The following is a 60,948-nucleotide window of genomic DNA, read 5'->3' on the forward strand; positions in this document are numbered from 1 at the left end:
TCTGGAATCCCCTGTCCCCCCGGCGTGTTGCCTCAACCTAAACCCTGGTCAGCTCTCCCCGGGACCACAAGTCTCTGCCCATCTCCCCTCCCTTGCAGACCTCCTCCCGTGCTGTCACCAGAGGGACCTGTGTAAATAGTAAAGGACCTGGCACTTTGGGGATCACACCGTCCTCTGAGGCCCACGTTCACCCACAGGGTAAGAGTCCAAATGTGTAGTTTGTTTTTATTTTTTTATTATTATTACTTTGGTGGGTGGGCCGTGCAGCACAGCATGCAGGATCTTAGTTCCCCGACCAGGGATCGAACCCATGCCCCCTAGAGTGGAAGTGCCGAGTCTTAACCACTGGACCTCCAGGGAAGTCCCTGTAGTTTGTTTTTGAATAAGAAACAAGTCTCTCGATATCTCAAGGTCAGGAATTGACTATATCAATAAAACTTTGTCTTGTCTGAGGGTCATCCTTGCTAAGATCACATCGTCCCCAGGCATGAGAAACCTAAGTGGGGAAGAAAAGAACTCTCCCGCAAGTAAAGAGCCAGTAAGAACACGCCCTCGGCACAGCACTGGCACCTCCTGGCCAGACACCTTCCACCTCCCGAGAGGACAGACAGCATGACCGTGCTCGTCCACCGCCTCCCTTGCAGAAGTAGAGAGTAACGTTCTTAAAATGTGTTTGAGGTGGATCTAAGTCATCAGAAGATATTCTGTGCACAGGAAAGAGTGCTTCTAACTTTTCGGTCTGAATCCTGGAGGCAGAAGAGCATCTGGGCTGATGCCCAAAGCCAGTGCCCCTCCGATGGGGTGCCACAGGGTCCAGCCCTTCGACTGTGACAAATAGGAAACCAAAGTTCAGGGAAGGTGGGGTGATCGCTCCAGGTGGCCTAGCCTGTTCGTGGCAGAGTAGGAACTACAACAAGGGTTCAGAGTGATTTGCTTTTTTCCCCTAGTTTATTGGATTTTTAAGTTACAGAGGGGCCAAGAAAGATGGAAGAAACTGGAATTAATACTAATCTGCTTGGTCCAACTGGGAGCAGGGACACAAGGGAAGGAGGAGGAAGTGGGGGAGCACAGCTTTCGATGCAAAACACAACCCAGTTCTTGGACTCGACTCGACCTGCATGGGGGGCTGTGGCCAGGCCCATGCTTTCCCCGGTCTTTTAGAAGCTGTGTGTGACAAGTAGGGACACGGCGAGTCCGTGCAGTGCAGGGATGGGAAGCAGGTCTCCCTGACACTCTCTCCCGACTGAGCAGGTGCCCGCCGGGCCTTCTCCACCCTTGACCTACTCTCTGCCTCCCTCTGGGCACCAGGCTATGAAAAGCCTCACCATGTGGCTGTCAAGTGGGCAATCACGTGTTTCCCCACAGAGACATCGCCAGACGGTACGACAAGAATCTTGTGAAGCTGGGTACATGGAGTCAGAGAGTCAGCACTCTGTGTGTTTGAGGGACGAATGAACCACAGGATGTCACTGTCTCCAGAACCAAAGGGCACCACCGACTGTCCTTGTGACCCTGACAACGAGGAGAGAGTCAGCAAGAGTCCTCCCCCCGCGACCCCCCACCACCGCGTGGCGTCGCGTCGGTGCAGCCTGTGTCGCAGGTGAGAACGGCAGAACCAGAGCATGAAGAGAGGGCCGGGGACTTGGGGACACTGCAGGGCCTGCTGCTGCCCTGTCCTGTCCTCAGAACACACTGCATCCCCCCTCACGTGCTGCCCAGGAAAAGAAGCACCACAAAAAGGGCTGAGATTGTTTTCAGCCTCCTTTTGAATCTGGAAACCTCATCCCTGCTCTCCCTTCTGAGGGAGGAAATGGTTTGGGTTCGAGGAGCGGGAACGGGGGCGCCTGCAGCCGGAAAGAGGAGCCTGCAGGTCGGCTGTGGGCTGCAGTTGCCCATGTGCCACCCCCCTTGATGCTTTCCCGACCTGCTGGAACACTTAAGCAGACCTTTGGGGAAGGGCTTCTGGTACGAAAAATAATCACTGGTTCAGCTAAAAGCCGGAGCAAACTAAGAATGGGGAAGCAAAAGTCCAATTTCTCAGTTATTAATTTTATGAACTACATGGGGTTGCAATCATTCCTTGCATCAGCCTTCCTTTGTCATGGATGAATGTAAACAGACAAAACTTCATTGGAGACTCTGGTCAAAATATTTAAACAGAAAAGTTTATGAGCAAAAGAGCTGCTTTTATTATTCGGTCTGTTACAACCAGCCCCTTGAGCTTTCCCTCAAGTTTATTTCAGCTGGAAGGCAGTCTTCTGTTCATTCTCTAATCTCTGCAACCCAATTAGCCTGAAACATTTGATGAAACATTACTGCGTCCTATTTCTTCTTATTATAAAAGGAATTCATGTTTCTTTTGTTTCTGGAATGGAAAGCAGACCTCCTTTTCCCTAAGTACAGCTAAAAGCCCTGAACATTATATATAAAACAAACATAAAACACACTGAAAGGTGGAGAGAAGATGGTAGACCAGGACCCAAGTGACAACACAATAGGAGATGCCCAGCTTTTCTTTGGCCTCATAGATTCCAGACTTGGGTATGAACAAGGCTGAAACCCAGAACTGTCCATGGGCAAAGATACCACCCCACACCACCCCCAGTAACAACAACAAAGTTCTGCTCTCTCTAGCCAAAGCATCAGAAAGCAGGCAGCCTGGAGGGACAGAAAAGGTTTAGAGAATGACTGCTCAGCTCTAGCCAAACACCACAGAGAGAACTGTGGCCCCCCTTCACCTACACCGACAACAGCAAAGACTTCTTTGCTGGGGAACTCAGACCTCTACTTCCACCAGGCAGTAACAAGGCAGGACCCCCTCCTCCACAAGCCAGGTCACAGGCTTCCAATAAAAATCACCCATCACACCAAGAACCAGGAAGATCTCAAACTGAGTGAAAAAAAAGACAATCAGTAGATGTCATCAGTGAGCTGGCAGACATTAGAACTGGCTGACAAAGATGTTAAAGCCACCATGATAAACATGTTTCAACAAGCAATTACAAACGTGATTGAAACAAATGGAAAAATTGAAAGTCTCAGTAAAGAAAGTCTCAACTAAGAAACAGAACACATTTTTAATGGAAATTTAAGAACTAAAACATTTAATAACTGAAATATAAAGCTCAGTTGAGAAGCTCAACAGCAGAATGGAGAAGACAGAGGAAAGACTCAGTGAACCAGGAGACAGAACAGACATCAACCAAACTGAATACTGAGAGAAAATGTTCTGAAAAAAATAATAAAGAGTCTCAGGGGGCTTCCCTGGAGGCGCAGTGGTTGAGAGTCTGCCTGCCGATGCAGGGGACACGGGTTCGTGCCCCAGTCCGGGAAGATCCCACATGCCGCGGAGCAGCTGGGCCCGTGAGCCATGGCTGCTGGGCCTGCGCGTCCGGAGCCTGTGCTCCGCAACGGGAGAGGCCACAGCAGTGAGGAGCCCACGTAATGCAAAAAAAAAAAAAAGGAGTCTCAGGGACCTGTGGGAATATAACAAGAGATCATACGTTCACATCATCAGAGTCCAGGAAGAGAGGAGAGAGAGGAAGAGCCTGAAAAAGAGTTAAGTATATAATGGTTGAAAACTTCATCAATTTGGCAAAAGACATAAACCTCTAGATTCAAGAAGCTGAGCAAACACCAAACAGGAAAAACCAAAGAAATCTGTGCCAAGACATATCATCATTAAATGTCTGAAAACTCAAAACTCAAGACACAAAAAGAGATCTTGAAAGCAGCCAGAGAAAAACATCTTACTGTGCAGAGAAAACAACTGGAATGACAGCAGATGTCTCATAAGAAACCAAGGAGTCTGGAAACAAGTAGCACGCTATTGCTCGAGTGTCAGGAGAAAAAACAAAAACCCTGTGTCCAGAACGCTATACCCAGGGGAAATATCGTCCGGAAACGAAGGTGAAAGCAAGACATTCTCAGATGGATGAAAATTAAGAGGATTTGTCACCAGCAGACCTGCCCTAAGGAATGACTAAGAAAAGTCTCTCAACAGAAAGGAAACAGTAAAAGAAGGAAATTTGGAATGTCAGAAAGGAAGGAAAACACATATAAGAAAAAGATATGGAGAATTACAATAGGCTTTCCCTCTCCACTTGAGTTTTGTAAATTATATGTGATGTTTGAAATGAAATTATAACACCGTGTGATGCAATTCTAAATATATTTAGGGGCTTCCCTGGTGGCGCAGTGGTTAAGAATCCGCCTGCCAATGCAGGGGACATGGATTTGAGCCCTGGTCCAGGAAGATCCCACATGCCACGGAGCAACCAAGCCCATGCACCACAACTACTGAGCCTGTGCTCTAGAGCCCATGAGCCACAACTACTGAGCCTTCATGCCACAACTACTGAAGCCCGTGCGCCTAGAGCCCGTGCTCCACAACAAGAGAAGCCACTGCAACGAGAAGCCCTCTCACTGCAACAAAGAGTAGCCCCCGCTTGCCGCAACTAGAGAAAGCCCGTGTAGCAACAAAGACCCAGCTCAGCCAAAAATAAATAAGTAAATAAATATTTAAAAATGGAAAAAAAGAATGGGAGAACAACCCAGACATGTAAGGCACAGGTGTCCTAAAGGGATTCAAGAGTAATAATGAGGAGAGGGGGGTCTTGGGCCATGGGTAGCTGGAGAGCATGAGGTCTCTTCTGTGGGAAAGAGAAAGGGTCCAGGGTCTTGGGTGAGCCCAGTAAGTGGTTCCTCCAACCACCCGCTGGCTTGTGTACAAAACAAGAGGACAGCCTTACCATCAGAAAGGTGATCAGTTTCCAAAACTCTAGAATTAAGACAGCAAATAGGGTCCAGGGGGGTACAAAATGAATCTGAACTTTTAGAGGTAGGCTGAGAGAGGATGCTAAATCTTGAAACACCCCAGGCTGCAAGGATGACAGGGACTGAAGAAAAGGTTTCAGAAGCAGCAGGTGAGTACAGAGCAGGATGACTCGAGCTTGCACCAGGTGACCAGATAGTTTATGCCAACACTGTGTTCCATGGCAAATGCCAGTCTTGCTCTGGGGGTTGAGTAGCTGAGGCCAGTCACATAGGCATGCAGTGCCCACTAGCCCTCTGAGGTCTGCTGTGAGGTGGCCGGAGTCCACAGGGACACTGGGGGGCCTAGAATGGAAGCTACATGAGGGGAGGACCTGGCCAATCTCATTTTCTACTGCGTCCAGGACCTGGCACAGTGCCCAGAGGTACTCAGTGTAAGTTGCTGATGTGTGGATTCCATGATGATGGAAGGAAGAAAGGGGGGAGGGAGGGAAGGAGGGTGGGGGAAGAGAAGACAGAGGCACAAGTAACCTCCGGAGAAGAGCAAGATGGCACAGGAGAACATCCCTCCCTAAGCTGCATTAAAATGTACCCAGGATTTTGGCTTTACTCGGGTAAGGTGAGGCCAACAGGTCAGGAGACAAGTGCCATTGAAAAGATAGTTTATTACTCACCGTTCCCAAGAGAATGGGGGCAGGGGACAGCATGCCACATGGGGCCACGGGAGGAAACACCAAGGCCGGTCACAGGCAGAGAGCATGAGTGAGGGAACTGTGGGAACGTCTTTATGGGGGCTCCCGAGGGAAAGGAGGAGCAGGACAGGGTGAGGGGGCTGACCAGGCCAGGATTGGCTGCTTTGGATAATTTTAGCAGGTCGTAGGGGCTGCCCCTAGTTGTCTGATGCCTGATCCTGGGCCAGTCAGGGAGGGGAAGGGGCTAGCGTCTCAGCAGTGTAGCAGCCCAGATAAGGCAGGTGGGCTGGGGGTCTGCAGGTCAAGCTGTGCTCACCAGCGAGTAGCTCGCTGTCTCTAGGAATTGGCTGACCTGGCGGTGGGGGACCTCTCCCGGGTCAACAGGCCCCAGATGTCAAAACAACAGGTACAGAAGCTAGTAAACGTGGTTAACACATAAGCCGAGAGTGGATCTCCCCCAGGTGGTCTGTCCCAGGCCCTTCTGGGAGCCAGGGGAGTGGAGTGGAAGGCCAGGCCTGTCCACCCATGATCCATGCCGGCAGCCTGGGGCTCCTCGAGAGAGGAACAATTCCAAAGAGAAAAGAGAAGTCAAGGATTCCACCCCCTGTACCTCCAAAAGTGCTGCTCCCTGGAGGAGGGCTCTGAACCCCGTCCAAGCGTCTCTGTGGAGGGTCAGCATGGGGGGCGTGGTGGGGCCCAAAAAGGCTTGTGCCCTCCCTAGTGTGGGCGTGCAGTCCCAACCGGTGAGATCCTGGCGGTTTCAGCCTGCCCTGGAGAGAGAAATCGAGAAGAAAAGCAAACACATCCCACAAGAGCCAAAGCACCTTGCTCCAGACCAGGCTTCCCAACAGCGACGCTACTGACGTTTGGGGCCGTGTCAGTCTATGTTGGGAGGCTGTCCTGTACACTGCAGGACGCTGAGCAGAGTCCTGGCCCCTGCCTGCTGGATGAGACCCCCTAGGTGTGGTCACCAAAACCGCCTCCTGCCATGGCATTGTCCCCTGCAGTTGAGAACCACAGCTCCAGGAGCACTTAAGTCATGTTCAATTTTTTCTATTCAGCTACTTGCGTTTCTTCAAAACCACTTTTGTCTTATCAAATAGAGTGACTCACACTCCCCCACAGAAAGCCAACTTCCAAGAGGTACAGATGAATAAATATGCCAGGATGAGTCCAGGATCTTCAACTGGGCAGATCAGCGATGGGGGAGGGAGGGTGGAAAGGGCCCTGGGGGTCTAAGAGCTCAGGGAGGTGGGACCTCCTCCACTCTGGTGGGCTCGTGGCTAGTGGCCCAAAGTGCCCTTGACTTGTGCCCTGGCCCCGCAGATTCCACGGGGAGGCCTGAGGCGGCTGGTGGCGGGGGTGGGTCCTGGAGGTGAGGGCGGCCTCTCTTCCCCAGACAGACGCAAGATGAGGACTCATCCAGGCGAGGTGTAAGCGCAGGACAGGCTGACAGACCCAAGGGACTCTCGTCTGCCAGCTGCCAGCCCTGAGGGAGAATGAACCACACGGACACCAGACATGGGGGCACACTTCCCATCTCAGGGTCCCTGCCAGCCTGAGGGCCCCGCCACATGCCCAGAGCCCAGAGCAGAGCCTGGGACCCACTGATGCCTGTCCAGCCACGAATAGTCGGGCCAGTGGCTGCAGAGGGAGGAGGAAGCAGAAAATTCGAGAAAGAAGAATAGACGCATGTACACGTGTAACTGACTCACTCTGCGGCGCACCTGAAGCTATCACTACACTGTTAATCAACTATACTTCAATATAAAATGAAAAGTTAAAAAAAGAAAATTCGGGGAAAATCCGCCCCAAAGAAAGAGAGCTCAAGTGTACTGTAGGTGAGGTAGGCCGGAGCTCAGACACGGGGCCTGGGAGCAGGGCGGGGGACCAGCCACCATGGAGTCAGGAGGACCTTCCACCTCCTGGCCGCTTGTTTGAGGCCACGACCCAAGACAGACGCCGGGCAGGCACCCTCCCGCGGGTCATTCTTTTTCTGGAGGGTTCAGCTGGCCCCCCTGCCGCTGTCCAGAGCACAGCTCCGCGAGCCGCCCACACATCTCTTCCGATTCGCACCCACAGGACAGTACGATTTTGTAAACCTGCAGGGGCAGCTCAAGGGTTTGAGACATTGGGGAACTTCAAAGCACAGCATGAGGTGTGAGAACGTGGTGGAGGGGCTTCAAATCGGCCACCGCCCGGCCGCTCAGCCCCAAAGCCAGGGTCAACACTTGGAAGGGAAGTTTCCTTCTTCCCCATCCACCCGTCATTCCTTCCTTGGTTCCTGCCTGATCCCCAGGCCTCCTGGTACCACGGAGGAGCAGAGGCCCTGTGCTCGGCACCTGCACGTTTCCCACCCATCCATCCATCCATCCATCCATCCATCCACCCATCCACCCATCCACCCATCCACCCATCCATCCACCCATCCACCCATCCACCCATCCACCCATCCATCCACCCACCCACCCATCCACCCATCCATCCATCCATCCATCCATGCATCCATCCATCCCGAGCAGCCAGGGAGGAGGTCCGGACGCCCAAATGGGCGGCAACCCCGGGCCAGAGGAATTTCGCTTCCAAAGTCGGTCTATGAAATGCTGCTGGCCATTGGTGCATTTTTCCTTCGAGGGGAAGCAGAATAGTTCTAAAAGCTGCCTCTGGGGTACAGGCCTTGCCAAGGGGGAGTCAGTGAGAGGGGAAATTAATGTTCTCTTGAAAATGATGAGTAACTTTGCACAGTCACCAGGGCCCAGTGAGGCTTGTGACATGAGCCACGTGGGCCCAATCTTGGCCCTCCCTCCCTCCCTCCCTCTGTTCTGGCCTTTGTGAGGGTGTGGGACTCCGGGGGCGGGGGGACCACGGGCCTGCAGGGAGGGGGCAGATGGGAAGGAGGAGGGGTCTGTGAAACTGCAGACTGCCAGAACGCGATCGCACGCTCCAAGTCTGATCAAAGGGCAAGGGCGGCCTCCCTGCTTTGGAATAAACTCTAAACACGTCAAGGGAATGTGGACGCCACCTCAGGCCTGCGGTCTCAGAGGCCAGAAAGGAGGCCGATAGAAGCAACGTTTGGAAAGACGCCAGAATGTGTGGGTCGAGGCAAAACGCAGGCGCAGGTCGGGGAGGCAAGGCTGGGGGCCCCTCAGGGGCACCTGGGAGCCCATGCCACTGGAAGCCGGGTTCAGACCTTGTCCGGGATGCTATCGTTAAACTTGAACCTTGAACCGTGCCCTTTCACCACCATCTGCCTGCCCTCCCCACCCCCATGGGTCCAGATCGTTCTGGACAAACCCTCTCCTCTTGAGGTCCATAGGCTCCAGGACACACCAGCCACTAGCCAGAGTCCCCGTGTCACCTGGTAGAGCCCCTCCTCGGGGGCCCACGGGACAACCACTTCCACATGTCACCTCGTTACCTCTTTTCGAGTCACCAGCTGAAAGTCCCAGGAGGGCAGGATCTGGTCCGTCTTATTCGCCCAGCACCTGGAACAGTGGCTGCTTCTTAGCGGGGGCTCAGGAGATGTTTATGGAACTGCATTTCCTGGAGCTGCCATGACAACGACCAAAGACTGGCGGCTTAAAACAACAGAAATGTATTCTCTCACCGGTCAGGAGGCCAGAAGTCCAAAATCACAGCATCGCAGAGCTGGCTCCTTCAGGAGGCCCTGCGCGGAATCCATTCCAGGCCTCTCCCAGGGCTCCCTGGCTTCCAGCAGCCTTGGCGTCTCCTGCAGCGGCACCGAGCCAGCCTCTGCCTGCATCCTTGCCGCTCTCCTCCCCTCTGAGTCTCCTCCGAGTGTCTTCACCCAAACCTCCCGCTCCTTCTTCCTTGAAGGGCACCCGTCGTTGGCTTCAGGGCCTCCCCACTCCAGTGTGCCCTCACCCTAACTGATTCCCATCTACAAAGACATTAATTCTGACTGAGGCCGCGTTCACAGGTCCCGGGGGTAAGACTTCAACACACCCTTTGGCAGGTGCAACTCAACCCAGCACCGTACTGCCTGAACAGAGGAAGGACAAACAGCCCCATCCCGGAAAGGAACCGTCTCCCTCAGCTCTGCCAAGGCCTGCAGCAGCGAGCGCCTCCCGCACTGAGAAAGGTGAGTGACCAAGTCCAGATGGTGCCAGCGGTGCCCGCGACGAAGCCTTCCCCACCGTCCAGTCCCCGCACCTGGGATTCCAAGCATGGAATCTGATTCCCAGTCAGGAATCGTAACTGCATCCCAAACGCACACACCAAGTCACAGCAGAGGGAATACACACGTGGGGTAGGACACGTGTGCGAGTGTGGGATGTGGCGTACGGGGGATGAGGTGTGTGTGTGTGTGGTGTGTGTGTGGTGTGCGCGTGCAGGAGTGTCTGCTTCACTCCGCCCACCCTGGGAGACGTTGTAGTCAGTGGACTTGATGTGCTTCATGAGATAAAGAACGTTTCTAAGAAACCACGAAAGCCTCCCCCATACAGGTCGGGAGGAGGAGTTCTAGTTTCAGGCTCTGTCAGTGATAAATGAGAGGCGTGCTGGTCAGCTCGGGCTGCTATAACCAAGCGCCACAGAGGGGTGGCTTCAACCACAGAAATAGATTTCTCACTGTTCTGAGGCCAGAAACCCAAGATCAAGGTGCCATCAGGGGTGGTTTCTGGTGAGGCCTCTCCTCCTGGCACAGAGAAGGCCACCTGCTGCCTGGGTTCCGACGGCCTTTCTTCTGTGTGCAGAGAGAGGTCTCTGGCATCTCCTCCCCTTCTGACGGGAACAGCTAGCGGATTCAGGCTGCATCCTGACGACCTCATTTGGCCTCGATCACCTTCCTAGAGCTGCCACCTCCCAAATACAGTCACACTGGTGGTTAGAGCCCCAACATGCGAATCTGGTGGCAGACAATTCAGTCCATGACAAGAAGTAACTTGAGGAAATGGATGTCGATGCCACGTCTCCATCTAAAAGGGCACAGCACCGGGGAGGAAGGGTACCTGGCAGTGTTGAAAGAACCCAGAGCGCGGCGCACCCTTCCCAGGAGGCCGGGGTCTGAGGACGGAGGTGTGGTCGGCTCCTGAGGGGCTCCGGGAACCTCCAGTGAAGCTGGGAAGTGTGGCCCCTGGACCAACATGGGAAACACTCGGAGCTTCCTGGCGCCCGGGCAGGGAGCGAGTGCTCCCCAGAGGGGTGTGAAGAGTGAGTGTCTGAGCGGGGCAGGCCAGGCCAGCCTCCCTCACAGGACCCCGGGTGGCCTCGGGACCACGCGCCCAGGGGGCTGAGGGAGGGGTTCCTGGGATATCGCAAACAGATTCAGGAAGCCCGGAGTTGAGGGATCTCCAGGTGAGGTGTGGCGACCAGAGGGCCTGATGCCACCTGTCCTGAGATGACTATCCCACACTCAGCAAACTCGGGAGATGTCAGAGGAGCCTGGGTTCCACCGAGCGGTCACACCAGACACGAGCCATCCGCCATTCTCCCGTGTTTTCCCCAAACACTCCCCGGGGGCCAGTCCATGTCAGCTTCCAGGTCCTCTAGACTGTTCTTCACGCCACACGGGAACAGCCACCCAAGGAGGGCCACTTCCCCTCGGAGGCACAGTGACAACGAAGGGGATCCTTCCCCTCTGCTGCCCTTCCCAAGAGGGAGCCAGGCACAGGAGAAGGGCCCAGGCTCTGTGCCTCAGGTGCCACAACCTCCCAGGGCCTCAACTCTGTCACCTGCGGGGAAGTGTTGGCACTTCTCTCAGGAACGGTGCACCACGTGGTATTCAACCCGTGAAGTCAGTCTGCCCACCACCTCTCCCCACAGTGCTGCCCATGGCATCTGAAGAGGCATCCCCAAAGCAGTCCACCCCAGAGGGCACCCCACAGTCCCCGAACCTCTGTTCAACAAGGGCTGGCGTCTGCAGCCCTGCTTCTCAGCACCTCCGCTCAGAGGAGGTGGTGAGGAACCCCCTCACTGCAGGCGGAGCAGGTTAATTTGCTGCCAGGACGTCCCAGTCACTGAGAGTGACATAACTGCAGCCACGTGGTGTCTGCTTACAGAGCGTTTCACTCACGTTTCAGTGACTGCCTTCTTTTTAACTTAGTGACTGAACCACCATCCACCAGGTCCTCTTCTTCAGTTACTGCTGTTTCCTGATCCCTGAGCACAGTTTGGATTCCGATAGATGGTGTCAGATAGAGTGCAAGTGGCTTTCAGTGTTGAGTAAGGCTTAAAGAAGATGGTCCACCACGTGTTAGCTATGGAAACTCCATCAACCACTGTACCCCTCTAAGCCTCAGTGTCCCCCATCTGTAAAGTAGGGACAATAACTCTACTACTTCACAGGACAACAATGAAAATCTAATTTTAAAACCATCTGATAAAATGCAAGCTGCTAACAAAACAAGTGGTCTGGAATTATTTCATCAATCTGCTTCTGGCATGACAGAATAGGTTGTATCAGACCAGACTCGCTGCCAAAGTAACAAGGAAAGCTGGATAAAACACAACGATCCCAAGAAGAAGGGAACTGACTGAGATGAGCCTGAAATTAAGTGCTGCTTCCACCCTCCAGGTATTTGGAAATTCCTAAGCAGCATGGATTTAAGAGGCTTAAAAGTCAAGCAGAAGCAAGCACTCCGACAGCGAGTCCGACAGCCCCGAGAAGGAGGCCGAGTTCACGCCCTACCCGCGCATGGACAGCTACGAGCAGGAGAAGGACATCAACCAGATCGTGGCCGAGGTCAAGCAGAGCACAAGCTCACAGAGCCTCGACAAGGCGGCCGACGACATGCCCGAGGCCGAGCAGGACGTGGAGCGCGCTCCCACCCGGGGCGGGGGCCGCCCAGACAGCCCCAGGCCGCAGGCGCCAAGGGAGCAGCAGGGGGCTGCTGGCGGCGAGGCAGTGCAGCGGTACGGCAAGGAGAAGAGGGATGCCATCTCGCTGGCCATCAAGTAGGCCATCGAGGAGGTGAAAACTGGGGCCATACGTTCGCCTTATACCCCCGACGAGCCCAGAGAGCCCACCTGGGTCATGCGCCAGGACATTAGTCCCAGCAGGGATTGTGACGACCAGAGGCCGGTGGATGGAGATTCCCTGTCTCCCAGCAGTTCCTCACCCGTGGGCGCAGTCTTCGAGCACATCCTTTCATCTCAGTGACCCCAAGGAAGCCTCCACAAATAAAGAGTCAAGAAAAAGCTTGGCTTCATTCCCGACCTACGTCGAAGCTCCCGGACCTTGTGACCCTGAGGACTTGATCAATGGAATCATTTTTGTCACCCATCACCTTGGCTCCAGCCAGCTGCTCTCAGACAAAACTCCCTCCAAAAACATGCGCGTGATGCCGGCCCAGGAAGCAGGACCAAGAGGTGCATCTTTTCCTGCGACTCCCAACAAGACAACTCCCTGACAATGTATCAAGATGACCTTCCTGCCCTCCGTGTCTTTCAGACTCAATAATGCTGCTGGTAGAACCTCAGGTTCCTGTTGAGCTGCCCAGCCAAGCTTGGCCTGACTCTTTTTCACTGTCTCCGTTATCATCAAGAGGTGACGTTAATACCCAGAGATGCCCCCACAGCCTTCTCCACCTTAATTTAGGATTTCCCAGCACAACGTTCCACACAAGGATGCAGAAACCTGAGAGAACAAGCTGCTTTTCAGGCACTGTCCTGCCTTATTTCATACAGAGCAGAGAACCTTAAAAACACAGTCTTTAGGGCTGTAGTTCTGACCCCTCCTGTCCCACAGTTACCAAACATGTTATGATTTTGTTACATCCACATTTGCTAAGTAAACCCCCAGGGTGCCAGATGTGAAGCAAAACACCAGAGAAATTGAGATAGAGAAGTTTATGACTCACAGGTCCTGCAGGAAGTACCTGCACACCTGGAGGGGCCACGTGGGGAGGTCGAGGCAGGACCTGGGCACAAGCCTTTCTTTATTGGGGTCTGTGGGTGGAATGCTTTGAGGTTCCCAGACTAAGGCTGGATTTTTCACTTCAAACCAAACTGCGGTTTTGGTGAGCTCCATGGGGGTCTTATCTAAGGGGCACCACAGGGAAGGCCCTGGGAGGCAGGTGGACACTTGTTCACAAGGGCCGTTGAGGGGTCCTTTCAGGAGCTTACCTCGGCACCTGACTCTGCGGGCGGCTCCACACAGCACTGCTCGCGTGAAGGAGCCAATGTCAGTTTAAGGCCCACATGGGCTGCTTGGCCAAACAAAATGGACCCTGATGCAGTCATACCGTGGAGTAAATCAGCTGAACTCTTAACCCAGCACTTAGTTTCCCAGGTTAATGGTACCGTTAGCTCCCCTAGGGTCAATGGGTGTGCAAGGGCCCGGCATGGTTCTCTGACAGATGGGGACCACCTGTCAGAGAACCACGTGTTTGGAAATGGTGGGGGGGTGCTTTTGGTTGTCACAGTGTCTGGGACATTTATATTGGCATTAGTGGCCAGAACCAGAGACACCTGACACTGTGTAATGTCCAGAACGGAGCCACATGACAAAGATTTATCTCCTGCAGAAGGCCAGAGCACTTCCCTGACAAGGAACACTACCAGGGCCCATTCAGATGAATCCTCCAGAGGAAAGCAACAGTCCACCCCCAAATAGTACTGAAGACCCCTGAGACCAAAAACTGCATGTTGCTTTTAGATGAGTTTTTCCTAGGTTCTGTTTATTGGCCTCCTGACAGGTACCCTTGACTCCTTCAGCTAGAGTCTCTCTGTCTCTCCCCTGCCCTGTGACACGTATGTGTACTCAGTGACCTTGAGGGGAGAGCAGGCACAGACACATCACCGGAACACAGAGCAGCGCTTAGGGAAGACACCGTATCCCAGTACCAGATCCTGCCCAGTGCCAAGTGTTCTGTGCACTTTCTGATTTCCACAGTGGTTTCTGAGAGTGTTTTTTTCCCTTCTTTAAAGTGCAGCTCCGTGATGAAGAACCGGAGAGCCTACTTTGAATCTTCAAAGGATTGGTATCCAGAAGTTCCACAGGTCATTTGAACAAAAAATTAGATGGCTTTGTCGATCAGAACAGGCAAGACAGAGGCTCTCTGTTTATAAATCCATTTTAGACCTGCCTAGAGCAGAGAAAGCATTTGGAAAACGTATATTTATTTTTACAGCAAATTACTCTAGTGTGAGGAATTCATTATAGAGTAGTAAGATTAAATGGTTGCATTTCATTTATAAGTATCGTTTCACAATGTGCTTCTTGCATCTGAAGGAACTGTTGCCTAACATGAAATATTTTCTGCCTCATGAAAAAAAAAAAAAGTTAAGCAGAAAGTGGGTACTACGAGTGAGAGAAGTTAAGCAGAGTCTCATCAGTCTTACAGGGATAAGGGGAAAAAAAAACCCTGAGATTCAAGGCTACCAAGTCAGCCAAAACCTGAGGACTCAGGAGACCACGGAAATGCTCAGAAGTGAGCCCAACACTGCATCACTTATCTCTCCAAAGTGATTGCTAATTTGCAAACAGTACCCCAGAGGCTGACCAGCCCTGGAGAAAACAAAAGTTGAGAGTCTGAAAAGCCAAGCAGAGCTTTGGGCACTCTCACTATGCTGTGGAGTAACTAAGAGCTCAGGAGGCACTGAGGAGCATCACCCATGAATATGGATAATCCAGCAACACACTTCACTTTACAAAAACTGAAAATTGCCTCAAATCAGCTTACTACCGGATTGTATTAAATTAGTCTGCCCCAAATTTAATTGCCTGTCATAAGCAAAAGTAAACTCTCTCTGGAGGAAGATAACATCATTCAGAGCCACAACAATTTATGATCAAAATATCCAACATTCATTCAAAAATAACTAGACACACTGGACATGGGACCAAGAGAAAAAAGTCAGAAGAGAATACTACTGTGAAAAACTTCAAGTGTCCGTCAACAGTAGAATAAATAAAATGTAGTATATTCGGGCTTCCCTGGTGGCGCAGTGGTTGGGAGTCCACCTGCCGATGCAGGGGACACGGGTTCATGCCCCGGTCCAGGAAGATCCCACATGCCTCGGAGCGGCTAGGCCCGTGAGCCATGGCCGCTGAGCCTGCGCGTCTGGAGCCTGTGCTCCTCAAAGGGAGAGGCCACAACAGTAAGAGGCCTGTGTACCACAAAAAAAGAAAAAAAAAAAAAAAAAGTAGTATATTCATATAATGAATTGCTACATAGCAATTTTTAAAAAACAAATTATTACTACACAAAAAAGCATGATGTATCTCAGACACAATGTTGAGTAAACATGTCAGATACAAAACAGTACATACTATGGGATCCATTTATAGGAAATGCATAAATAGATGAAACTATGCCATGATGACAGAGGTCAAAAAATTGGCTGTCTTTGAGGAAAATATCAAATGCAAGGGACATAAGGGAGAGTCTGGGGTGTTAAGCACTTTAAATGTCCTGATATGGGTGATAACTGTTTGGATATGGAGATAGATATAGATATAGGTGTGTGTGTGTGACAATTCATCAGGCTAAATAAACACTTAGGTAACTTTACAGTCAGCCCTCCATATCCATGGTTCCACATCCACAGAGCCAACCAACCACAGATCATGTAGTACTATTATAAATATTTAGTGAAAAAAAAATTAGTGTGTAAGTGGACCTGTGCAGTTCAAACCTGTACTCTTCAACTGTGTATGACTTTAAAAGCAGATCATACACAGCTGAAGAGAGAATTAAGAGAATTAAAAGACAAGTCAGTAGAAGTTAAATACAGAAAGAAATATGTAGATGAAAAATACAGAAAATCATTTGAGAGAAATTTGGAACAAGGAACATTTGACATGTGATCAAAGGAAAAATAACAAGGTGGTAGGTAGATTTAAGCCCAAATATATCAGTAATTACAATGTAAATTTAACTATACCAATTAAAAGAAAAATTATCAAATTGGATAAAAATACAAAGTTCAACTCTATGACACTTATAAGAGACACACCTAAAATATAAGGATACAGAGAACGTGAAAGTAAAAGCATTTTTTAAAAAGATATACCATGCAAACACTAACCAAAGGAACGTCAGTGATGTTATACTTCTATCAAATTAAATTCAAAAGCAATAAGCATTAATAAAGAGATATTTTATAATAAAAGGGTCAATCCACCAAGGAGACATGACAATTCCAACTGTCATGCACCTAATAATATAGGCTTAAAATACATAAAGCAAATATCTACACAAATAGAAGTAAAAACAGATGCAACTGCAATCAAAATGGATTACTTTAACAAACATCTATGGATAGAATGGATAGAATAAGAAGCCAGAAATATCAATAAATATATAGAAGATTTGATCAACATGTTGAAATCTCACCAACTTCAAAGAATTAAAAACATACAGATCATATTCTCTGTTTTCTGACTACAGTGGAATTAAGCTACCATTGGGGAAAATTTTTAAATTCCGAATACTCTTTTAAATAACCTATGAGTCAAAAAGAATTAATAATGGAAATTAGAAATTAATTTGAAATTAATGCAAATGAAAATATAACAACGAAATTTATGAGACTAAAGCTAAAGCCATACTCAGAGGGATATTTTATAACTTTAAGTGCACATAAAAGAAAAGAAAGGCTAAAAATCAATTATCAAAGTCTCCATTTCAAGAAATTTACAAAGAACAGCAAACTAAACCCAAAGAAGGAAGAGAAACAAAGCTTAGAGGTTTATCTGGAAGAGATTTGTGAATGTAGCTTCTAATGGGGTAAACCCCAATGAGATTCACATGTAGCCCACAATTAAATTAGAAAAATCACTGCCAGCCTAAACTGAACACAATTAAATTAGAAAAAACACTGCCAGCCTAAACTGAAAGGGACAGAGGTAGCCCTAAATTAAAGGAGCCAGTTTGACCCCAAAAATTCTACTGGCAGGTATAAAGCCATGAAAACCACTCCACTGCAAACATGCATTATCCTTCACAAAAAAGGAAGGATGACTCAGAGGGTGGAATCAAGAGGCCAAACACTATGAAGAATCATTTCCAGGCCTTGAAACCTAATCAAGGAACTGCAACTTGTGTCCAACTGGACGTTAGAATTGCTATGGACCAGGGACTCCTTTGTGCCTCCCATTTCCCCATTTTTAAAGAGAAATACCGGGGCTTCCCTGGTGGCTCAGTGGTCAAGAATCTGCCTGCTAATGCAGGGGACACGGGTTCGAGCCCTGGTCTGGGAAGATCCCACATGCTGCAGAGCAACTAAGCCCGTGTGCCACAACTACTGAGCCTGTGCTCTAGAGCCCGTGAACCACGACTACTGAGCCCACATGCCACAACTACTGAAGTCTGCATGCCTAGAGCCCACGCTCCGTGACAAGAGAAGCCACCTCTATGAGAAGCCCGCGCACCGCAATGAAGAGTAGCCCCCACTCGCTGCAACTAAAGCAAGGCCACACACAGCAACGAAGACACAACACAGCCAAAATAAAGATAAGTAAAACAAACAAATTTATTTAAAACAAAACGAGGAATATCTACAGTGGTAGATGATCTTATGCCTATCTGACCATTGCATGTTAGGTATAGGAAGCAGATAACTTTCTCTTAATTTTCATGGATCCAAAGATGGAAAGGAACTATACACCCAAGGAGCTGTTCTTCAGGAACTGTATTTGAAGAGCCTCAAAGAGGGGCAGCAAACTTGGAGGAGCTGAACCATGCATGGGAGGAGACGGGTAAGGTGGGTATAGCTGGGGGAGGGTGAGGGGTTGAGAAAGATTGGAGGGGGTGTTACATCAAAGAGACCTGAGCCTCCCATCAAGGGTTGGGAAAGTCTTCTCTGCCTCTCAAGGGAGGAACTGGAATGCTGCATGGTAACTGGTGTGGACACAAGAAAGGGTGAAAAAGCAGGGCCAGGCTTCCGCTGAGTTCCGTATCAGTACTTCCAAGTAACCTAGCCCACATTTTTCACTGGAACATCTCAAAGGTACCTTAAATTCGATATTTCCAAGACCCAGCTTCGTCTGGCTGCTTCCATCTCAGTGAATAACAAGACTCTACCTGGCTGCATACAGCAGAAATCTAGGGGGTACCTTCCTCTTCCTCATCATTATCCAACCAGCCACCAAGATCAGAAGCTCCTACCTCCTGAGCAATCCTAAGACCTGCTCACTTCTCTCCATCCTCCACCACCATCCCGCCAACCACCACGGCAGTCCAGGCCGCCAGGATCAAAGCTGGCCTCGGGAAAGAGCCAAATTGTCCTGGCCTGGACGTCGAGGCTGGCTCCCACAGCCAGTGTGCCCTTTTCAAAACACAAGGCCCCTTGTGACTTTCCCTGCTTCAGCCATTAAGTGGCTTCTCAAGGCTCTTGGGATGAGGATCAGAGTGCTCCCCTGGCCCAGCAGGTGCTCCATGGTCTCCACCTGCAGCTGGAAGGGCTGAGGGGAGGCAGGCAGCAAGGCTGGAAGGAGGGAGGAACAAGGTTGCTGGGCACCCTTCCAGCCCGGGCCTCTGCACAAGCTCCCCGCTCCCTCCTTGCTCAGACCAGCCCCCTGTTGATGAAGAATTAATCAGCCCATCTAAGAAAGAACTGGAAATTTTTATTTGAGCCAAATTTGAGAATTATAACCTGGGAAGAGTATCTCAAAAAGCTCTGAGAGGGGCTTCCCTGGTGGTGCAGCGGTTGAGAGTCCACCTGCCGATGCAGGGGACACGGGTTCGTGCCCCGGTCCGGGAAGATCCCACATGCCACGGAGCGGCTGGGCCCGTGAGCCATGGCTGCTGAGCCTGCACGTCCGGAGCCTGTGCTCCGCAACGGGAGAGGCCGCAACAGTGAGAGGCCCGCGTACCGCAAAAAAAAAAAAAAAGCTCTGAGAACTGTTCCACCCGCTGGAAGTCAAGGCACAGTTACATAAGTTTTTTGAGACAGAGGGTTGTACTTCAAATGACATATCGTTGACAGTTTACATAATCCAGATCTAAGTGTCATCCTGGTGGGTCATCTGACCCCGTAGGATGAAGAAGAAGTGTTATCTTTTAAGGAGCTGTCTTGTTGATGCTGGGAGAATGCTGCTCCCTGTGGCTGAGTGGGTATTCCTGCCAAGGGAGGAGGTTTGGTCCACGCATAATGCAGACACACAGAGCACAGTGGGGTTGAGAAGTGAGACCAAAAGGCAGAGAAGATTTTTTATGTTTAAATGTTTCTTGCCGGGCTTCCCTGGTGGTGCAGTGGTTGAGAGTCCACCTGCCGATGCAGGGCACACGTGTTTGTGCCCCGGTCCGAGAAGATCCCACATGCCGCGGAGCGGCTGGGCCCGTGAGCCGTGGCCGCTGAGCCTGCGCGTCCGGAGCCTGTGCTCCGCAACGGGAGAGGCCACAACAGTGAGAGGCCCGCGTACCGCAAAAAAAAGAAAAAAAAAAAATGTTTCTTGCCTTGCCAGGAAATATGAATTATATTTCACACTCCCCTCCTAACAAACTCCTCCCTAACATCAGATTCCTGCAAAGTGCAGCTTCGTGGGGAGCCCTTTCACACACACGTGCACCACACACGCGCACACACACACACGGCTCTAATGCATGCCTGATTAAACAGTGCTCCTTTCCTCAGCATCCCTTGTTCAGGTTCATTTAACCTCTAAAATAAGCCTACGCTGTGGACAACACACGTGCTCAAGAAGAGACACAGGCCCAGGGAACTGAAGAGGAATGGCCAAGGTCACAGAGCTGGGGACAGTTCCCTCCTGCTGAAGAAACCAGGGTCAGTTCACGTCTGATTAAGGAGGGAAAAAGCCTATCAGGAAAGTACATCTTACCTGGAAAATGATGCTACTAAGAACAAGCAGAGAAGTAAAATGCTGTGATAGGGGTTCCTCACTCTTAAATTCCTTTCTTTCTTTTTCTTTCTCCCTGTTCCGCCACTGTTCTCCTCCTTCCCTGCATTCAGTAGCTGACCTGTCTCCCTTTAAATACTTCCCAAGGAAGCAGCCTGAACAGTCTTTCCCACAGATTTGAAAATTCCCTGTAATAAAAATGTCAAGGGTGAAATAAGACAATGCATTTTCTCAGCCCTACATCAGGCCAAATTACATATTAAAGGACCAACATCTAAACAATAAAACTCAGGATAAAAGCCCCCTTCAACTTGCTGGAACCCTGGCTGAGGTCTGGGTTAAACGGAGTGGGCGATGGAGCTAAGGCTGCCATTCTTCAGGGTTTTTCTTTGTACACGGGCCCAACTCTGCTTGGCCCGTCCGCCCAGCCCCTCCCGTCCCCACACCTCGCTCCCCTGCCAGAGTGATTCAACCCTGGAGAGGCTCTGATGAACTGGGGCGGGGTGAGGGGTGATTGATTACTGAGAAATTTTTTCTTGCCAGGAGGAAAAGCCTGCATAGTGCCTACTCAAAGCTCCTCCAGCAGAGGACAGGTACCCTGGGGGCCGAATGTCCCTGGGGCTCTAGAAGCCGTAGCTCTGCACTAGGTACAATGTACCTGCTGAATTCAGTGAAGGATTGTGATCACAAACACCCCAAATAGACCAGCTCTGGCTGCGGCAGCACAGCCACCCTGGGGATCCGGGTGGCATTGGGCCCGTCCCCGCACATCTCTCCCCCAGGACAGGTGGGTGACTGGCCCTCCTCAACGCCCTGTCTCTTTCATCAGGGCAGCGCTCACTCCTCCTTCCCATGGATGGCTCTTTGTTTCTTAACTTTCTCATTTAGGAGAAAGGACACAAAGGCTTCTCTGCCCAAAGTATCTGAAAACCCTCCTTGCGTCCAAACACCAATTTGCACTTTCTTCTTCCACCGATGAGGCGCTTTCTTTCCTGGACTTTTGTCATGTTAGAAAGAGGAGAGAGTTGTCCGAGAGGCTCTGACTGCTGGGCACCGGCCCTGGGTCTGTGAAACCCCTCGGGAACGCCGCATCCTCTCTGCACCTGTGCAGGACAGAGTCAGGGCCCAGCCCGGAGGGCCAAGTACAAGCCCTACCCAGGCCACCTCCCATCCCCAAGATGCCCCATGACAGGCCAGTGTCACAGCTGGATGACATGCCGATTTAGACTTTAAGGGCCTTTGGGGGAAAATGCTAATTGTTTCTAGAGTCAAACCAGACATGTGCAGTGACCCTGTGAAGTGCTGATCCCCACGATTTCATGCTGTTCCGTTACTCATGAAAACTGGATTCAATCTCCCAAACTCCCCATGTTCTCATCGCCAGAGTAAATTCAATTTCCCCACTTCTGTGAGCCTTCCATAATTTTGATTTTTGCCATCACAGACAAGAATGGGGAACGCCAAAGATGCTTAGAGCCATTCACCAGAGACAGCCCCTCCTCCTGATTTACAAATGAGGAAAGCAGGACCCAGAGCGTAGATGACCTTCCCAAGACTGGAGTCCCAGCTGGCCCCAGACGCACAGCCCCAAAGCCCTTCCTGCAGGTTCTCTATCCATAGGAAGACTCGCTTTAGGGCAGGTGTGTTCATCTCCTTCAACATGAAGACCATACAGGGCTCAGACACTGTGACCAGTCCCCAGCAGTCTCTGCTTGACATCCTGGCTCCGTAAAGCTATTGCTTTTGTTTTTCATTTCATTTTCTATGAAGATTAAGATAATGCTTGAGGGCTTCCCTGGTGGTGCAGTGGTTGAGAGTCTGCCTGGCGATGCAGGGGATGCGGGTTCGTGCCCCGGTCAGGGAAGGTCCCATATGCTGCGGAGCGGCTGGGCCCGTGAGCCATGGCCACTGAGCCTGTGCGTCCGGAGCCTGTGCTCCGCAACGGGAGAGGCCACAACAGTGAGAGGTCCGTGTACCGCAATAAAAAAAAAAAAAAAAAAAAAAAAGATAATGCTTGAAATCTAAGGTGCTTCTAAGTATCAGTGACAAGGCGACCCTGGGTTTAGGGCTTCCCCTGAGATGGCTGAGGAGCTATGATATAGACTTAGTCTAAAGGAAATTAGCACACACACATCCTCCACACACATCCTCTGCACTAGACCTCCTCCCCCTGCTCCTCCGGCGTCAGTGGAGGTCTAGTGCAGAGCCAAGACTTTCACCACTGCCCAGTGGTAACAAGGTAACCACCCTGCCACCCCACACCCCTGTGGTTCCGGGGGGGCATTCTCTCCATCCCCCACAGTGTCAGCAGAGGCCAAGAGGGGAACCCGGATTTCCACCCCACCTGACAGTAACAAGGCCACACTCCCTTCTCCCAGGGACAAGGTGGCAGAGGTTGCCTGCTAAAACAGATTTAAATAAAATCCTGAACACCTAAAATGTCTGGGATACAACTGAAAATCACGAGTCATACCAAGGAAATCTCAACTTGAATGAGAAAAGATAGTCAACAGATGCCAACACCAAGATGACACATGTGCTGGAATTATCTGACAAGGATTTTAAAGCAGCCATCATAACCATGCTTAAACAAGGAACTATAAATACACTGGAAATAAATGAAAAAATGGACGCCTCAGCAAATAAACAGAAGATATGAAGAAGAAACAAATGGAAATTTTAGAACTGAATAGTATAATAACCAAAGTTTTGAGGGTTTTTTTTTTTTTTTAGCTCACTGGATGGCTCCACAGCGAATAGAGAAGGCAGAGGAAATAACTGGGAGAACAATAGAAATTACCAATCTTAACAAGAGGAAAAAAATACTAAAAAAAATAATAATAACAGAGCCTGAGGGGCCTGTGGGACTATAATGAAAGATGCAACATTCATGTCATCAGAGACCTGGAAAGAAGGGGGGACTGACAAATCCTCAAAGAGACAATGGCTGAAATTTCCCCAAATTTGGCAAAAAACAACAAGCCTACAGATTCAAGAAGCTAAACAAGGACCAAAAAGGATAAAACCAAAGAACTCTGCACCAAAACACATCATAATGAAATTTCTGAAAACTAAGGACAAGGAAAAATCTTGAAGACAGCAAGAGAGAAACATGTTACCTAAATGAGAAAAATGACTTCAGTGACACGATTTCTCATCAGCAACCACAGAGGCCACAAGGAAGTGGGATGACATTTGTCAGGTGCTGAACAAAAGTGTCAGTGAAAATACCTTTCAGAAATGAAGGAGGAACCAAGACATTCTCAAATGAAGGAAAAACTAAGAGAATTTGTCACCAGCAGACCTGCCCTAAAGAATGACTAAAGGAAGATCTTGAAATGGAAAGGAAATGATAAAAGAAGGATCTTGGAACATCAGGAGGGAAAACTGAACAACAACAAAAGGTAAAAATATAGGTAAATACAATACATCAGGCTTTAGGAAAATATTCTGTTAAACATTCATGTTTTTTCAGGCCTTTTCAATGGTTATCATTATCAGAGGCATGGATGGTGAGCACCTGGGAAATAGCTGATACTTTTTAAATTTTTTTGAAGCTAATTTAGAAGAGTTTTATTCAGGTTTCATAAATAAAAAGCAATGTCTCTCTGATTACTTTGTTTGCTTCTCAAAATACTCACCATCCCTATTTATAGGTCAGATTTCCCACTGACAGAATTACATACTCATAAAAACTTTAATTTTATTCCCAAGTTTATTCCAAATAGAACTGCCAGATCTAGCAAATAAAAATATGGGGCGTCCAGTTAAATTTAAATATTACATGGGACATAGTTATACTAAAAATGAGTTGCTGTTTATCTGAAATTCAGATTTAACAGGGCATCCTGTATCGTCTGGCAACCCTATAGGGCTTGAATCATCAGTGCCTATAGAACAGAAAAACAGCTCTCCTGGAACCTCATCCTCTCTCAGCAAGAACCTGCCAAGGGACCCACCATCTCGTGTCGGCACGTATTAAACAATAAATAAAGTCCTTCTTCAGAAATGTCCCATTTCCATAGATGAGGAAGTTTGGGGGTTAAGTTTTAATTCATAAGGGTAAAACTTATCTGCTCCCAGGGACCCTACAGAAGAAACGAAAAGCTTTAGAGCTACCACCCTGTAGAGGCCAGCTGCGGTGGGGGGTTGTATAACGCAGACTCCCTGAGCACATGCCCCCAGCCCTGATCTACACACATTCACGGAGCAGACTGGAAGACCAAAGCCTGTACTCAGACCCTGATGACAAATGTTCAGGGGTGAGGTCACAGGCCTTGGGGAGCACAGGGGACACCATTTAGCTGGGAGGGAAGGGAAGGCTTCCCAGCAGAAATGGCATCTAGGGGAGGGTTTCCAGCACAGCTTGTGAGAAAGAGCATGGCACGTGGTGGGTGGGTGGGGGAACGAAGCAGCTCCATGTGGCCAGGAGGTGGGGGTGGGGGCAGAGGGGCCACGTCAGAGCTGGAGACGACAAAATTTACTCAGGCAGGTGGGAGGCGGAGCCACACTCGGGAAAGCTCCTTCCAGCTGTGGGGGAGGATGGAGAAGAGCAGACAAGAGGCGAGATGCTCTCCCGGCCGGCACAGGAGCTGCCAGGGGCGGCCGTGGGGAAGAAGACGGAAGGGGAGAAGGGGGGCAGGAAGGGATGCAAGAGGTCAAGGTGCACCCACCCAAGTCCTGTTTAGCAGATTCTTCCCTTCTCTTCCCTTCCACAACGTGCTCTGAACCCCTGCCATGTGCCGGGCATGGGCCTGGGGGTCTTCCCTGCATTTCCATAGCAACGGATGGGGGAGGTGGGAGCGAGGTGAAATTGGCAACACTGGTCCACCAGGCTTTTCGAGGTCTGTCCTCAAGTAGCCCACCCTGGCCATTACTTGCACGTTAAGTGTGGTTTTATCTCGCACACCTGGAATTCCATTGGGGTTTTTTTTTAATAAATTTATGCATTTATTTATTTATTTTTGGCTGTGTTGGGTCTTCCTTGCTGCGTGTGGGCTTCCTCTAGTTGCAGGGAGCGGGGGCTACTCTTCGTTGCGGTGCGCGGGCTTCTCATTGTGGTGGCTTCTCTTGTTGCGGAGCATGGGCTCTAGGGCTCACGGGCTTCAGTAGTTGCGGCACGCGGGCTTCAGTAGTTGTGGCACACGGGCTCAGTAGTTGTGGCGCGTGGGCTGTAGAGCACAGGCTCACTAGTTCTGGCACATGGGCTTAGCTGCTCTGCAACACGTGGGATCTTCCCGGACCAGGGCTCGAACCTGCGTCCCCTGCATTGGCAGGTGGATTCTCAACCACTGCGCCACCAGGTTAGTCCCCCATTTGGGTTTAATAGGCCATGACACTCAAACTCTCCCGTGTCCTGGGCCCCTCGGTGCTCTAGAGCTGCCCTCGAACCCACAGCCCACCACAGCTGGGCTCACGCTCCTTCTGAAATAGTATGGATATCCCATTTGGATTTCAAAACCATAAATGCAGTTTCCAACCCCCCGCCCCAGGGCTGCTGGCCGTGAAGCCAGACACCCCAGATAGGAGACCCGGGGGGAGATGGCGCCTCGGGGAACCCACTGGTGCACAGTCACCTGGGGCCAGAAGGCCTACATGTCAGGGTCTCAGCAAGGGGCTCTCCAGAAGCTATTTCAATCCACAAAATGATTTCACTTTTGCTGAAATACATCATTCACCTGCAGTTATGAGGCACCTACCAGAAGCCAGGCCCTGTACGAGGGGCCAAGGATACACAGCAAATGAATGGGAGGCCCCTTCAGAACAAAGGGCACTGGTTTCCCCAGAAAACACCAGTTGCTACTGCAACTTACTTCCTCAAAGAACAGCCTCTTCTTTGGCTGGAAAGGCACTGCGACCGACATCCAGGCACAAACAGATGTGCAGAGCTGAGGCCCTGGCTCCGTCCCTGCCGCCACGTGGGGGGGGCGTGACCACAGCGGGCCACGCCCCCTCCTCCCTGAGCCTCAGTGCTTGTGGTGAAAGCCAGGCTGAGTCCAGGGCCTTCTCCCACCAGGAGGGTCAAAGCCAGTGTCCTCATGCTGGGGCCGCCATTCCCCGACACTCACAGTGGGGTCACGTCCCTGATGCATGTAAAAAGGCCCATTAAATCATTTGCCCTCTGTCCTTGGCCCAAGGATAAGCCACTTGAAACCACGGAATAGGCTTTATTCGTGTCATCAGTACATGTGTTTATACCCACAAGCACCTTGCCCTGGACCTCCGTGTACATCGATGTGCAGGACGACACAGCCTTGCAAGTCCGCCTGCAGCACACAGGAGACGTGCTCACCGCAGTTCCTGGCCAACATCAGGGCCGGCTGCCCGCTCCGAACAAAGCCGGCATGGAGGGAGTGTGGACCCCCATCCACGCAGCAGCGCCCTCCTCACCACTTGCTGTCAGCACGGGTCCCCACATACCTTTTTCAGCACATCTCCCATCCTCCTGGAGCATAAATTTTCAATAATAAACAGTACCAGAAGTTCCAATTGTCCCTTCTCAGACATGCTCTGAGTACACGTCTCTGGCTGACTCACAGTCTGCACATCAAGGCTAAATTCAAGTCGAAAGCAAACTATTCGATGGCATGGCCTTGGGACAGAGATTCTTCCACATCCCATCATGTATCAACTAAAAATATTTGATAAAGAAGCTCTGAGTTAACCCCTTTGAGTTCCCCCAGGCAAGAGGGCCAGAAACCCTGCCTCTCCTTTTCCAGCTTTCTTTGGTTCAGGGGTGCAGCACCCCAGCCTCTGCTTTGTCATCACAGCTCCACCTTGACCCTCCTGCCTCCCTCTTATAAGGAGAAAATCCAGGATAATCTCCCCATGGCAAGATCCTTAATTTAATGCCATCTGCAAAGTTCTTTCTGCCCTACTAGGTAACATATTCACAGGTTTCAGGGATTAGAGCACGGACATTTTGGGAGAGCCATTATTCTGGCTATCACAACACAATAGAAAGAATGTTTAAGGTGAAAACTTAAGCATAAACAATAATTGGTAATGAAAATACGGAGCCCAGATAAACTGTACTCTGTTGCCCGGATGGCAGCCCCTGGAAGCTAACACAAGCCTTGCTTTGCAGCCCTGTGAAAGCTTCAGGATATGATCCGTTAAGACCAGGACTCCTGTGAAGACCATAATCTATCACACACTCCAAACGTGTGAAAGGAATGCAATCAATGCCAGTTTACTGGTTTTCTTTATGAATTTGCCAGCCCTCTTTGGTGTTTCTTGGAGGGGCCCCCAAAGGCACACGCTGAGAAGCATCGGTCTGCAGGCTAAAATCTAAACTCGTCTCCACGACACGCTCTCTCGTGCTCCACCCCGCTTCAGCCCCTGTCCTCTGCCCCAGCCCCCCAGCCCCCCAGCCATTCTGAACCCGCAGGATCTCAGGACTGCACACTCTCGAAAAGCCACTTCCCTCCTCCTGGGACACCAGTCCCGTCCCAGTGCCCCGAACACACCCCCGCAGGCTTCCAGAGTCTGCCAGGCCACACCTCCGCCCCACGTGCGACAGAGCCCTCATCCTAGGAGGCCAAGGGCGTTTCAGGGACCTGCATGGACCATCTGAAGGTGTCAGGGTGTGGCCAGCATCAAGGGACTGTGGTACGCACAGGCCCGAGAGGGGCAGGGGCACAAACAGCGAGGGGGAGGCGGGGAGGCCACAGGTGGAGATACAGGGAGTGGAACGTCTGCACACCCAGGAGAACTGCGCCCAGTGGAAACGGCCTCTCTCCTCGGCCACAGTGGGGAGGGGAACGGCACAAGGAGCTAGAAGTGGAGGACTTGGAACCCCTCCTGGACCCCCTGCAAGCCAGAACACCCACCAGGGACAGCAGTCAGAACTTAATAGGTTCACTGGAAACTTGTGGGGTTTTACTTAAAAGCAATTGGCAGTTTGTACTACTCTGAGTTTTCCAATCACGCCGAAGGCCCAGGATTGTGTGGCTTATTTTTCTTCTTCCTGACTGAATACGAGGGGGTGTGGTTTTAACAGCTTTACTGAGGGATAAACCGACTTAACAGTAAACTGCACACATCTGAAGTGCACACATGGATACAGCTGACACACGGGCCCCCTGTCGCGACACTCCAGGCGGTGAACACAGCCACAAGCTCCTTGGTGACCCCTGTCCTGCACCTCTCCACCGCCCCACGCCAGGCAAGGCTGGGCGGCTTTCTGTCACTATAGTTTGCATTTTCTAAAATTTTATATAAAGGGACTCATACAACATGTGGCCTTCTGTGTCTGGCTTCTCTCACTGCGCGTGTTTTCACGGTTCATGTTGTTGCAGTATCACTAGTCCATTCCTTTCTATGCTGGGTAGTACTCCATTACATGGGTGTATCACAGTTTATCTCCTCTCCTTGACAGATACTGAGATTTTTCCAATTTGGAAATGTTATGAATAAATACGAATATTTGTATACAAGTCTTTGTATGGACAAACGTTTTCATTTCTTTGGGGTAAATCCCTAGGAGTGGAATCGCTGGGTGCTATGGTAGGCGTTATGTTTAACTTTTTAAGAAACTACCACACTGTTTTCCAAAGTGTTAGTGCCATTTTACATTTCCACCAAGAGTGACAACTCCTGACTTTTTGCCCATCTGTTAGGTATGTACTGGATTCGCACTGTGGTTTTCACTTGCATTTCCCTGATTACTACTGAAGTGGAACACTTTTCATGTGTCTGTTGGCCATTTGGATTTCCTCTTTTATGAAGTTCCTGTTCAGGTCTTTTCTATTTGGTTATCAGTCTTTTTTTCTTATTGATTTGTAGAAGATTATTTACTTATTCTAGATGCAAGACCTTTGTCTCATCCCAAATATCTTCTCCCACTTAGTGATTTGTCTTTCATTCACTTTATAGTGTCTTTTGATGAACAGAACTTCTTCATTTTAATGCAGATTAATTTATCAATCTTTTCTTTGTGGCTTACAAATTTTGTGTCTTTTTAAGACTCCGAGGTCATGAAGATTTCCCTATTTTATCTGCAATTTTTTTTTTTTTTTGCCTTTCTCGTGTCTATCAATAAACGCACCTGGAATTGACTTTAGTATGGTGAAATGTGGAGATCCATTTTCGTGTGTGTGTGTGTGTGTGTGTGTGTGTGTGTGACTATGGATCCCCATTGTCCCAACATTATTATTCAACAGACCATTTCCCCCGTTGTTTGGCAGTGTCTGTTTCATCATAAATCAAGGACAAACACATACACATTGATCTACTTCTGGTTCTTTGTTCTGGCCATTTGTCTCCCCTTGTACATAACCCCATTCTCTCTCTTTAGCTTTATACTAAGTCTTGAAATCTGGTAGAGCAAGATCTCTCAGCATCTCCTTTTTCTTCCAGAACTTGTTGACTAGCTTCATCCTTTTAGGTTAGCATATAATTATTAGAACTGTCTTTTCAAATTCAAAAAGAAACATGTAAGGATCTTTATCTGGATTGCATTAAATCTACAGGTCAACGTGCAGAAATTTGACATCTTTTATATAGCCTCCTTATTTGGTTCTTCTCTCACGTTTCCCGAAGTTTTCTTACGTGTCTTTTGTTATACATATTCCTGTGTACTTGATTTTTATGCCATTATAAATTGCACCTTTTTAAGTCTTAATTTCTAATTTTCTAGTTTTGGTGCACAGAATGCAACTGGTTTTATAGTTGATTATGTATTCAACAACTTTAAAAACTTCCTTATTAATCTAAAAATGTACCTGTAAGTAATTTTGGATTTTCTATATTTACATTGTCAAATAAGTTCTGTTTTCACCTTTCTAATTCTTATATCATTTGTTTATTTTGTTTGGTTGCTAATTGCCTTAGTGGACCCAACTCAAAAGTAAAGCTTTAAATTTTTCACCATTAGTTATAATGCTTGCTGTGGATCTTTTATAAATAACCTGTGTCAAAACAAAGACATTCCCTTCCACTCCTAGTTGCCAGGGGTTTTTTATTAAACACTTTCTCTTCATCTGTTAACATGATCATATCATTTTTATCCCTTAATAAGCTGTTAATATAGTGAACTATATAACTTATAAATATGGCTAGGTAAGGCTAAAACACACACATACACATACATACCTATGCCAAAGTGGGCACTAGCTCAAAACATGAGAAGTTTATCACCTGTTTAGCCAGGATGGTAGCTGGATTGGCAGGAAGCTCTTCATATGCCACCACCTTGTAACTCCTCCATCTCCAAGGGGCCGGTCATCATCTGCACCCGGAAAGCAGAAGGGGAAAGAGACGGGGAGGAGGGCCCAGTGCTCTCTTCCTGAAAGCCTTAGCCTGGAGGCAGCATTCCACTGATGAGGTCACCTGGTCACAGCTGGGTGCTTCGCGGTGACAGCCCCATACTATGAAAGAAGAGCACAGATTTCGGTGGAGAGCCAGCGGACACCAATACAAACCCAAGGTGGTCTTAATGCATCATAGTTTATATATTGCTAAATCCAGTTTTCTAAGTTTTTTTTAGCATTTTGCATCCATGCACATGACACGGCCCAGTATTCGTTTCCTCCTGCTGTCTTTGCTGGGTTTTGCCATCGAGGGTGTACCAGTGTCATAACATGACTTTCGTGGTACAGGTGGTAAACGCGTGGCCTCTCAGCCCTGACCCCACTTCCCACTGTCCTGCTTCTGGTCCAGACCACGTCTTCCTTGCAGCTGGCGCAACGCCAGGCTCTGTCGCTAGAGGGAGCCAGAGGGGCACTGGAGGAGCAAATTTCTCCTCCTGGCTCTGGGCGCCTTCCTTCCTCCGCGCTCCCCGGGTGCTTGGCTGGAGTGCTGTGCACCCAGGAGCTCGCCCTCCAGTGAGCTTCAGGGCATCTGAGGTGGCTTCCTGGTGGGGAGCTCAGTGGCACCCCTCTAAGCAGTTTCCAGAGGGTTCAAGGGCACTCCCTGGAGGGCTTCTCAGCTGCTCACCAGCAAGCCCAGCCACGACCCAGCAGGCTTCTAGGCAAAGTTGACAGCACCTCCCTTCCCCAGGGTAGCTTCCAGGTGAATCACGTAGGCACCCCAGTGCGGGCGGTGGGGGGCGCTGGGGATAGGGGGTCCCGCCTTCCACTAGTTCAGAGTTCAAGCCCATCAGGCTTGCCCAACGCTGGCCCAGATCAACCCTGCGAACTTTTCTGCCGTCTGTCTGTTGAGTTAAAACAACACCATCTCCAACAAGGTGTCAATCCAGCCTTAGGGAGGGCCCCCTGCCTTCCACACTTGTGCCTTCCCTGGGTACTCTCCCTTGGGGTATTCCTTCGAATGCTCTTTTTTCTCCCTGGAAATAGTTAATAATCCTTATCTCAAACCTTCCTTGCTCGTATTATTGTGTGGTTACTGTATGCTGGACTGGACCCTGACTGATACAGAACTGCTACCGGGAGTGATCACAGGAGATGGACTTGCAAAGTGGGATCTGGGAATTGATCTGTTGTGATTTCAAGCTTAAGCAGTGTTGAGCTCTTTGCCAGTGGGAAACGGGAAGCTAGTAATCCGTGGCATGGCCGCATGCACCAGCATCAGAATTAATCAAGCCATTGCCTTTGGTTGCTTGTGATGAAGTGCTGACTGAAGCAAGTGACTTGGAGCGCCTATGGCTACTGAACCTTTTTTTTCTTTTTTAAAATGGTAGTAAAGATGACTACAGGCAGTACAGTATGGGATAGAGCTTCGAATGCACTGGAGTGCATAGAGAGAGAAAATGACAAGTCATGGTGACTTAACTCTCAGGACAAGTAGTAGTGAGAACCAGAATACTTCAGTAAAGAACCTCTTTCTTTTCTTGCAGTCACAGGGCTGATATTTCTAAAAATCATACAGAAAAGTTCACTGTACTGCTTGTGAACAGCTAGATTGAGTCTCACCAGTATCTCAAGGGAAAGTCAGGCACTGTCTGAGAAAGGGTGGGAGCATGAAACTGGGAGTGGGGACGTGTGGTTAGGTCCAGGGAAACTGATCATCCTAAAGCCCCAAGTTGTTCTAAGCCTCCCTCATCAGTAGAGGTCGTCTGTCCGTGGCGTCTTCCTTTGCTTGAAAATCCGGTGACACCGCTGCCAAGGGGAGACGCCTTGAAAAGGGACACCTATTCTCAAGACCCAGCACAACTACCCCCTGTTGCCACCAGACACATGACTAAGGTCAAAGCACAGCATGCTCCAGTGGGACAGGAATACACAATGCTCCGGGAAGACTAGCTTGCCCATCTAGAAAATGAGCAAGCCTTTTCTAATATATACCAGAAATATGGGAAACATGTGACGTGGATTCTAAGGGTGTTAGACCACGGAGGGTGGAACATAACACTAGATCAGGCCAAGTTTATGGATGATGGTAAAGGGACTAGAGTCCAGATTTAATGCACTCACTTGAGCAGCTGGAGGTGTTTCTAAACAACATATCTGACTGTGTGACTGAGACTTATCCTCAAAAATGGCCTACCTTTAGCTAGGGTGAGATGCCAGAGCTTCCCTGGCATGGAGGAGGGAATCCAAAGGCCTAGGGAGATAGGAATGTTGGACTGGATTCATCCCGTGTGACCTGCACACCTCCCTCCCAACTACGAACTTCCGGAAAACCCAGAAGGCGTTCCTTTCACTAGGGCACCGAGAAACACATTCGTAAGGGAGCACTCACCTCCTTGGAAAGCTTCGGGATTGTTCTCCTCGACGGCATGCATGACGGTGGGGACGCTGCCACTGAGGTGGGCTCCCCAATGTCAACGGAGATGATGGGACTCCAGAGGAGCAGAGGCCAAACGGCAGGAATCGACCACCAAAGGCAAGGGGGGTGCCTCCACCAAGAAAGACAGCGGATGTGTACCCGCACTCAGAACACCCTGGTCCCCAGGGATCTTCAACAGTGGTTCACTGAACACAGTGCCCCTAAGAATAAGAGTACTGACTGATCTATAAAACAGGGGGGAAAAAAAAAAAAAAAAAAAAAACCTTGAGGCCTAAGAGCCAAAACCCTGACTTGAGTCACAACTGTGGCTAGGAACTGCCTCTCACCCAGTTCTCAGACCCAAGTCAATTCACAGGCCAGACCCCTTGACCACAGGGGAGGCCGGGTCTGAGACGCCTCCCCCAAGCCTTCCCAAATCCCAGCTCCACTGCTCAGCTGTGATACTGGAACTGGAACGCTGTTAAGCTGGTCAGGAGGGGGTGCTGGAGGGACGCTGGGAAGAGGGGGGCTTCTCTTCACAGTCCCATAGCGCTCCCCTTCTTCCTAACCCCCTAGGCACCTGGCTGGCATACGAGGCACCGGTGGAGCGTACCCCAGCAGGCAGCTTCCCAGCTGAGCTCCTCAGGTATCCTAACGGGCTTCCCAGAAACTTCAACTTCCCCACAGGCAGCCTCCCAGCTCTCCCCGGGAGTCCAGCCTGCTCCCGCCAGCGTCCCGCCAGGTTCAACGGAACCCCCTGCAAGCAGCCTCCCAGCGAATCTCTCTGGCACAACGCCAACAGGTGGTTTCCTGCCCACCAGCCTCAGCCCAGCAGCCCAGGGCAACCAGCGAACCTCTCGGCCCTGGAGCAGGTGCAACCACTGCAGAACCTTTAGGTTATTTGCTGACGGTAAGCTTGGAGAGACATGCGTCTGGGGGCCTGGAGCATTTCTGTACACTCTCATTTTTCAGAGCCAGAGTTACCAACACACTTATGAATGTGTGTTTAAAAGGGGCACACTGCCCCCTAACTTTGCCACAGACTCCCCTGTTCCCTACTATTACGCCTAGTGTTTCTTCACTAATTATGGCTCCTACAGGGCCCCTGTAGGTCTTACGGCCGATGACACATGCCTACCGGGTTCTTAACTTCAGGAGACGAGGCTCCTAGAGAGGTGCTGGGAAAAAGCTTCCCCTCAGCAGTGGGACACCCCCTGGATACAAGGGACCAAACTCATACGGCTCTGAGATGCACTGGGGCTGTCACACCAACCACCCCTCCTCAGGGTGATCTCTGTGTCCAGAATAATCCTGCTTCCCAGGCCACGGGATTAAGCCCACTAAGCTTCAGTCATTCCCTGAAGGTCTTGAGCAGCAATACACACTAAGCCAAAAGGAGGCAGGTTTTCCCCATCATTTTCTCTCCCCTTCCCCACCCGCCCTCTTAATGCTGGCAGACCCCAATCCTGTTCTCAACTCACCCTACACAGTAAGCCGAAATCCCCAGGTTCAAGGTGGCTTCAGTAACAAGGCCTTTATTTCCACACCCAGCAGAATAATGGGAGGCAGGCAGTTCCCTTGGAAGTCTGACTTGGAAGCTGGACAAATCCATCGAGAGTCACAGGAGGCCAACCATGTCCCTGAAAAAAGGTAAACCATCCCTGAGAGCCACAGAAAGGCCCCAGCTGAGGTCCTCCTAGCCAATGCTGGGTCACACCCACGCCCTAACTAGTCAGGAAGGAGATGAGGCCCATCAACAGGCCCAGGCTGCTCAGGGGTCCCTCCAGGGACTGGAACGAGCACAGGTGACGAGTCCCTCCCAGCTGGCAGAGTGGTAAGATGGCTTCTGCCACGGGCACTGCCAGCGAGAGAACTCTGGCAAGGGCCCCGGGCAGGTGCGAGCACCCGAAAGCTCCCCACACACCTAGCACTCATCAGGAATATCCCGTTTGACCCTGGGAAGCTCAACTTCCAGCCAAGGGCATCCTCACAGAGGCTCCCTCAGTTCGTCTCTGGCACGCGTCCTGTTCCGCTGAACGAGGAGAGGACACATTCCCTGCACACTTAAGGTATCTCCCCAGCATGAACTTCGTGACGCTCTACGAGGTGAGGCCCTTGACTGAAGGTTTTCTCACATCGTCTGCACTCACAGGCCTCTCTACCGCGAAAGTTCTGCTGCTAAATGAAGAAGCGTCTTGGGTGGAAGGCCTTCCCCCATCTCTGCACCCATGAGGTCTTCCTCGAGGGTGAACCTGCCAGGGGTGAATGGGGTTGGACCTGTAGCTTAACGCTTTCTCACGCTGGGCATACTCAACAGACTTCCATGCAGCACAAGCTTGACGTTTTGGCAGGAGGTTCCCCACGTTTGCTGCACTCCTCACACTTTTCTGGGTGGTGAACCTCCCAGTGTGAATCAGGGCACACCTTTGGCAAAACGCTTTCATTCCATGCATTCAAAGGGACTTTCTCCAGTATAAACTTTCTGATGCCGACTGAGCTTAGAGATGTCGCTAAAGGTTCTCTGATATTACTGCACTCATCAGGCTTTTATTTGGCGGGGGGGGGGGGCGGGGGCGGTGCTGCGCCCTTTGGCTTGAGGGGATCTTAGTTCCCCGACCAGGGATGGAACCCGTGCCCCCTGCAGTGGAAGCGCGGAGTCCTAACCACCGGACCGCCAGGGAAGTCCCAGGCCTTTCTGCTGTGAACCTTCTGGTGCCAAACAAGCGTGTACCCTTCGTTGAATGCATCCTTCCCACGGTGGCTGCACTCATAAGGCTCTTCTCCAGCGTGGATTCTCCGCCGTTGAAAGAGGCGGGGGTCACCTGCACTAAGACCTGCCCCGGTGTGGCGGCCGTAGGCTCCCTCCCACTTGCCGTACAGTCCGGGATGAGCGGCCTCCCAGCCTGCGGCGCTCCTGCCGGCCTTCCCCGTCCTAGTGCTGGAGGAGGCCGGCGCTGGCGGGGACCCGTCCTCCCCGCACACTGAGGGCTTCTCTGACACGTGGACTCCACAGTGCCTCGCCACGAGGCCCTACCCTGCCCACCTCTGCTGGGTTTCTCTCGGCTGGGCTGCTTTGGGGCCGGGAGCGCTGAGGCCGAGGCCTCTCCCACACGCCTCCTCACTGCAGCTTCTGCCCGCGGCGGCTCCCAGGTGCTCAGCCAGGAGCAACTCGTCTTTCCAGCCTCGGCCACACATCTCAGGGAACGCGCCCAAGCAGACGAACCTGCGAGGGGCGTCCTGACCTGAGACGCGCTTACAAAAGCGCCCCGCTCGGCCGGTGCCTCCCGCTCTACTCCACACCGACCACGCCGGGGCCGCAGGTGCCAAGTTCCCCCACGTCCAACCTCCACGCAGCAGGCGCCGGGCCACTCCTCCTGGGAGAAGCACAGGCCACATCCTCGGAGACCACGCGGCCCTGCCGCCAGGGGAGCCCCAGCCGAGAATTCTCCAGTACCGCCCCAGCCAGCTCTCGTGTCCTTCGGCTGATGGCCGACCCCCCGAGCCGACGGGATCCCAGGAGGACGGTTCCAGAAGTCCCGCCCCCACCTCGTCCACACGCACAGGAACGCCCCCTCCCGGGCCCTCATTGGCCCTCCACGTCGTGACGTACATCACAACGGGCGCTGAGAAATGGCGTTCCCACGTGGGGCGGGGCTTCACCTCCTCTTAAAGGAGACGCGCCAAGATTTCCGCGTCAAGTACTCAAATGCCACTTCCTTTCGGGCAGTAGCTGCCCCCGCGGCTGTCCGAGTACTTCCATAAATTAGATAAATTCTATTTTCTAGGAGTGTGTCCATTTCCTCTAAATTTTCACATTTACTATCGTAAAGTTGTTTATAATATACCCCTATCTTTTTATATGACCTATAAAATTGCCCTTTTAAATTCTTAAGTGATTTGTATGTCCTTTTTGTCTTGATTAGTCTCTCTGGAGGTGTGTCAATTTTTTCCTTAGAAAGCAGCAGCTTTGGGCTTTGTTGCTGCCCTCTGTTGGTTGTAATGAATTCTGCTCTTTATTATTTAGCTTTCACCGACACACACTTCCCCACCCTCCATCCCCCCAATAGCGTTTATGGTAGTAGGTGCATGTTATTTGGACTGTGTAAATACTAATCACAGCTGAGGCATCTAGTATTACCGTGGTAACTTTTTCTTTCTTGCCCAACCTTTTGTTCTCCTTGGAGTTATGTCCCTTGGTTTCCTAGGTACTTGTCAATAAATCAATCCCAACTCCTATCTAAACATGTTCAGAGACAACAGGTATTCTAATAATTAAGGCATCTTCTCCGGGGCCTCAGCCCCTCACATCTAGTCTTGATGGGGTGCCTTCTCTGTGCCTGATGCACAGCCGTCATCCTCAAGGCTTTCACTGTGTTCCTGGGAGTCACCTTGCCTCTTTGTGTTGGATCCCACATTTCCTGAATACCAGGTTTTCTCCTTTCTTGGTTTACCCCTTTGTTCTGGAAGAGTACATCCTCTAATAGTTTCTTAAGAAAGGGTGTGTGGAACATACATTTTTAAAGAAACTACAAGTCTTTTTAGCATGACTTTTATATGCATTTCCTTCAGAATTCTGAAAGGTCCCAATTCCTCTGTTATCCAATGTGACATCTGAGGATTCCAAAGCTATTTTGATTCCTGATACTTTGTATGTGTCCTGTTTATCCGTTCCAGAAGTTATAGAATCTTTTCCCCCCAGCATTCTGAAATTCCACAGCGATGTGTCCTGGCTGGTCACTAGCCGTGGTTAGTACTTGGCCAGTCCTTGTGATTTGGAAACATAGCCTTCATTCTCAGAATTTTCTTGAATTATTTACTGGAATCCACTGTTAGAAGTGTGTGATTTTCTTTGGCCACATTCAGTATTGGTATCTTTAGGTGGTTCCTTTTAGGCTGGTGAGATCTCTCAAGAAGTCTCTTTCTCCTTTACTTCCTGCCTGGAGGATACAGCCTGTTTCCTGAGCTGAGGATTTTACATACTGAAGGCCGATGTCTCGCCTCCCTCAGTCTCCGGCCCGGACTGGGGCAGGAACAACTGCCCAGCTGTGTGGGGTGGAGAGCTGTAGCTGCTTCTGAAAAGGGCCGTCAGCCAGCCCTCCTGCTGTCACTCTTTCACATCCACTTCTAGAGGCACCTGGAACCGCCAATCCCAGAGCCTCTGGGAGCTTTGCAATAAAATCAGATTCTCAGATGCTCTCATTTCTTTTTTACAACGTTGTCTCCTCGGGTATTTCTAAGTCAGTTACCATTCATCTATTTTCTCGAGAGGTTCCAAAATTTTGTTGCTGTTTATAGTCATCCTAGTGGATTTATGCCTTTTTAAAAAATTAAAATTCCCTGTAACTTTAATGGGATTTCAGGAAGGAGCTATGGTAAATGGCCACATCGAGCTACAAGAAGTCTGGGAAATGAAGACCTATTCAGAGAATTCAAGTCTCCAGCTAGAACTGTGGGTCTGTTATCATAGATGGAGACAATGAAGGAAAACCAGCAATCTCTGCCACACAGATGCAGCTGGTTTTGAGGTAGACTGAAAGTGAGGCCATCTTTCAGGAGAGCAGGAGAAGTGTACATATGGGGGTAGGGGGTTGGGCATCGGTGTGAGGAACAAAGAAAACATCTGAAACAGCAAACGGAGAGACGTGCCAGGGAGTCACTGAGAGATGAATAAATGCTTTATTTAGTTCATTCACTCCCGAAGCTTCACACCTCACCCTCCCACTTTCAAACGAAGTCACAAAGAACAGGGGCCCGCAGTCTCCACCACCTCCCCACCCGACAGAGCACTGCAGGGACAGTGTCATCCTGATTGAAAGCCATGTGTTTCAACCACTTTTAGGGGCACTCTCTTCAAACTAGAAACCCCACCAAGTAAAACAGGCTCATCCATCAATTTAAACCTGGGCAACATTTTGGGTGCCTCCCTAGAGCACCAGGGTCCCCCAGAGCAGTTTAAAGCTCCTGTGTCAGATGAGCCCTTCTCTTTGAATCATTAGGAACTCTCCAAAGAGCCAGCTTCTTCTACCTGAAGTTCATGTACAAAGATTTCACATGGTCAGTTCTTCTATCCAATGAGATAAACAGTCCACAAAATTAAGGCATTGGGGGGAAGTAAAGGGGAATAAAGCATTTACTAAAGTTATAATAACATATCAAAGATGTCCATTGTATTTCTGAAAGCTCTTAACCAGGCACAAGTGCAAAGAACAGTCATGGTCCCAGCTGCTGCGGGCAAGCACACAGTCATTACCAAAGGAGGAAGGAGAAACTGAGGGCTGATGGTCAGCGTTCCCCTTCAGCATGTGTGCAGGCACACGGGCCCCAGTGCGTGTCACACCTCACGCGCCCGACCCCAAACAGAAGCAGCAGGAGCTGTGCAAACACCGCAGGGCGGAGCAGGGGCACTGCTGGCTAAATCACAGCAGCAAACTGATGTTATACACACGGGAGAGCCGTGCTCACAAATACCACACTAAACTGCACGTATGCACATGCATACGTCACTTGGGAGAGATCTGAAATCCAAGCGACTTAAAAAAAGAAAAGCTCCCCATGCATTCCAGACACTGAGCAATTACAAGTTAAGGCAACAGAAGTCACCCTTCCCCCACCTCTCTTCTCCATCAGACTGTCTTCCTAGAATTTATAGCATATATTCCACACGTCACTGCACTTCAAACTCTGCACGTCCCCACCCCCGTGGAATTCTCCTAGGACGTGATCCCACTAACCACTCACGTGTGCACATCAGTTATTTTATTCCACATAAAGAGAGTCCGGTTGGGGGCGGGGGATGAGGAGGGAAGTGAGGCATAAGCGAGCGAGGGAGAGAGAGGTCATGTGGCAAATGAGGCACTTCCAGGAGGGAGAGCCAAGCTGGGGGGGAACCCAGACCCCTCGGGACTGGCCACTGAGTGGCAGGCGGCTGAGAGGGGCACAAGCAGAAGTCGGCAGCCCCGGCGCCAGAAGGCCCACCACCAGCGCCATCGCTCGGGGGTGCCTCAGGTGCCCAGGCCTGAGGTCAGGGGCAGCCTCGCTGAGGAGGCCACATGAACCTCCCGGGAGTGTCTCTCAGGGGATTCGGGGAGGCCAGAGGCCCATCACCCCAGGGACGTTGCTCTGCCGTGGGCAGGACACAAGCACGCACTTCCTAACAGCTCACACAGTGATCTCAGAGCTTGTTCTTGGACTACCAGGCAGAGCAGACGCTGGGCTCTCCTTCAACCACGTACAGGATGTTTCAAGACTCCAAGAGAAACTCCTCGGCACGTAAACATACACTGTAGCGAGACTGCGGGTCCCCGATGCTGGATTTCAGAGACAGGCAAACTCAATAAGAAATTCTGTGCTTTGACAAAAGGGCAGCCGACGTTTTATTCTGCAACCAGGAGCATTTTAAAGTAAAAATATTGCCCTCTAGTATCACCTTCATTACATAAGAGGACATTTTATCACCCAAATTAGGAAGGACGTAATCTCAGAATAAAAGACAACCCTTTAAATTGAGTGAACCTGACTTCCTATACTATTTAACATGTGTCCTTGTACTTCCGACCTGCACAGGAGGCCTATGCCGTGGGCGCCGTGACTCTTGCTGCCCCCTGGGGCACAAGCCCAGCCGACCACCAAGATCACAGGCTGTTCCAGCACCATCATGGCCTCGAAGACCCATCCACTGAGAAGAGGGACCACACTCACAAGGACAGCAGTGCACACGTCGCAGGGATGGCTTAAGTGCAAAGTGCTTTCACATACATTCTCTCACGTGTCCTCCCAAAAGCTCCGTGGGAAAGGCACGGCCAGGCACGGCCAGACCCGGCCCGTGTAAGAGAGCAGCCTCCCTGGGAACAGGACCTGCTCAAGGCCAGGCAGGAGGCAGCAAGCACAGGAGAGCGCTTCTCTCTAGGGCAGGTTTTCTTTTGCTCAGCCTGACCTTGTCTGCACGTTCCTCTCTTTCTATTTATGCACGAACCTTTTATTTGAAGAATCAACTCATGGAAGCAAGAGGACAAAATTAAAAATGATGGCACTCAGGCCTGATAACAGAAACATATTCAACATCAGGAAACTGCTAATTGTCCTTTCTTTTTTTAAAACTGCCTGTTTAACAACAAGCGCATGTTGACTACAACTTATCAAATGTGAAAAGAGAACACCAAAAACTAAGCATCACTGCCTTAAACCCTCTTCTGGAACAAGGTAGGGCGTAAATAAGTAAATAAATACATAAATAGCTTAAGTAATATGAAAAGGCACAGATATGTATGACACTGATGGGTTCTGGAAATACATGCAGAAACGCCACCCAGGATGCCACAGCTGAATTCTCAGAGGTTCTCAGAGGTGTCAGCGTTGCCTCCACCACTCACCTCCCCCCCACCCCCGCCTGTCCGCAGCAGCCAAGGCCCAGGCACAGGACTCCGTTCAGTGGCCGTTCAGTGGCCGGCAGGCGCCCCAGCAGGGGCAACAGCAGGACACTCCCGGGACCAGGCTGGGGGACCTCGGGCTCCTTCCCACTGGTCCATCAGGCCCCTCCCTGCGGAGGGCTCTGGGGCTGCAGCTGCATCAAGTACCATCACGTTTCCTGGCTCTGTGGGGCTGGTGCCCCAGGGCTTAGAAACATGAGTTTATAAAGTGCTCTGATGGAGAGAGTTACTTTTGCCTATTCTGTATCTTATCCCTGCCAACAAAAGAAAAAGGGAGCTTTAGCAAAGCGTCACTCAAAACAAGCAGGAATGACCTTAAGTAGCTATCTACGCTATGTTCAGATTCAGGTTTGGCAGCTGTGAAATGTCAAACCAGAGCATGAACCTCGAAGCTGCTGGGATTGTGAAAAAATCTCTAAAGGTTGGCTGCACAAAGAGAAAGCCAACCTGTCTCTGCAAAGGAAGAGCTGAGGCCCTGGCCCCTGTGGACCGGCCCTGAGCACACCATGCTCAGGGGCCCCACTCCCCGGCTCAACCACTCCCCAGTCTCACCGCCTCCCCGGCCAGCTCTGGGCCAGGCCCAACAATGAGCGTCGACTCAGTCCGCTCCTTCCAGAGAGACCCCAGAAAAATGGTTCCATCCCCCAGAAACAAGCCCTGCACTCACTTCACCTGCAAAGGAGGCTGACACCCACTCTGCTGGTGCAGCCCCAAGGTCGCACCGGCATGGCTGGGACCCCCGCAATGGCAGCATTCCCACATGCTGCCTTCCAGAAGGTCTGAGAACAGAGACACCCTCCTACCCAGGGCCGGGCTGGGGAGGCTCTGTCCCTAACAGACCCCTGCAGAAAACACCCAGCAGGGCAAACTCAGAGTGTCCTGCGAGCCTGCAGCATGGCTCACCCGCAGGGAACCCGAGCCAAAGGGCAGCTGCAAGAGCTTAAAAAGTAAGGGGAGCTGACCACTCCTGATACTCCTCTCTCAGACCGACCAAGGAGGTGACAAGCCAGCGCTGACACACCCGCAGTGACATGAAGCCCCCTCCAGCGTCCCAGCCCACCTCTGGGTGGCCCAAGCTTCCACACCACCCTTCCCTAAATGCAGGCAGAGCCCCAGCTCCCCGCAGCTCCTGGCCCAGCCGCAGTCCAACTGTGGTGTGGTCCCACCACAAGTGCCACGGGAACGCAGCTGATCCCGGGCCCGGGCTGAAGCCCTGCAGCGCTCGGCTCCGGCTGCAAAGGGCCACATTGGCCGCCCACCCGCAGCTCCTCTCTTCTCAGGAAGCCTCTCGTGACTCCAAGCTCTGAATGCGACCAGCCAAGCAGGCACCCCGTCCTGAGGAGCAGCACACAGCCCGGTCTCGGGCCTCAGAAGCCATCCAACACTTACGCCTTGGCCACCGATTGTTATGAGGTGAAGCCTCCAGCGGCTACATCGGCCCCCCCCCAAATCATCGATGGCTGTTCTCCCCTCAGACCTCATACGTGCATATACGGGCCAGCCTGGCTTTCCAACACACGTCCATCGATGACACAGGAGGTGGAGTTCAGAATTCCATCCTCGAGCCACAGAAGACAATGACCAGGCACTGCCTGTCTGGTCGGTGAAGACACATAAAGACGCTAATAATTAAATAAACCCCTATCATTAGTTCAATTGTTACAAATTAGATTTCTCTTATTGTAGAAAATCCAAATACAGATTTGGAATCTGCCTGTTTCTAAACACTTCTAAAGGTCAGAATCACCATGGATCCACACAATGGCCCTGAGGCCTCAAATTACCAGATGTGATTTCCCTGGAAACAGCAGCACCTGGATGCTCTAAAGAGGCAGCCACTGGCCCACCTGTGCCGACATAGCCACACACCTGGCCGCGCAGCCCAGGTGTGAGAGTGAGCCCTGCCCACAGCCGAGCCGTCCGTCAGGTGACAAGCCAGCTCATTCCTCTCACTTCTCACCACCCCCAGCAGGCCAGGGGAAGACCTCTGACCTCTGACCTCACTGCTATCCCCTTTCTTCGGTTCTAGGAGCAACTACCAAGACATTAGGTCCAAAAAAGTGAAGGTCAATCAACCAAACACCAGATGTTTTGTCCACTGAACACAAAGCAACTGAAAGCTTAGAACCATCCAGAAGATGACTAAAGTTTCCACTTTCTGGTACGTGCAGGGACTAGAAGACAGCGCCGCAGGCATCTTCTTCTTTTAGAACTGGCAGTGAATGCTGTTGGACGGTCCTTGGTCCGAATGTAGGCAGTCAATTACTGGCTATTTCAGCATTGGCCTCCTAAAATCAATCAACTGTCTGGAAGCTCCCCAAAGTGAAATGGCAGAGAACTCATGAGACCTGTTGGCATGATGCTAGGCACAGGTAGGTATCAGAACAGGTGCAGCGCTGCAGAACTCTGAGCGTTACCTCTAGAGGCTGTGAACAAGTGCAGGTATTGACTTTGAGGCAGTAAAGCCAATCCATGTGGCTAGGAAACCATCCTTGAATGAAGACAATTAATATGACGCCTCCGCCACAAGGAGAGAACAGTGAAGCGGCAAGGAAAGGGGGTGCGCGCGATAAATGTCACACGTCTACCCCAGGAGCAGGGAAAACAAACTAGTAAGTTCAGGAACTGCATCTCTGTACTTTTATACTAAGACTCCTTTGCATTTCGCGTTAATCAAGCTATCAAGTTGAGAGGTAAACGCAGAAGCACGGTTCTGGGAAGTGCTAGTTCTCCCTACTGGGGACGTTAGCAGGCCTCCAACCTCAGCCCAAACTTGCTCACATTTCAAGGCCCATTTCACTAATTTCCAAAACACAGATATTGAGGAAGAACAAAATTAAGTTTTATAAGAGCCTTTCGGCTGATACCGACCTAAGGACTGTCCGACGCCCCAAGCACCTGAGATGGAATACAGTCCATGAGAACAAGGCTGATTCCGCTTCACCAACAGCCAGGTGGGATTTAGTCAGCAGCACAGGACGTGGTCACAGGGGCAAGAATCGGTGTCGACTTGATCTGCAGATTGCTTCCTCCTCACTGCAGTCAACCACTGCTCGCGAATTCTGCTCATACAGTAGAAACTTTTTTATGGGGTCCGGCAGAGGCAGCGAGGGAATCAGATGGAGTCGGTATTTGCCAAGCGCTCTTCTCACGGCCACGCGGCACAGACTCAGCAAGGTCCTGGGGACACCTGGAACGCATGGGAAGAAAGGGAGAGACAGAGGGAGAGAGGTTAAATGCCTCTCCTAACCCTACAGACCACAGGCTGGCTGTGAGGACAGGCGGAACTGCGCTAATGCTCGCTGCCACTCCCACCTCCAGAGGAGAGCAGGCCCTGCTGAGAAAGGTCTTGTCATCCGCTCAACCCTGTGGAATTCCCTAGACAGAGAAACAGAGCTGACCACTGCAAGCCCCAGCACGTGTGAAAAACTGCCCTCTGCCCTCTGTCAGTCTCTGCTCTTGGTCCCTCCCAGAAGCTCCAAGGGGGTCTGAAGGGGACGGGCCGAGCAACACAGGAGGAGGGCAGGCTGACAGTTCTGCTCTGGGTCAGAAAAAGCCTCGCCGTGTCTCTGCGTGTGCAACAGGTGTGAGCACAGGGTGCCTAACTCTGTCAGTGCGGCTCCAGCTGACCAGCAAGCACCTCTTCTGGGGAAGGCTCAATAGGACCAGGTTTTAATGACTGGTTTAAGGAAAGCCAGTAACAAGAACACAACAAACATAAGTTCTGCAAGAGGTAAGGGACTGGGGAAAAGGTGGTCACTCAGATGCCCTCAAGACCCAGACGGAAAGGGGCAGGGTGTGGGCGGGTCAGAGGGCGCACAGGGTCAACTTCTGAGTCCTGGAGAGAGAAGGACAACAACTGCCAAGCCACGGATCCACTGCGAACTCCCTGGCCGTCAACTTAATTCACGGGCAAAATCCTTCTTCATGAATAAGCAAACTGTAGACCTTATTCTAACAAAAATCATACGTAGCACACAATGCAGAACAATGGTATTTGAGTGGAACTGAACACGGGGAAGTGAGGCGCCCTAGAGAAGGAAGGGCTTGCAATTTGTCGTAAAGCAAACACTTAAAAGCCATAAACACAGCAGTGAAAGAATCTGGGATCACCAAGCAGAGCAAAGGGGTAAAGAGAACATAATTCTAGGAACTCTGAGAACATGCACTTTGATAGATTTCTTGGTATTAAGTCTTAGTGTCTGGGAATTTAAAAAGAGAAGACCAATCTGGAAGACCATTCTAGAAAATTCTTAGCCCTCACTGAAGGTTTTGACCAAGTGCTTAGTTGGAGGTTGTTTTTTTTTTTAATTGCTACAACTTGGTTCATTCAATTGACTTAAAGAGACTGCCAGTCAGAGTTCAACTAAGGCCACTTACTTCTGGCCTCTTTAAAGACCTGCAGAGCCTCAGGGTCCACCTTCCTTCTGCCTCTCGACTCTGGGCCCAAGGATTCCCACTTCACCAGGTTCAGGTTGGCTCCGAACTCCACAAGCAGGCTAACGAAGGCCGCCTCACAGCCGTGACGCAGGACAGCATCCATGACGCACCCGGGGGAGCCCCTGTAGAAGCCCTGCGTATTGACGGGACCGTTGCAGTTGAAGTCCGGGTTTGCCCCAGCCTGCAGGAGCAGCTTGAAGCACTGGAGGTTGTGGTAGGCTGCGCTGATGTACAGAGGGCAGACCACCAAGGAGGTGAGCCGCCGGGAGAAAGGGGGCTGGACATCAGGAGTCAGGTGGTGGTTGACATCGACGTCGGCCCCGTACCTGCAGGGTAGACACACGGACAGTGAGACCTCACAGCAGGCCAACCGCAGCCAACGCATCCCCACGGCACCCGGTGGAGATGGGCCCGAACTCCAGGAGCGCTGGGAGCACCGGAGAGCCCCCCAGTCACAGTGGTCCCGTGACCACCAGCAGGTACCACGGTAGTTAGGAACCTTGGAATCCACTCACGCAAAAGAACTTGTAAGGGAGTTCTTTCAAACCTTTGAAGATCCAACAATCCCATGGCTATTTTAACTATTTCAAAGCAAAGAAAAAGAAGGAAAACTTCCAAATTCAGCTTATGAAATTAACAAAATAATAATCTCCAAACCTGACAAAGGCCACACCGTAAAGAGAAACTACCAACCAACTGCACTTACCAATATCAACTTAACAACCTCCAATAAGACATTAGCAAAGAGAATCTAAAAACATTAAGAAAGCAACATACAATGACCTCATGGGGGTTATTCCAGGGGGTAGTTCTTAAATTAGAAACTCTATTAACATAATCCATCATATTCATAGAACTAAGGGGAAAATCCATGATTATCTACATAGATGCAAAAAAAAGGCATATAACAAAACTCAACACTTAAGCATGTTTGCAAATACTTAATAAAAAAGAAAGTAATGGATATTTCCTTAACATGATAAAAAATATTTCCTCAACCCAGAAGTCAGCCTCTCGCCTAGTGGGGGAACACGAGCAGCAGCTCTGCCGGAATCAAGGCACACAGCCCCACTTCCCAGCCCACTAGTTTTAAAGACTCTTTTTTTTTTTAAGTACTAGTGCAATTAGACAAGAGAAAGCAATTAGTTGACTAAAATTGGAAAGGAAGAGGTAAAACTTTCCCTATTTACAGAGGATATAACTGTCTGGAAAGCCTTAAATAATGAAAATGCAGTTAACAAGCAATGAGAGAATTTATTAAAGTAGCAAGTTTTAAACCAACACCTTCTATATACAAACAAAAACAAGTTGAAAGGTAAAATGAAAAAGACCTCATTTCTGATAGCAAAATAAATTTTAAAGTGAGATATCTAAGCATAAACTTAACAGTATATGTCCAAAATTTGCATGAGTAAAATTATAAAATACTACTGAAAGTCACATAAGTAGACCTAAGGAAACAGAAAGATACACCATAGTCTTAGACAAGAAGACTCAATATCATTAAGATGTCATTTTCCCTAAGTTTATTATATAAATGAAAATACCCTCCCCAGAACTAAATAAGTTGACTATAAATGTAAATACATAAAAATAACATCCCTGGAGCTACATAAGTTGATTATAAAGTGGATTTGGAAGACCAGGAAAAGATATAAAAACAAAGCTTTTTTAACATAAGTAAAGTAAAACAGTAAGTGACAAATTGGGGGAAATGTTACAAAGGGTTGACATCCTTAACATATAGAGACCTTCTAAAAGGAAAAGATCAACAGCTCTATAGATAAATGAGCCGGAGATGGATGCAGACACACGAGCAAACAGCTCTCAACCAGATGAAGAGATGCTCAGCCTCACTCACAACAGAAATGCAACTTAAAACTACTCGGGACACCACTTCTCACCTATCAGATTGGGAAAAATCCAGAAACTTACTGATCGAGCTTTAAAGAAAAAGGAAGTCCTATTCATCGCTGGGGGCCAGGCACAATGGAGCAATCCCTGTAGAGGGAAATCTGGTGATAGATGGCAAACTTACCTATGCATGTACCCTCTGACTCACCAATCACAACTCCTGGAATCTAGTCCCAAGACACCTTTGCAAAACTCTGAAAAGATGCATACACAAGGCAATTCATTAAAACAGTACCCGTAATAGCCAAAGGCAGGAAACAAGCCACAGGTTCGTCAAGAGGGCCTGGCGCATCCACATAAAGGAGCGCTGCACCATCTGAAAAGGAATGAGGAGCAGGGCTAAGGACTGCTCTGCAGTGGCCTCCAGGACACCCTGATAGTGAGAAAAGCAGGACGATGAACGTGAAGTATGCCACTGTTTATCTTGGGGAGGAGGCTGCAGTACCAACGTGTACATGACACACACCTAGACACATACACATGTCTGCCTATTTTTTAATGATGGAAGGATAAACCACAAAACCTTTTAAATGGTTATCTGTGGGCAGGGATGAAGCAGATGAGGATAGAGCTAGACTGCTTTTAATATACTCTGTTTTATAGATTTGACTTTGGAACCACGTAAATACATACTATAAAAAACTAGGGGCTTCCCTGGTGGCGCAGTGGTTGAGAGTCTGCCTGCCGATGCAGGGGACACAGGTTCATGCCCCAGTCCGGGAAGATCCCACGTGCCGCGGAGTGGCTGGGCCCTTGAGCCATGGCCGCTGGGCCTGCGCGTCCGAAGCCTGTGCTCCGCAATGGGAGAGGCCACAACAGTGAGAGGCCCACATACCACAAAAAAAAAAAAAAAAAAAAAAAAAAAAAAAATTTAACAGCAATCCTTAAAAACTGCAAGCAAAAAGAAATACTTAACCCAACTGTGTATCCAGTTGGTGCCATCATGTCCTGCCCGCCAGTGTGGCTCTTCTTTTCAGGCACACTGAACATCCAGAGTAGCCAGCCCATTCCCAGCATCAGATTCACCTAGAAGGACCTAGGGCAGGAAGCACAGCAAGGCAGCCTCGCGCAGCCGCCAGAGGTGGGAGCACTCACGACAGTCCCTGAGCTGATCTGTACGGCTGCCCAGGACTCTCCTCTTCTGACTCCCAGAGACAGCCCAGATGTGAGGATGCATCTCACACAGGCCGATGCAGGGGCCGCCTGACCCGGAAGCCTCCTTTTCCACCAGAGCCAATCTCTAAACGACTCTACAGGCAGAGCCTTCAGGATCCCCTCAAGGGACCTGCCCTTGTCCTTGCACCCAAGGACGCCCAAATACATGACTTTCTATGGGACATTTAGGGTTCTTCCAGGCCAAGCACAAACTACCAACTGGGTCATTTTACACTAAGCAGGGGCCACTGACTACAGTAGGGAGGGCGGCCTGCTCAAGCTGTTGGAGTCCTGGCCGAGTGAAGAGGGTGCCTGCTAAGGATGCTGCCTTGCAATGGTGCTACGGCCCATGGCGGGGGAGGAGGCATGTGTGGGAGGGGCAGCTGGTTCAATACGCGGGATTTTGGCAAAATAAGTTAACATGTTAAAGGTAAGGGAACCAGGTCTCTCAATGTTGCAAAAGAATAATAAATTTGGAAAGGGAGAAAAGTAGGATGAACCCTGTGGTGCTGGATTGGATTAGAGGCATCAGGGTGAACTCTGTAACTGTCAATGTATAATAGATACAGAAATGTAGACAGAAACATGTTTAAGTAACCTTAGCTCTGTCCAGTAGGAGAGGCTGAAAACAGTGACACCCCATAAGCAATAAGCACTCCTAGCGTCCACATCTTAGCTTTTAAACAGCATTCGCCACGAAAAGAAACCAGGATTCCTTGGAGAAATGACTAATTCCAGGGATGAATCAGGCAAAGTACACAAGAGCCTAGAATAACTGTAACTCCACAGGAAACCATGAGTCTAACATAAATAAATGAATAAATTAAAAATCTGATGAGGAATAGGATATATACATGGTTCCAAAGTACCTAGCCACAAAAATATTTTTTAATTACAGAGGGAAAAAGAGGAGCTTTACAATGGAAAAAGCTGGCAGACACCACCTTAATCAAAACATGAAAGTGAACACCAGCAGTATTGGGACCAACTGAAAACATGTGCAACCTGAGAGGACGTAACGAGAAGAGCACAGCCTCACTTCGGTGAGACTGCTGCCCAAAAGGCGGTACCCAGCTCTACCATGAGTAAACATTAGCCAGCACCTGTGTACTTGAGCTTCCATTGCCCTAGACAGTGCTGCAATGCCTCACAAACTTTGTCATCACATATTTCATCTGAATTAGGAAATGACAGAATGTAGGAAGTAATGATGATGGGGCCTGACACGCAGGGGTCCAGGGCGGAGGGGAGAGCATCGTTTTCCATGCCTTAATAAAAACAGCTGGCCAACACTCACAGCCAGCAATCATGTTTTATCACCCGTCTCTTCAGTACTATTCCAAGCATCCAAAGGAACTTCCCCCTGGAAGGGACACTGCTGCCTGTCAGCAGCACAGAGCTGAGGAAGAGAAAGGACAGCACAGACCCATGAGCTCACATGACAACCTGCTTCCCCACTGATGCCATGCAGCATCGTCAGCCACTACAAATGCAAATATCACCCAATATTCTCCAGGATATCCTAGGAGTGACAAGAGAAACATTCTAAAACACATACCAAACCAAGCAGAAACTGCTATTTCATTTCACACACTCAGCCAATTAAGAGAACTAGATTTCAAGCAGTGATACTGCTTTGTCTCCTTATTCTTACAGATATGTCTTCTAGAATGTTTGTAATTTGGGGCAATATGACAATCTGGTATTAGCTGAGCTGTGGGAAAGACAGTCCTTCATCCACTCATAAATATATAATGGATGGGATCCAGTTAATTTTAATCCTGAATATTTTCCAAAATTCCCCTACTGCTTTTAATATCACTGGCAAGGAACCACCGGGACGACTCAATAAATCAGTGTAACTTTTGCACATACAGAAATACCACTCCTTACCTTTTTAAAAAAACATCAGTAATATATACCAAGGGAAATGAGAAGTAACAAAATGGAGGTTACTTGCAGAGGGACACCAAATCACAACAGTGACAGAAGAGAGCCCTGCCTATGAGGGACAATGACATAGGGAAGGCAGGAGTTGCGTTTAGATTGTGTTTAGATTGTATTATCTGTTCAGTAACTTAACCCCATTTTCCAGAAGTCAATTACCTGGTAATTTAGAACCCAGAAAACTTTTCAATAGAATAATATATGCTCTTGGTACCTCACTGTAAAAGTAATGTCCTGTGCTCCAGCGGGGCAGCAAAATGTCTTAATAACGCTTCCTCAAGAAGGGCACCTGTAAATATATCTGAAAGTCAAGGCTGCAGTTAATTCAAAGCAGTTGTGCATCATGAATTGACTGAAATGCCCTATGGGATTTCTAGAACCAAGATGAAATTTCATGGATTGATCCTACTGAAAAACATTTCCAAATTAATGACTTACATTCTCCAAGATGCAAAGATACGGGACTGAGGTGGTTTAGATTATCAGGCTAGAAATCCTTCAAAAGAAGGGGAAGAAAGAAAGCATCATCACGTCTTCATCACCCTCCAGTATAACCATCACATCACCCTCAATTATCTTTCCAAAAGTCAATTCCATAGCCATTTAATATATAAATCCTTTTGATATAATATATTCTCAGTACCTGATTTAAAAAACCATGTCCTGCACTGGGCGAGGGGGACACCAGGTCCCTGCTCCTCAGAACACCCCCAATGCAGGCCGTAACAATGCTGTAACCCTCTCCTGTAATACTTTCCCACACCAACAACCAGCTACCTGAACTGCACTCAGTCCAGCCACAGAACAAACAGCCTCTAGAGCCGGCGGGGGGTGGGGGGTGGGGGTGGCGGGGGCTGCTGGGCAAGGAAGCATCTTTAGTAGAAAGAAGTCACTGGAGACATGAGACTGAAAATGCAATCTGGCTCAAATTTTTAAAAAGGTAACCGTTAGTACAATTAAAATAAGACCAGAAATGGTCTAAAACCACAGAAAGGGAAAGCAAAGAAAACACAGATCATGGAAAAAAGATATAAAATAAAGGTAAAGTTAAGACACAGAAAGACAACAGTAATAGACCTAACATCAGCTATGGCAACAATGTTAACTGTATTAAAAAACAAAGAATCCCTTTATCCTACAAAAGCTTCTTGCTTTTCACCCCATTTTGCAGTTCTCGGAGACTATCCACTTCCTTAAGTGTGAAATAAAAGTTCATTTGTATCACCTAAAAAAAACAAAAGAATCCCAGACAGTCAAACAGTAAAAGTGAGCTCACAAAGAATTACTTAAACCCACTAAGATTAAAACTAAAAGTTACAGAATGCTACATAAATGAGCCCTCGATGAAACCAATGGTCTCCTTTTGGTTTGATAAAGGGCACAATCCATAAGCAAGAACTTTCATGAGCCCAATGAGCATGAAAATATGGTAAGCAAAATTATTAGAAATACAAGAGGAAACTGACAAATCACAACAGTAATTACAGACTAACAGACTTCTCTGAATTTGGGGCAGATCCAATGGTTAAAGATGTAAAAAGAAATGAGAGAGAGGGAGTCTGAATAACATAACTGAGGCTGTCATCTTGTACTATACAAATAAAACCCTGTGGTTATATACTTTATTACAAGTATCCACAACAACGTAGTTGGACATTAAAAAAATAATTTTAAAAAAGCCCAAAGAATCTTCAAAATGGAAATTATATGGTCCGTGTTATCTGAGCACAATACAATAAAACTGGACGTTCACAAAAGTTTTTATTAAAACTTTCTCCTCCATAACTATAAGAACAAAGAGGAAATCAACTTCGATTATACTGATTCAAAAAATGAGAAAAGGGGCTTCCCTGGTGGCACAGTGGTTGAGAGTCCGCCTGCCGATGCAGGGGACACGGGTTCGTGCCCCGGTCTGGGAAGATCACACATGCTGCGGAGCGGCTGGGCCCGTCAGCCATGGCCACTGAGCCTGCGCGTCTGGAGCCTGTGCTCCACAGCGGGACAGGCCACAACAGTGAGAGGCCTGCGTACCGCAAAAAAAAAAAAAAAAAAAAGAGAAAAAAGCTTAGCAGACACAGCCAAAGCTATAGACAAAGGTAAATTCATAACCTTGAAAGTTTACATTATTAATCAAGAAAAAAATGAATAAGCATGCAACTCAGAAAGTTAGGGAAAATATTAAGTAAAATTAAAGAAAATGAGAAAAAATAAAGATAAACATAGAAATTAATCAGTAAGTAAAAAAATAAAAGAACTGATAAAGCTAAGAAGCAGCTCTTTAGAAAGACTAACAAAATAGACAAATCCTCTAACAAGTCTAATTGGAGAGAGAGAGAAAAAAAAGGCAAATACAGAAAACAAGAAATGAGAATGTGGCTGCGAGAACCTGCTCACGCAGCCACGCTCCCCGTGGTGGCAATCGCAGGGCAACGGTGGCCCGGCCCCTGTGGTACTGACCTGATGAGGGCCTTCAGGATGTCTGCCCTGCCCACCCGGGAGGCATGGTAGACAGGGGTGCTGCGGTGGTGCCGGCTTCCATTGGGGTCGGCGCCGGCCTCCAGAAGGATCTGGGCGCTCTCCAGGTGCCCGTTCACCACGGCCACGTACAGGGCCGTCTGTCCCTTCACGTCCACCAGGTCCACCTCAGCCCCCTTCCGGATCAGGAAGTCCACGCAGTTCCCGTGGCCTGCTGTGGCCGCGATGCGCAGTGGTGTGCAGGGCAGCCAGCCGCAGCACCACACAGACTTCTCGTTGATGCGGCTGCGAGAGAGCACAGGGAGCCAGGCTGGGAGGGGCGCTGGGAGACGGCCAGCCACTCCACCTCCTCTCGGGCGGGACCCTGAGACACGGAGCAGGAGGGCAGCCTTCGCTTTAATAATGCTTCCAGGTGCTCTTGTTGCATGACATGCTTTCACGTACCCACCCTGCTGTGTCCACGCCTGAGGCAAGACAGGCAATAAATTAAGAGCCCAGTTCTACAGATGAGGAAATTCGAGGTGCAGCTAAGACTGCTGAGCACTAGACTTAAGATCTCCAATTTCCTGACTCACGGTCCAAAGCTCTTTGCTCCACAAAGGGGAGAAGGGCCTGCCCGGGAGGCAGCGCAGGATGGAGGACAGCATACCTGCTCGGGACCTGGGTCAGGGCCCCGAGGCCCCTCTTCACCAGCTACTACCTGTGAAGGCCTGAGGCTGGACCGCTCTCTGGGCCTCGGTATCCTCACTGGGGCTAGGTGACCACTGTGGTCCCTCTACCTCTGACACAGCACAAAGGACAGCCTGCAGGAATCACCACACTCCTGGCCAGCAGCAGCAGAGGGAAACCGTCCAGGCTCAGCCCTCATTGCAAGTGACACTCAGACCACGACTCCCCCCGCATCAAGGGATGCCAGGGTCATGCAATGCATGGACCCATCACGTGACCAGCTGAGGCTCTTCACCTCAAGCTCCCAGCGCAGCTCTGAACAAAGCTGAGGAATACAGATCACTAAAGCAGTGACCCAGAAACATGCAGCAGGTCAGGCTTCCTCCTTCAGCTGGTTACTAGCTTCCACTAGCCAAGGAGGCCAAGGAATGCTCCAAGGACTCATCACCAAAATAGTACATAGCAATAGCAAAATATCGTCAAGAGACCAGAGATTCACTGAACCTGAGTGAAAGAAAGAAAAACGGTACTTGAAAAAGCAATATGAACATACTTGGTCTATTTTAGTAGCTTAACTCTACTTTATTCTACTGTTATATCTGCAAATTTAAGGTTTTCTTTGGACTTGAGTCATTCATGTTAAATATTCACGTGCAATCCACCTAATTTCTCTTTATGACGATCCTTTCTGGCTCTCTGGCGCTTTTTAATTTTTAACATGAATATCTATTCTAATGAAATAATGTTAAGACATTAGAAGGGAAAGAAGAAACTTGTTCTTGTATTGTTAGAAATCCTTCTCTTGGGAACTGTCCACGAAAAGTGGTATAAGTTTCAGTATCAATACACAGGCATTTCTTCTATCAACTCACTGCCATCCTAGCCCTGGAGGGGAAACAGAAACACAGAAAGAGCCTGAAGGAGTTTCTGGCTGCAGGTGAGTTTCAAGTCTACTTGAGACTCCAATCTTAGACACACGGAGAACAGGCAGAGTCTCTGTGCTCCCCGGGTGTCTCGAGTGGGGAAAAGTAACAGCAAGACTCCGATGCCATGAGGTGCTTGAGCCGGTCTGGAGGAGCGAGCAGGATGTGGCAAGGCAACAGGCAGGGTGCTACCAACCAAAGGAGCATGTCCCTGGGTAATGAGACAGCTGGCCAGACGCTGAGCCCCAGGCCCTGGAGGCAGATGACTGAGGCCCTGAGAAGCCAGAGGAGAGCGCGTCAGGAACGCTGTACAGGTTTGGTCCATCAGGAAGTCCGGACCCAAAGGGGGATAACGATGCAATAATTAAGGGAGGAGAATTTATGCGTGCGCCTTAGGATAAAGAGCCAGAAAAGACTCGCAAGGGAGCAGGGCCGCTGTTGAAGACAGTAATGAGGCTGTCGTCAAGGGTAACGTCAGGGAAGCTGACGCCCAGAGAGCACCAGAAGTTGCTGGAAAATACAAAGGTCAGTGACAGAACTGGACTTGAACTCGGGTCTCTCTGCCCTCGCCATCAGGCTGTCGCCTACAACTCTGACCACGCTTCCGGCCATCCCCTCTTTCCCCATCCTCGGAAAGTGGAAACGCTCAGGGTCTCCACCTGCAAATCGGAGACCGCAGTGCCTCCCTCACAGCTCCCGAGCCTTAGCTTCATGCAGACCCACAGGCCAAACCCTGGGCAGCCCCGGGGCAGGCAGCCGCGCTCACCTCCAGTAGCTCTCCTCCTGCAGCAGGCTCCGGAGGGTCTGGAGGTCCCCCACATAGGCTGCATCGTGGAGCCTCGTGTCCTCACAGCGCTCCAGCGGATGGTCACAAAACTGCTCCCTCAGCCACTCCTTCAGATTCGGACCTGCACTGAAGAGAGGGGCGCCTGTCAGCTCAGGGAAGCCTTGCCAACACCAACTGTGAGGGGCCACCCTCGGCCGCCAGCCCTGCCTCTGCCCAACCCAGGTGCTCTCCAACTCTCAAGAACACATCATTCCCCTGCTCCAGAAACTTCCAGAGCCAGAAAAATGTAGAAAGTTTCCCTTAATGAAGCTAGCACACTCCTGACACCAAACCTGGCAAGATTTTAAAACTTGGATGGGGTGGGCGATAATAAGCCAAAACTAGTTAAGGATAAAGATCCTAAATAAAATACTAACAAAGTGAAATTTAAAATATGTATCAAAAGAGTCACCATAAAATTACTCTAATTTATTCCAAGAATGTCTTAGTATTGGGAAAAACCATATAATCAGCTGCTACATTACAAAAGGCCACCTGACTTTGGCAAAACTCAACAGCCAGAAAAACACTGCTGCTTGTAACCTGAATGACTCTGCCATGGGATCTGGGAAATGGCCTTGCCACGCGAGAGTCCCCGTGAGTGACAAATCTGACAGTAACCTAAGATGGGTGTACTTTTTTGAATATAAGCTGCACCACAGTAAAAAGGAAAATTTTTACATACATGCTTACAAATAGAAAGCCAGCCCTATACAATGAAGACAGAAAACAGAAAAACAATAAAGACTAGAATAAATGGTGAAAACCATACCATGTACTTGAGTGAGAGTCAATGCTAGGAAAAGTTTAAGTGATACCAAATAAATTAAGAGGTTTAACAAATCTCTTTGGGGTTTTTATATGAGATGTGACAAAAATCTTCTAGAAGTTTATTTGGAAATAAAAATAAGAATCACTTTTTTTGGGGGCCTCCCTGGTGGCGCAGTGGTTGAGAGTCCGCCTGCCGATGCAGGGGATACGGGTTCGTGCCCCGGTCTGGGAGGATCCCATATGCCGCGGAGCGGCTGGGCCCGTGAGCCATGGCCGCTGAGCCTGTGCGTCCGGAGCCTGTGCTCCGCAACGGGAGAGGCCACAACAGTGAGAGGCCCGCGTACAGCAAAAAAAAAAAAAAAAAAGAATCACTTTTTGTTTTTTTTAGTATGTATGAGAAGAGATCTACCCTACTAGATAATAGAAATTCTCTCTCAACAGAATAAAAAGATAAATAGATCAAACAATCAACTGCCCAGAAAAGAGCTTAGTATAAAAAACTTGGTATGTGAGAAATGGGCAACAAAATCAGTGAGGAATGGGAGTAGTAGTTGCTATAAACTGAACGTTTGTGTCCCCCAAAATGCCCTGCCAAATAATATGATGGGAGTCCTAACCCCCAAGGTGATTAGTAAGAGGTAGGACCTTTAGGTCATGAGGGTGGAGCCCTCATGAATGGGATTAGTGCCCTTATAAAAGAGACCCTGGAGAGCTCCCTCACCCCCTCCACCACGTGAGGACACAGTGAGAAGACAGCCGCCTAGGAACCAGGAAGCAGGCCCTCACCAGACATCAAATCTGCCCGTGTCTTAGTCTTGGACTTTCCAACCACCAGAGCTGTGAGAAACAAATTTCTGTTGTTTATAAGCCATTCAGTCTATTCTGTTATTACATCCTGAATGGACTAGAACAAGTACCGTTGATCACTGAACAACGCAGGTTTCATCTGCAGGGGTCCACTTACATGTAGATATTTTCAACAGTAAATAGCACAATACTGCACGATCTGTGGTTGGTTGAATCCACAGATGCCTAGGAACCTCAGATGCAGAGGACCGACTATAAGTTATATGCAGATCAACCCCCAAGTTGTTCAATAGTCAACTGTAGTCATCAAATTTGTACAATTAGATACCTACAGCTGATCCTTGAATAGCATGGTCTGAACTATGTGGGTCCACTCACACATGGATTTTTCTCACTAAATACATACTACACTACACAATCTGCAGTTGGCTGAATTCTTAGATGCAGAACCTCGAACATGGAGGGCCAACTGTAAAGTTTTATGGGGATTTTTGACTGTGCAGGGGTTTGGCAACCCCCACCCCCTGTGTCGTCAAGGGTCAACTGTAATTGAGTTCTTCACCTCACACTGGAGCCCAAAATATCTCTAGATAATTAAGAGCTTTATAAACATAATTGCACAGAGAGGGGCATAAGGAAAGCACATGAACTCAGACGGCCTTCATTCAAGTCCCCACGGTGCCAGCTGTCCTAGGGTGTGACCACGCACAGTTTAAAGCACACCCTGCCACAGGTGGACTCTCTCCAATGCTGAAGTTGCTTTTTATATTCAAATCAAATCTCTTTTGAGTACCTACTGTATACAAGGCTGGGCCATAGTACAACAGGGGTGATGCGTACGTTTCCTTACACTCCAGGATTTAATAGTTCAATGGCAGAGGTAAGACACAAAGGCCACAGGCAGGTGGGCAGAGCAGCGAGGGTTCACAAACGCACGGGTCACTCGAGCTCATGCCCCAACCAGACCTGCAGCAGATCAACAGGCAGGCCTCAAGGACCCCTTGGGCCCCCGTGCCAATCCTCCTTTGGTAGTTATCCTCCACTGTAGTTATCCCCCAGTTTCACTCCACAGGCTGAAAAAGTTCAAAGTAGGGGTAAGATTCAGAAGGGGTAAGGAGACTGACAAACTTTTGCTAAGTTCTCCCCTAGGCCTCCCTTTGCTGGCCTCTTTTTGACCCACTACCTGCCCAGGTCAACACAGCCTCCTCTTCCCCAGCTCCAGCTCCAAGATAACTTTAAGTTTGCATTTTTCTGATCAGCTTCTCCAATGACAACACAATTACTCGACACAGAACTTAAGCTTTAACTCTGGCCCCTCTAGTCCCAGGCCTGCAACACACTAAATAGTAAAACAGCACCGCCTGGATATGGACAAGAGTGCCTCTGTTTAAGGCAGGGCCAGTCTTCCTGCCACAAGACTCTTCTCCACACTGGGAAGCAGCTGCCAGTCCTCTTCCCCCAAGTGAACACCTCTCAGTCCATCCCGCACTCTCACGTGAAGTGATGTCCCAGAGCCTAAGGTCCTGGCTGTCCCTGGGGTCAAAGTCAATACCAACCGAAGCCCAGGACGGAAGAGGCTTTGTTTGTATTTTTATTCACTGCAGTATCCCCAGCCCCAGCCAGGTCCAGCCAATAGCAGGTCCTCAATAAACCGTTTGTTGGATGAATGAATGGATGGTGGGAGGGATGAAAGGCACTAGTTACACCCGTCTCCAAATCAACATTATACCTTAAATTCTGGCACATTTAAGAGTAATAAACTCCTTAGTTTATTTCTAACTAATAAACTCTTCGGAGAGGTATCTCTCCAGAGACACGGGTGAGCGTGTAAAGTCCAGGGCACACAGAAGCATTTGGTACCCGGGGCAAACTGAGACCACACACCAGGAGGGCACCTCCCCCCACCCCCGACCCCGCAGGTTAAAAGGAAGCCTCTCCCGAAGGGGGGCAAACGCACTTCCCCGCAAATTCACATTTGTTTGGCAGGAATAGTTCAAGGTGGAGACCCTCAGTCAGATGGCTATTTGGGGCGCGAGCCTTGCTAGCCGCCTAAACCAAACTATGGCACGGCTGCCTCCTCTGCCGGTGGGCAAGGGCCCCTGGACCTGCTGTGTCACTGACAGCTCGCTGGGGGTGGCGTTATCGCTGTCCCTGGACTGTGCGGGGAGGGGGGCGGTTGTTGAGGGGGACCGATGTCAGGATGGAGAGAAGGCACCCGCCCTCCCGGGAGCTGACCTCTGGGGGCTCTCCCGACCGCTGCGCTCAGAGCTGGAGGATGACCCACGTCCTCTCTTTATAGTTGGGGTCCCATCCAGCCCTAGAGGCCAGCCGGCTGGCAGTTACGGTGCAAGTTCCACAGGAGGGGAAATCGGCGCGAGGGCTGCTCTCGCGAAGCCGGGCAGCCGGGCACCCCGTGAGCCGCGCTGACCGACCCCCGGCTGCGGGGCGCGGCTCCGTGGGTCCCGGCCGGCCGCAGGGCAACACGCAGGGCCCCGGCCCGGGCAGCCGTCCCGGCCCCCCGCCGCCCCGCGGCCCGGCGGCCGCGCGCACGTTACCTGCGGGCCCAGGTCCGACCCGCCCGCCGCCCTCCGCCATGGGTGCCGGCCTTCAGCCCGTCGGCTGCCCGCCTCCCCCGCGGCCCCCGCCCGGAGCGCCTCCCGCAGACCGGAAGCAGCGCGACCGCGACCGGGACCACTTCCGGCGCCTCAGGCTGTGGGCCGTGTCGGGGGCGCGGCTTCCGGCGGGCGCGCGCCGCCCTCAGGGGCTTCTGGCGCCTCTAGCAGGGCGCCAGGACCTCCACCTCCCGCTTCGCTCCCGATGCGAGGACGAACGAGCGGCGGCGCCGGGCGCGCGCTGTCGGAGACGCGTGCTCGGGGGTGCGGGCTGTCGGGGGCGCGCGCCGTCGGGCCCCACCGGGGCTGTGTTTCACCACAGAAGAAGCAGAGGACTCTGGGAAATCACGCTCACCTGGGGGACGGAGCTAATTTGCATGTTCTGGGAACTCTGGTTGGTCGGGCCCGTCCCCGCCCCCAAGGAAAGGGCGAGGCCTTCTGCCGGGAGGGTGTGGGCGGGGCCGCGGGAGGTTCGGGCCGGGGTTTGAATCCCACCTGAGCCGGGCTGAATGGCCGTCCCCTGGGAGTGCCGGCTAAAGGAGGCCTGCGCCGGGCAGCGATGGCTCAGCGCCAGTGTGTCCCCGCGCGCTCAGCCGGGGACTGGGAGCAGCCCCGGGAGAACGTGGACGTGAAGGTGGAGGACTTCCAGCTCTGTTCCTTGCAACAGATTCTGCTGGAGGGGCACGGCACGGCTGGGCATATATTACTGTGGTATTAGGTGAATGCCCCCCCGAAATTCCTTCCATGAAGTCAGGAATCATGTCTATCAAATTACTATAGCCCAGTGCCTGACACAAAGCGTTTATTGAATAAATTAGTGAACAAAGAAATAACTTTTCTTGCCCACTCGCTTATTAAAATAATGTCGGGCCATGTGTACTGAGTTTTGATTTGTAAGCATGGATTCCTTAGGCTCCTTCCACGCTCCCCACGGCTGGGGAGAAGGGTTCTGCAGGAGAAGGAGAAGGAGGTCTCCAGCAGACGGGCAGGGAGGGGGGACTGAGGACAGGTGAAGAGCGGGTTCCGAGTTTTACAGGTGGAGAAAAGGAGCTCCAGCAGGGGACCGATGCGTGTGAGGCTGGAGA

The 60,948-nt window shown here is 50.1% G+C and overlaps 1 protein-coding gene across 1 annotated transcript; it reads right to left on the reverse strand.

The window, feature by feature from the left end:
• Positions 1–38,570: 38,570 nt before the first annotated feature.
• ASB1 (ankyrin repeat and SOCS box containing 1) lies at positions 38,571–59,909 on the reverse strand. The gene is made up of 5 exons (XM_082630205.1): positions 59,807–59,909; positions 55,614–55,755; positions 53,238–53,540; positions 45,705–46,090; positions 38,571–44,514 (listed from the first exon to the last, which is right to left on the reverse strand). Exons 1-5 carry the CDS (start codon positions 59,844–59,846, stop codon positions 44,309–44,311), a joined length of 1,077 nt encoding a protein of 358 aa, XP_082486331.1. The 5' UTR covers positions 59,847–59,909; the 3' UTR covers positions 38,571–44,308.
• Between the last annotated feature and the right edge of the window lie 1,039 nt (positions 59,910–60,948).

The sequence above is a fragment of the Mesoplodon mirus genome, assembly GCF_964341445.2.
Source record: "Mesoplodon mirus genome assembly, chromosome: 8".
In the NCBI taxonomy this organism is placed as follows: Eukaryota; Metazoa; Chordata; class Mammalia; order Artiodactyla; family Ziphiidae; genus Mesoplodon; species Mesoplodon mirus.

Bases quoted from the DNA above. Each gene is read 5' to 3' on its own strand.
- ASB1 (XM_082630205.1), bottom strand. From the start codon at position 59,846: ATGGCGGAGGGCGGCGGGCGGGTCGGACCTGGGCCCGCAG. The intron at 53,541-55,613 runs GTGAGCGCGGCT...GCTCTCTCGCAG, and splicing joins CAGGAGGAGAGCTACTGGAG to CCGCATCAACGAGAAGTCTG. The intron at 44,515-45,704 runs GTAAGTGGCCTT...CATGCGTTCCAG, and splicing joins GGTCTTTAAAGAGGCCAGAA to GTGTCCCCAGGACCTTGCTG.